Here is a 72,089-nt window from a genome sequence, read left to right on the forward strand (position 1 = left end):
ATTATCTAAGTCATGGCTATTTTAGTTTTTCTGTTTTTCTTTTAAACCTAATACTAATTGATTCAATGAATAAAAAGTAAATATAAAGGCCAAGATTTCCTTAGGACAAATGACAGTACTAGCACCAATACCTGGCACTAAGCATGGGGCTTTCTCCAAGTTGGAGAGTGTGAACTTGAGACTCTTTTATTAAGTCATGACCCTAAGAAGAAGTCCTAAGTGGGTAGTGTCACCTGGCTCTTATAATAAGATGCTGTATTTACAGAAGAAACCAGCCTCTGTTTAGTCTCTCTTGGCTATTGTTTATTATTATTATTATTTTCTGTTAGGAGGAGGAGAAATATTTTTGAAGTGTCTTGATATCAGAAAATAAAACTTAAGGTCTACTTATTTTTCTGAAGGCCACCATTATTTTATTAGAAAATAACTGTAAATTATCTATTTTGCATCCTATTTTGTATATTAACCTCTTCTTATAAACTGAGAATAAATTTGCAAATTATGAAAACCTGCATTTGGAATATGGTGATGTCCAGAAGTGTTCTAGTAGTGTTCGGGATGATGAAGAAAGTGATGTGGAGAGACAGGGAGAGAGAAAGAAAGTTGAAATTTGTTCAGCACTTACTCTGATGATCACTCAGCAAATCACCTAACATACTATAGCACACAGAAAATGGCATGAGCGATGTTAAGAAAACAGAGATAGTAAAAAATGTTTATTTGGGACTGAAAGCCAAGGGTCATACTGCCTGGACACTAAGAAATAACTTTCCCGATATCCTTCTCCATCATTTTCTTATCTCTGACTCTAGGCATTTACCTTTCCTGCTCTCTGCACACAGACCTCACCCTATGTTTATTGTGGAAAAATATCTTAGCCTGGAAAATAAACTTAAAAAGTTAATATAGCTTCAGATAAATGTGTTATGTAAACAAGGCTGATCCTACAGTATTTACTTAAACAAGAGTATATATAAATATTCATATTAAATATTTATTTAATGAACCACAGATTAATATCAGAAGCATATTTATGATTTTATGCCAAGGAAATATTTTATTATTTATGAAACCAAACTATAGCAAACTGTTTGAAAACACTTAGAAATGATAAAGAGATATAACTAAAATAGTTTAATAATAAACATATTACTGTAAGTTTTATTATATTTCATTAATCTAGCCCATTAATCATTTTTATAGAAACACCAAAAGTTTAATCATTGTAGCTTTATGTTATATTTTGATATCTGGTAGCACACTTTATTTTTTTTTAATTGTGGTAGCACATCTTTTCAATTGTCTTGGTTATTTTTTTCTGTTTGTTCTTTCACATGAATTTAACATTATTTTGCCCAGTTGAAATATTTTTTTTTACTTTTATTGTTACATTATTGAATATATAGAGATGAAAGCAGAGGGAAGAGAGAGAGAGAGATCGGTCCACATTACTGAATCTCCCTTATACAAATTGCCTTTATTTACCTCTATATGCTTTCATTGCTTGTACCATGTACCAATATGACATAAAAATTTCTGGTTACAACTACTTTTAAATTTCAGGTTACGTTTTTACTTTTAAATTTCTGTTTACATTTACTGTTAGTTTTAAGGATATGCAAATATCCTTTTATAGACTCTACCTTGCATTTCACTTTTATGAAATTCTTTTCAGTATCTCAAACAGATGATTATCTAAGATGATTATGTATTCCTCTATTTCATATGGATAATGCTCATATTTCATTGTTCTGTAATATTTTATAAGCTTCCTCCTTTCTTCATCCTGCCAGAGTTATATATTTGGATTACTCTTGGCTCTACTTCATATCAGCGTGGGTAACATTTGATTTCTCTTCTCAGATCACAGCTAAAAAGAGAGTGGATGTGCTTAGATGTTGATGTATTTTCATTTATACCACATATTCATCTAGTGAGTACTCCTGTATGCCAGTGGGATCTTTTAAATTAAAGCCTCGGTTTCAGGTATGTTTACCTATTAAAAAATCTGCATATAACCCCCCCCCCATGCTGGTATTGGGAGTGAAATAATTCCTGAGCCAACCTACCTTGAAGGACTTATGGTAAAGACACTCTCCAGGTGGCAAGGTGTTACTGGCCTCTTCCCCCTCTGTCCTATCGTATCTTTTTTTCTCTCTTAATGGATAAAGACAGGGAGGCTGTTTTAGATACATTATTAAATAATATAACCAAAAATAAATTTCTAGTTAAGAACATCTAAGAATCTCGGGGGATGAGGGTGTTAAGTTGGGGAAGAATACTTAATTTTTTAATAGTAGGCTGATTTGTCAGGAAATTAAGGAGAATTCCCAGAGAATACATACCATAAGATAAAGGGAATTCTTCAGGGAAGCCAGTGTGCACTAAACCCAGCTTTTACCCTGGGGCCAGCTAACTTTTGACAAGGGAGACAAGAAACAATATCTGAGACTTCTGCAGGCAGGAGGTTAGATCTTAGGTTTCTCAGCAAAATCCAACTTCCTACGCAGGTGAATTAGGAAAAACCCAACATGGAGTGGCAGCATGATGGTGGAGATCCATGTCTGTCTCAGCCTTAGCTGGAGGGGGGAGTAAAGAAATAAAAGCTGCTAAGAAGAATCTCTAATCAAACACTCAATTCATACCACCTACCTGAACAACCTACCGACAATGTATTTTAAGGTAGTCCCAGATGGTAATCGGTAAGACCTTTAACAGGATGAGAGGAAAATCCTTTCTGGAGGAATGCACATTACAAATGGGATTCAAAGAATTACCACAGTTAAAAATCAAAGTGTCATGCACTCAAAAACAAACAAAACACCTTAGAAAGAAATACTGAAAAGCAAATGATATAGTTGTCACTTTATATATTATATGAGACAATAGGGGAGTTGAATAATGATACATTTAGGTTTCTTTTTTTAAGAGAAGATTTAAAACAATTATTTCTCAATTAACAAATAACAATTGTATATGTTTATGGTGCACAAAATTATGTTTTGATATAAGTATACATTGTGGAATGGCTAAATCAAGCTAATTAACATGTGCACTACCTCACATACATTTTGTGTGTGTGGTGAGAACATTTAAAATCTACTTTGCTGCCAGGTACTGTGACTCACACCTGTAATCCCAGCACTGTGGGAGGCTGAGGCAGGAGGATCATTTGAGGCTAGGAGTTTGAGACCAGCCTGAGCAACATAGCAAGACCTAGTCTCTACAAAAAATAAAAAAAAAAAAAAAATTAGCCAAGCGTGGTGGCATGCCTCTGTAGTCCCAGAGTCTGAGGTTATAGCGAGCTGTAATTGTGCCACTGCACTCTAGCCTGGGAGACATAGTGAGACCCTGTCTCGAGAAAAAAAAAAAAAAAAAGCCTCTACTCTCCTAACAATTTTCAAGTAAACAATATATGTTATTTACTATTATATTTAGGTTTTTTAACTCCATAAATACAAGGCTTTTAGAACAAATTTTATACAAATGTAATATTCAATCATATTCATTTATTTCTGTTCTGTTAATGTTTAGTTCACTATACCAAAAAAAAAAAAAAATCTATAGAGCTATTCCCCCACCAACAGTCTCCCTTGAGCTGTACTAATTTTGGATGATAGTCATGCTTTTATGATGCATGATTTTTTTTATTAATAATCTACCAAATGTTGTACATCTGCCAGTAGAAACAGAAGGATTTGAGAAGGGTGAAATACATGATCTGTAGCACCTGTTACAGCATCATATCATAAAATAAATTATGGAAACATGTTTTAAGCCATAAAAAATCAGTATAAATTATTGTATGTAGATTGTACCTTTAATCTTCTACAATTTTACAGAATGAACTGCTGATAGACATCATTTTTAAAGGGAAATATATAGTCAATTACTTATCTAGAATTTTTGTCAGTTAAAACATTATTTTTAACATATTTTTCCTCCTTGCCATATATTTACTAAATACAAAAAGTTACCATTTTGATACTTTTGGAGGTTGAATGAAAAGTCGTTGGATGTCTGTTGAGCAGAAACTTTTTTGGATAGTGAATTTAGATACCCTTATGGATTTAGCAGTTGTTAGGCAATTGCTAATTTAGTTTAAAATATTGAAATCATTTGTTTGATGTTAATGTTTCACTCAGAAAATTTCAAACAACATTCAAAAAGTTTTTTGACTTTATTTCTCTGTGATAAGCCTTTTATCACAGTCGATCAGTTTTTAAATAGATTAGAAATTTACATTATTCATAGCCAAGAGTTAGAAATATTGGTCAAGATTATTAAAAATTATGGTTTAATTATTTTAAAATAATATTTGTCATTTAAATGTATTGTTATGCTTATATGGATAACATTTTTAAAGTTTCTAGCATAGTCTCTGCAGATTTAATAAATATTATTTGAATGAGTGGATATGAAAACATGTGCATCTGAAACTCTAGGAATTTACATTTATTTAAATAAGTAGTGAAGACTAAAATATAACATTCTGTTTTTTCCTCCATAAAATTGCTTGTCTTCTCACCTGCTCCTTGGATTATTCATTCTTTAAGGCTCAAGACCATCCTTTAATATGGAAACTTTGAATGAGTTTTATTGTCAGTTAATAGTTTCCTCTTCTTTGTTCTTCTTAACGCTTAAAAATAAATGTCCTCGTACAGTTTATCTCGAATTCATTATAATTATATCTGCTCAACTACTTTGTTGCTGGATTTTAAAGTACTAGACAGCAGAGCAAGTGCTATTCAGTTTTATGTGCTAAGTATATATTTAGGTGATGAGACTGACTGGCTGAATGAATGAATGAATGACTAGACAGAGAATAAATAAATGAAGTATCGATTTACATTGCCTGATGATTGGTGGCGTTGAGCATTTTGTTATATATCTGTTGACAATTTGTATGTCTTCCTTTTTTAAAAAAAAAATCACAAATATATACATGAAATTACCAATTGTGGTAAATGCTTTGAAAAGAAGGTACATGGGGCTGTGAGTGTGTGTAAGGTGACAATGTGACCTAGACCAGTGCTTCTCAAATTTGAAAGACCACTTCCCTCCCCAAGGCCCCCTGACGTGGACCAGGACTAGCATACAGATCATGCTACCTGTGACTGACCACGTGAGTCTGACAACACCTGAACTGCTCTTTACCCTGTTCAATGGGAGGAGTCTACTGATCACATGCTTGGGTGTCATGGTAATATTAAAATACTGTAAACGTTTCTAAATGCTTATTTCTCAATTTTAGCACTTACTATATTGACCTTATCACCTCCTAAAGGCCCCACCTCCTAATGCTATCACCTTGGGGGTTAGGATTTCAACATATGAATTGTATGAGGACACAAACAGTTGAGAAATGTCTGTTCAGGTCTTTTGCCCATTTTTAAATTGGATTATTTGTATCTTTGCTATTGTGTTATGTGAATTCTTTCTATATTCTGGACATGAACCCTTTGTCGGATGCATAGTTTGCAAATACATTCTCTCATTCTATAGGTTTTCTCTTCACTCTATTGATTGCTTTCGTTGCTGTGAAGAAGCTTTTTAGTTTGATGTAATCCCATTTGTCTATTTTGGATTTTATTGCCTTGCTTTTGAGATCTTACGCAAAAAATCCTTGACCATTCCAATTTCATAAAGCATTTCTCCTGTGTTTTCTTTCAGGAGTTTCATAGTTCAATATCATACATTTAAGTCTTTGATCTATCTAGAGTTGATTTTTGTATATGGTGACAGGGGTTTAGTTTTATTCTTCTGCATATGGATATCCAGTTTTTCCAGAACCATTTATTGAAGAGTGTGCTTTCCCCAATGTGTGTTCTTGGTGCCTTTGCAGAAAATCAGTTGGCTTTAAATGTATAGCAATGCAAATCAATACCTCAATGATCTATCACCTCACCCCAGTTAGAATATCTATTATCATAAAGGCAAGAAGTAACAAATGCTGGTGAGGATGTGGAGAAAGTGGAACTCTTGTACACTGTTGATGGGATCATGGAGGCTTCTCAAAAAACTAAAAATAGAGCTGCCATGTGATCTAGCCAAACCCATTACTGGGTATATATCCAAAGCAAGTGAAATCAGTATGTTGCAAAGATATCTGCACTCCTATGTTTATTGCGGCACTATTCAAAATACATAAAATATGGAAACAACCTAAAAGCCCATTTTCAGATAAATGTATAAAGAAAATGTGAGCTATAACATATAATGGAATATTATTCAGCCATAAAACAAAAATAAAATCATGTCATCATTTTCAGCAGCATGGATGAAGCTAGATGACATTAAGTGAAATAAGGCAGACACAGAAGGACAAATATTGCATGATCTCACATGTGGAATCTATAAAAAGTTGATTTTATAGAAGTAGAGGGTAGAATGTTAGTTACCAAGACCTGGGAAGGGTAGGGGGTACAGAAGAAGTTTGTGAAGGGGCACAAAGTTTCAGTTAGACAGGAAGAGTAAGTTCTGATGTTCTATTACAAAGTAGAGTGACCATAGCAAATAACAATGGAATATATATATGTATATGTATGTCTCAAAATATCTAGATTTTGAATGTTATCACAACAAAAAAAATAATAAATGTTTAAAGTGATGGCTATAGTAATTACTCTGATCTGATCATTTTACAATGTATACATACACTGAAACATCACACTGTACCCCATAAATATGTACAATTGTTATGTGTCAATTATAAATGTTAAAATTAGTTAAAAAAAGAAAAATAAATAAATGAAGTATTTTTTTTCCCCTAGATTCCCCTTCATGCCCCTTTTTATTGCTTCTCACTCTATGCCAGGAATGGATATCACATCCTCTACAACTCATGCTGTACATGAGACTTGGAGAAAATGTCTGCTCAGGACTTTTCAATGTCTTTCCCCCTTAGTCTTATTCATACAACTCTTGTTAAGGGGAAGACATGGCCTGATCAGCAGGGAATCAAGTTCAACAGAGAAATGAGAGGAGAATCTTTACACATTTAAAAAAAAACTCACTGTTTTAAAGAAGACTAATAAAAGATACATTTAATAATGATCTAGTATGACCAAATAAAATATGCTTCTTAGTTGAATTTATGTGTAAATCTTATGTCTCAAAAGAGAATATTAACTTCATATGGGTATGGGTCTTGTATTTCATTTTTTATATATCCTGCACTATAATTAATGCAATGCAAGGTAGTCAATATATAAACTACTGAGTAATTGCTTGAACTCTTATGTTTCAGAATTAATCAAAACACAAAATGTACTTCTGGGATTTGATGACATTGTCGTTAATGAACATTTGATGAGAAATAGGACAAAAGAGAGAGTGTCTTCTGAATCACTTATACAACGATCTTCATTATAAACCCATTGTATACAATTTAATAGACTTCTATATAAGTTCTAAAACAGTTTTTTAAAATTCATTTAAAATTTTTAGGTAGAGATTCAATTTTTTAAAAATGAGCTATATTCACTCAGATCAGTTAAAAATGCTTAGGCAGTACGGTCTTCATTAATTTGAAAAAGAGGAGCTGAAGCTTCACCAAGATAAAGTAAAATAGCAATTTAAAAAGTGTAATAATTATGATTTAATAACATGACTTTTTGTTCATGCTTCTGGATAATATGTAAAGTAGAAATATATTTGACCTTATGTTTTCACACATAAATGCACTTTTAATTAAGATAATATCATACATTTAAAACAGATTTTTTTTCTGGAACCATTGAGTTGAATAAAATTATTATTTAAAAAATTTTAACAGCACTAACTGAAGGTCAGGGTTCCTCACAGATATAAATGTTAAGCCAAGGTTTGTGATTGTTTTTTCCCTCTTGCGATGGCACCAGGGCAAATAAGTTCCAAATTTACAAGTGTGCAATTTGCATTTTGAAATAATGATACTTGTTGCATTACACAAAATTTATAATTGCTAAATTTTAGAAATGCTCTTTCAAATATGTTGAAACAATTGAATAAAATAAAATAGAAAGCAAACACAGGGACTATGTCATACAAAAAAATAAAAATAAGATTATTTGTCCTGTATCTATATATCAGTTAAATGACAGTCAAATAAAAGACAGCTGTAGTTAAATAAACACCTTATGGGAGCAACTCTTACTAGAGTTTCATTTCTTTCTTGCTAAAGTATGCTAAAATACTAGATTATTTAGAGGAATAGTATTAAAAAATGAAGTCATTTTTTACTTTTAAAAAATATGAGGCAGAGTGCAGTGGCTTGTGCCTGTAATCCTAGCATTTTGGGAGGCCAAGGTGGGAGGACTGCTTGAGGCAGGAGTTCAAGACCAACCTGGACAGCACAGTGAGACCCATTTCTACAAAAAATAAAAATAAAAAATTAGCTGTGTATGGTGGCATGCCTGAAGTCCCAGCTACTCGGGAGGCATAGGCAAGAGGATCACTCGAGCCCAGGAGTTTGAGGTTGCAGTGAGCTATAATCACACCACTGCATTCTAGCCCTGGTAACAGAGTGAGATCCTGTCTCAAACAAAAAAAAAAAGGTAAGAAAAATAGAAATTTGTGTAATAATGTAAAATGAGTAACAGATGATTATTGAAAAGGAAAATTGAAAAAGAAAATTTGAAATTTTTTAGAACACACAATAGAGTCATTCAAAGAAATCTCATGTAATATTTATTAGTTATTTAATTCCATTTTTTAATTTTAATTTTTTTCTAAGTTTGTTTTAAAATCATTTGTTTCTGGAGATGCTACTAGAGAAAGATGTTGCATCTACCAAAAATATTTATTAAAGTGTAAATTTTATATTTTTATAGTTAAAATAAGGAGATGAGCAAAGTATGATTTCACGATTCACATGGTTTATTGTCATACAAAGATTTTTTTCTTTATTTTTTAATTCCTAAAGAGGGCTACAATAAGGAGAACACCTAACAGGGAACACACTTGATAGATCAGGTACATTAACCACATAGTGAACGAGGTCCAAAGTTACTAAAGTCTAGTTGCTCAATTAGGATGGAAGCAGCCTCTGAGGAAATGAGATCTAATTGAGTTTGAGGGGTACCTTTACAGGAGAGGTTCTGGATAGTTTGACCAAAATAGCCTACTTCCCTGGTGACAAGTAAGGTCCCTAGACACTAGAGGGCAGTGCCAGTGTTGGCTAGGGAGGCTTCGAAGATTAGCTCTAAAGCTAACAGGATGTGGCCCAGTCACAGTCTGAGCCCTCTCTTGAGAGAAGCTGCTGACATGGAGTAGCTGGGTGTCTGTCAAACTCCTTCTTGGGTTCATGTGTATTTTAGAGTCCAGTAACTGAAGGTTGAATACTCATATATGGGGTCTGACAGAGTGTGATGCAGCATTCCCAAGGTGGGGGGCGCAGAGTACACTCCAAATTCTTATCACAGCAAAACATAGGTCACTCACGTAGCAAACTATGTAAGTGCTTGGAATCGTTTCAAAGTTACATAACACTATATCTCTTTTAGAGAAATACAGCCAGATTAATATGACACTGAGAAATTGTGAATTTAAAATTTGTTAAATATTTTCAACATGTTAGATAAATACACAGAACCAATTTAACACCTATTAAGAAGAGTCTACACTATTAATAATTCAATTACATACATTTAGAAAAATTATGTTTAGTTTTCTTTTTAACTCTTATAATTAACTCTACAAAATGTTATAAAATTATTTAATCATTTTGATCGCGCACAGTGGGCTCATGCCTATAACTCTAGCACTCTGGGAGGCCAAGGCTGGGGGATTGCTTGAGACCAGGAGTTCAAGACCAGCCTGAGCTGGTCTCTATAAAAAAGAGAAAAATGAGCTGTGGTGGTGTATGCTTGTAGTCCCGGGTGCTCAGGAAGCTGAGGCAGGAGACTTGCTTGAGCCCAGGAGTTTGAGGTTGCTGTGAGCTATGATGATGCCACTGCACTCTAGCCGGGGCAATAGAGTGAGACTTTGTCTCAAAAAAAAAAAAAAAAAGGAAAAGAAAAGAAGAGAAAAAATTATTTAAACATTTCATATCCAGTTTTAGTGTTTCACATCAGTATTCTTTCAATGAAACAAACCATATTCAGCTTTTAAAGAATCAATGTTTCACAGCGGTCTCAGCCAGTACTTAAGTAGCATTCATTTACTAGTGAATATCTGCTTTAAAATTTTTATTACATAAATATGCACTGATAAAAATATTAATGAGCACAGCTTTTTTTCACCATTTGCAGTTGTTTCTTCAGGAGACCCAAAATTGAAGTAGTATTTGAAAATATATAAAAAATTTAACATGAAACATACTAATTTTCCAAGTGCTTTCTAAATTTAAAAAAAGTGTTTATTTTATGACAGAAAGGCATAATAATACTCATCTTGCAGCTTTCTTAGTTTTACAGATTTTTATTTCACTTTAACCATAATTTTTTCAAGCATAGAGTAAAAAACTCAAATATAACAAATGCCCAATTATTCATCAGTACAATATAATATATTCTAAATTATTTCCTTATATATATTTTTCCAAGTGGATGAATAAGAGTAGATATTTCTATTTTTAAAATGACATAGAAGATTCTTTGGCAAATCATTTAGGTTTCCTGTTTTGTGTGTGCATCAACCCTACTGCTATATCTGTTCCCCTGGGCAGGGAATAGGGGTCCATCCCCTGTACCATAGAGGGCTGTATGCAGACCATCTCATTGCATTGGCTGTAAGACTTAAGCTCACTATGGAAACGAATCTTTCTCTGTCTCTTCTCTATGTGAGAAAAACTGTTCCATCCAGTGCCAGTTTGAGTTGTGTCTTTCTTGGCCATCCCAACAGCTGCAAAGCATGGAAGGAGTTGACTTTCTGAGACTACAGCTGCTGGTTGGAAGTACTGTCATGCTATTTGCTATGTCCATGCAGTGGGACACTTCCCTTCGAGGTGGCAATAGGTATCACTTGCTTAATAATATTCATTGATTCAAATTCTAATTAGTGAACCACTCACCTCTTCTTCATTTATTTGAAGTATTTCCAATAATGTCTAAGTTTTTTTTTTTAATAGCTCTTAGCCAGTGTCTAGACTTCTCATTCCATTCTGTTACCTTACTGTAATGTTTATTTTGCAATACAACAGGCTTAATTGCTATAATTTGTAATAGTATTGACATTTTATAGGAAGAGTTTCCTCCTCTTAATCAGCCTCTAAATCTAGACTTAGGTAAATGTGGAGATATTGGGGAGGAGATGATGTTGATTAAACTTTTTTTCAATTTTTGGCTCTTCCTGGGCCTGTGGCTAGCATAAATGGAGGTTATATGCAAATTCCATAACGTACCTCTGTGATCATATTAATTACCAAAATATACTCCTCCCCCTCCAGAAAGACAAATTCTCCTTCCTCTGAAGTAAGACAGCTCTGCCACATGTTGCAAAGGCTTGGTGCACAATCTTACTTGGAGGCATCGTACTTTACTCTTCTTGTCTCTCTCCCATTCACTGTGCTACCTCCTCTGGCTATGGTGGGGGGAGGGATATGTAGGCGGCGGAAAAACTCTTACTTGATCAATCCAGCTGGTTCTTGTAATCTAGTTCTGGCTTCCTCTGGATGTGAATGGATGGCCAGACATTTACCTCTTCTCTTATTGGTATATTTTATTGGCTTTTCAACATCACTATACAGGGACATTTGACTTCCCAGAGTCTCTGCGTCTTTCTACAGAGTCACCTTTTCCCAGGCAGAAAATCTTCAGTGAAACTCTTTGAAGGTACTTGAGTCCAGCTATTATCCAGGGGCCCAATTGGTCATCTGGCAGATAAACTTAGACTTGCTTTCCACAGGGTGTCTGAAAGCAATGGGCTTCCATTGCAGTTCTCTGAAACAGCCTTCCAAAGGGCTGAAGCCAGGAGTGTCAGGGCAATCTTCCTGCTCTCTGTCAGTGTTCATTTCGAGGACCCACTCACTGGGCTTGTGAAAATAGTAAGGAACCCCAGTATCCCAAGCTGTATGGATATTGGAAAGTGAGAGAGGAGCTGCACAGCACTCCAGCAACTTTCTTCAAAGAAATAATCTGTTTAAAATATCTCCTCTCACCATGTATGCCTTTCTTCATGCCCTAAAGCTGTGCTATCCAATAGAGCTTTCTGCTATCGTGGAGATGTTTGCTATCTATGCTGTCAGTGCGGCTGTCACTAGCCACACATAGCTATTGGAACACTTCAAATGTGGCTCCTGTGACTGAAGAACAGATTCATCAACTTTAATTTCTTTTAAATAATTAATCTTAAAATTAAATCTACCACATGTTCATGGTGGCTGCTGCAATGAAAGTGAAACCCTAGAGTTATTTTGGGATCTAGAGGACTCAAACTCCATTTGCATGATGTGAATAAATTGTCTTTTACCTTGTCTTATGAGAGTAATCAGAAAATACTGTCTTCAGCTTTTGGGCTCTGGATGAAATTTTAAATAGTAAAAGTCCCTACTACTACCCTTTCCCAAATCCAACCAGATGATTTTCTGGATCTGTTGACATAATCATATATTTTTTTCTCTTCTTTCATGCTAATGTATCAATATACATAGATGAATTTCCTAAAGTAAGGCAGCCATGGGTTCTAGGAACAAACACTCTTTGTTAATGATTCAATATTGTAATATACCACTAAATGTGATTTGCTTATGATTTTTGAATATATATCCATGAGAGAGAAAAATTTATTTTATTTTCTTGTATTCTTCTTGGCTGAATTAGAATTAAGAGTATACAGTCCTCATTTAATGAGTTGGGAGATATTTTTGTGGTTGTTCTTAGAGATCCAGGAAAAAAGGTACATTATCTCTTCTTTAAAAGTTTGAAAAAAAATCATGTGGTCCCTATTTCTATTTTCCAGGAGGTTTTTTAAATACTTGTTTGACTAATTTATTTAGTTATTACTGCTCATTTAGATTTTTATATTTCTCAGTCAATTCTATTAAATTCTAATTTTTAAGGAAATTATTCATTGGCATTAAAAAGCTCATACTTTTTCCTTTAATTCTTCCATCTGTATGTTTAAGGTCATGCTCCTACCTACAATTGCATCATTTTTGATGATGATAATGCTGCACAACGACAGAGACTAATTTCAGAATGTCTATGATGCTTAAGGTTTATTAGAGGAAAAGTTATCCTCACCTCTTACACCCCATCTTCTTTTTTATTGCCAGTGATCAAATAGCATTTATATTAAAACTCAAATAAAACAATAAACAATTGGCAATAGAAGACTCTTTGAATGGCAATATTATAGTTTTTTTGAATCTCTGAACTATAAGTTATAATTTGGAAAACGGACATTCACCAAAAGGCCATAAGACAGAATTTTTGAAGTTTAAGCACCAACTTGAACACAATCACATCTCTTTTGATCCTGATTCTAATATTTCATCATTCAAGTTTAGAGTATACACAATACTCTCTAAAACTGGTGTGTTTATCATTCCACTAGAATTTAAACACCCCTGTGTATTATACTCTAAATTTTATGTCCTTGTGATTGGATATGGTTTAGTTTTCTGATATTGTTTCTGTCAATTTGTTTTTCTTGCCTATGAAGTATTAAACAAAGTCGGTTTTTATTCGAGAAGCTATGATTGTATATGATAGGATTTTAGTACTAGGACATAAAAGAAAAATAATATATGATCTCTTCCCTCAGTAATCTTGTAGCCATTGTTTTAACAGTATTATCTACCAAGTGAAACTGTTTAATCACACTGTCTATGACTTTCTCGATTTGAATTTTGTAGACATTGTACTTAGAAGAATTTCCTAAACTGTCATGATCAAAGTATATATTTTCATATTTAGACGTGTGTGTATATCTTCACACATCCATATATGACTCTCTGTTATACTAATATAGTAAGCTTTTTGTAATTTAGTGGTTCTTGTTGCTTTTACTAAAGTTAAAATTTGGTTATTTGCAATAAGACAGTATTTGATATATTAAAGTCATTTCTCAATTTTTCTATGCCTTGAATGTAAGATAGTAGATATTTGGCACATTAGAAAAAAATTAAATGACTGTAAGTATCACCTTATATTCGATTTTAAGATCTTTATATCCATGTGGACCGTGTATCAGAGAAATCCTGTCAATCTAGAAAAAGCATTAGAAGCATGTGCAGAAGGAAATAAAGATCACATTCCTGACTTCCTATTTATGATTTTAGCAATTTCTGAGACCCAGAATGTGTTCCTATGTAGGATTCTGCAAGACTCCACTGTACTTTTATTATAATTGTCCTTTTGTTGAAGCAAATTTCAACTGGTTCCTTTTCTTTGCAACTCGGTTTCCCAACTGAAACAATTTACCACCAAGATAAAAGTAGAATTAAGACAAATAGCTCCACTGGTTTAAAATATTGGTTATAGAAATTAAATGGCAGTGCTGCTCCATTTCTAATTTCCTATCTCTGTAAGAAGATATATGGGACTCTAGCTAATGAGACCAGATTCCAAACTGTGAAATATATACTATCACTGATGTATCATCTACTTAAAGTAATTGTAGCAACATTTAAGTAATATATGTAGGAGGCCAGTATAAAGCATAGATCTAAAAGGCACTATTGCAGAAATAGATGTTATTTTTTTCTTGTGAATTTAACGTAGATTAAGAATTTTCCAGAAGGTAGTTTCTCATGACCCACATTGCATGAGGACTAGCCACATAAAATGCCACATCTCTGAATACGATTTTTCATTTCTCAGCAAACGGCCTTTGAAGAATTAGAAATGCACATATTTCTCCATCAAGGACCCAAACCATGCTTTCACTGCACACCCACTGGCTTCAAAAATACTGTTCTCAGGAATCTACAACTTCCCGTGCTGCAGGTGTCATCCATAGGCTCTGAATGATGAAACTCCTGAGTACCCAAGGTTCTAAACACCAAAGGACAGAGACATTTATGATTAACAGTGGTTCAGATAGTAACTGTTAATATTTATTGCATGCTTGCTTTGCACTAAAGGTTCCAAGTACTTTACACATAATAATTATTTCAATCACATGGTAACCATATGAGACCAGGGATTATTTTTATCACCTCAGAGGAACAAGTTTGTAATAAATGACAGGCCCAAGATCACCAAGTCAGACAGAGGAAGAGCCAAGATAGGAATCCAGGTGATCTGGATCCAGAGAATGGTCATGAAATGTCATTCTGCTTTCTGACTGCTGCACCCAAACTAGACAGATTAATAACACAAGTAAGCTTTAAAAATAGCCTCAGTGCATGTGCATGTTCTCTAACCTTGTTGTATTCATGTAATTTTGCCCTTCACCTCAAGGAGACACACTCCTGTGCAAGAAAAGCACTCAAACCTATAGTTACCTATGCTCTATAATTTGATATGCCCATTTAATAAATGTTTGTTGAGCAACTCCACAAAAATTAATTACTATGCAAGGTATAATATAATGTAAAATAGATTGTATTCCTGAAGCTTCTAACCAAGGTGGACTGATATAGTAAATCATGAATTTTAGGATGAAGCATATATGAGAGGCAGAAACGTGATTGCTAGACCCACACTGATGTGTGAAATGACCACTGAGATAGACGATCATGAAGTGTTTCTGGGAGGGGCTTGATTTTACCTGACATGTGAGATAATTGTCTTTATCTTTGACTCACTAAAGCAATTTCCTCATGGAGCAGCCACAAAATTCTTTATCCACAACTGTCTTCTGCCTCTGTAAGCATATAGAGCAGCAAGCGTTAAAATTCTAGAATTAAGTACATCGCTTCTTAGTACTGACTGATCCTCTTACCTGGATCCCCCTCTTCCTATTGTGATTATCTGCTTCTTTAAGGCATTGTTGAACTTGATATAGTTTATTAAATATGCCTAGGTTAGCTCTGTTGACTTCTCTGTTTTTCATTTTCTTTCTTAGCAATAGTTATTTTAAATAACTTTGCTAAATTCACCCAATTAGTAAAAGAAAAAACCAAGTTACTCTCTAACTATGTATACCTCAAGGTCTGTTTCCTCCCTGCAACACCTATTGCCTTTTTGCATTGGCCACAAGGTGTTGGGCTATCTCAGGTTTATTTGTAATATATAGACACTGCCTTTAGTTTGGAAAAATTCTGCTCTACATAAGGTAACTGGACTCCACTGCTGACAATTTAGTCCAAAAGAGTGTTTATATAGGTCTTCTAAGCTTCCCAATTCATTTTTGCTGGATAATTCTCTTCTGTAGCATTTTAGGTGTTATTCTATAGTGTAAGAGCAATATGTGTTAGGGTTGGCTTTCATAAGGACTTCAGTTGTGATGTTTTCCAGAGTTCAACTGATGGAATATCAAAAAAAGGAAATATCCTGTAATAAGTGACTAAAAAATTGGGTAATAAACCCCTGAAACCACTGTATTATTCACAGAATTTTTCAATTCAGAACATGAGACAAATTGACTGTCATTTTTTATATTCCATTGTGTTTTTGCAGAAGACATAGTCTAGGAGATACACCGATACACCTTGCAGCATTAGTAATTATTTTTCTGAGCTGGTGTAATCTTTTAGGAACTTTTGGGCTCTTTAGGTGAGATTTTGGAATAAATTAATATGCCAACTAGACAAATGATAACTAATCTGTTAAATTATGTAGAATTTTAACAGAGTTACAATACATGGGGATAGCATTGTGCGGCAAAAGTCATCACCAGATATTAAATTCTCTGAGTCAGTTGTCTATGCTGTCATTCACCTATGCCTACCTTAGTTTAGAGCAATGTTAAACATCTGTCCAACTTTGTTGTTCAACTTAGTGACTGCTTGAGCTCTAGACAGGAGAAAATGTTAGCAGAACTACATTTTAACTATATTTTTATTCGGTAATTTTTGCTAATTTGAAATCCTCGTTTTTTATATGTGAATAGTAGTAACAATGCAATCCATGTATAAGCAGGTGGTCCATACCTCTTGAAAATCTAGTGAAAGTAAGCATAAGCTTTCAATTCTAAGCCCCAGGTCATCTCTGCTGGCTCCATTTGTCTACGTGTTCCTTTCCACTTTTTCATCACCTTCCCCTCATTCTCAGATGGACCTGGGTAGCTCCAGATTCTTTTTCCTCCTCTCAGTGGAGAGAGAGAAAGAGAAAGAGAGAGAGAGAATTGATCTTGCTCATCTCCTATCTCCAAATTTATATATTACACCTACTAAGTTGTTCAAGAGAATAAAAAATTCTTCATTGATATAACTAGAACCACATTCTTGAATGGCAGGTGTGATTAAGAATTATGTAGATCACACTAAAATTATAAGGATGTAGGCAGAAGGTATCTTGAATCCTTTTACAAGATCTTTGCTTGTTGTTTGTATGTGTCTTAGCAAATTGTGTGTGTGTGTGTGTGTGTGTGTGCAAATACACAACACGTACCACACATTCAGCAACCACAAAGTACATACATTTTGGGGAGGCTGAGGTAAGAATGAATTAAATGGTGAGATTACCATCCTCACGTGGTAGCACTGCCTAAACCTCTTTTTCTGAGATTATTTTTAATAGAAAGCAAATTTACTCTCGATGCCAGTTGGTAGATAGTAGGATGGAGCCTTCTGAGAGGGAGAAAAAAAACTCAGAATTGGTGGACATCTGTGTTATCAACTGCATGGGAAATTGAAGCATCTGAAGGCCACTTGAAAGAGCACTTTATTAATTTAATGTGAATCGGGACATTCTTGGATTAAACATAGAAAAGTTTTTATGCCTTAGAGAAGTGATATTCATAGTGCAATGTCTACTCCCAGAGGTATAGGAAAAACTACCAGAAGATGTATTTTTCTTATTTTGTCTTATCAATTAGCATGTCTAATGTTTGTGTGTAGTATATTAGTACAATTTTATGGGCATAAAATTGTAAAGAATATTCATGTATTATTGAAATATGCTTAAGTATTATTTTTCTTGTTATGTAGGGTGTAAGAGAAAAATAATTGAAGTTACAGGAGGAAAGATGTTATGCAATGCAAAGCGTACATGCAGGTCCTCAACCACCTTTAAAAGTCTTAAACTGATTGCTCTGAACATGTCTATTAACTTCACATGAACAATGGATTTCTGTTTAGGAGGAGAGAACACAAAAAATGAGTGGCTTGCTACTTTTAATGAAAATACAAATGTACAATATTTTTATAGATGCTCTCATTTTGCATACTCTATCTTAAAATATGATTCTTGCTTACTTTATGCAAGATTTTTATGCTAATGTGCACACATATACAACACAAAATGAAAGATTGTTTCACAAAAGCAATGGTCATGGTACATAATTATTCTACATTGTAAAATGGCAAGTTCATTTTTATGTAAAGTACATTTTATGAGCTAAACTTTTGTGAAATATTGTAGTGAAAAATATATAGAGTCATATTTAGTATAGATTTTTTTTTGAAAAATCTTTTGGCTTTTCTGAGGCAATTGAGTAATAAATGATTCTTTATACAACTAATGACATTACATCCTACATTTGTGCTTCTACATTTAGACTTCTTTTTTTTTTTATTTACTTATTTTTTTTTATTTCATCTTATTGTTATGGGGGATACAGAATTGCAGGTTACATACGTTGCCCATGTACCGCCTTTCCCCCCAAGTCAGAGCTCCAGGCGTGTCTGTTCCCCAGGTAGTGCGCATTGCACCCATCATGTAGGTATATGTCCCTCCCCCCCCCTTCCCGAGTCAGCACCTTCAAGTGTTACCACTCCCCAAACGGTGCGCAATGCACTCATTGTGTAGGCATACACCCATCCCCTCCCCCACCCCCCACCTCAGTCTGATATCCGATTGGTGTCGTTCCTAGATGTGTATTTAGGTGATGTTCAGGGAAACCAATTTTCTGGTGAGTACATGTGATGCTTGTTTTTCCATTCTTGGGATACTTCACTTAATATGATGGGTTCCAACTCTCTCCAGGAGAACCATAGAGATGTCGTATCTTCATCATTCCTTATAGCTGAGTAATATTCCATGGCATACATATGCCACAGCTTACTAATCCAATCATGTATTGATGGGCATTTGGGTTGTTTCCACATCTTTGCGATTGTGAATTGTGCTGCTATAAACATTTGGGTACATGTGTCTTTGTTACAGAATGACCTTTTTTCCTCTGGGTATATGCCCAGTAATGGGATTGCTGGGTCAAATGGCAGGTCTACTTGAATCTGTTTAAGATACCTCCATAATGCTTTCCACAGGGGTTGCACTAGTTTGCAGTCCCACCAGCAGTGTATTAGTGTTCCTGTCTCTCCACACCCACGCCAACATGTGTTGTTTTGGGTTTTTTTGATAAAGGCCATTCTCATTGGGGTTAAGTGATATCTCATTGTGGTTTTGATTTGCATTTCTCTGATGATTAGGGATGTTGAGCATTTTTTCATATGTTTGTTAGCCATTCTTATATCTTCTTTCGAGAAGTTTCTATTCATGTCATATTGCATGTCACTGTTTTGAAGATTTTTCCCTGCAGCCTGAAATGTCACATTTTCTAAATTCTTAACATTTGAAATTTCCAAAACACTATTTTTCAACAATTTATTATTATAAGCATTATATATGAATCATTTTCAGATCCCTGTAAATAGAGATAATTATGTTCACTGTATATTTATATAAACCAAATTTTAAAAAAATTCTATATTAATGGAAAATTTCCTTACTCTGTTATGACAATATAATTTTTTAGATTTAAATTATTTTTATAAAGCACAAAAAGGTGAGCTATGGTCAATAAATCATTTATATAACACTTTAATTTGATAATAATAGATTTAACATGAAAACCAAGAATATGTTTTTACTTAATGTCCTGAGAAATTTCTAGTATTTTAATTTATTGAAGAGACAGACTTTCTTACCAGTTTTACTAAGCATAATGTGTTTCTAATGAAAGGTCTTCCTATATAGAAACTGTTCCTTAGGAATATATTAGGATATTTTTGAAAATTGAATTTCTTTTCTATGCCATTAAAGTACAGATAAAGCCTCACTTTTAAGAATTCCAAATATGTAAAAATCTTCTGTATAAATTCAGAATATTAAATACAATTAAATAAAACAGATAAATGATTCATTGCACTTATCTTTTAAAAGGATGATTCAGCTAACATCTCTTCATTCTTGTTTTCTTTAATAAAAATTTAATTTATACAAACTTTTTAGAAATAGATCCTTTGAGAAATGGGAAGTACACTTGAATCAATAATAAATTAAATTACTGCTTTAATGCACTTAATCATATCCCAAAGGCCTGAAACTACTGATGCTGTTTTCACAAAAATGCAATATATTCTAAAGAGAGTACTTTCTTCACTATGAATCTCAAATTCATTTTGTATAATTATCCCACTGATATTTGACAGTGTTTTTGGAGGTATATTTATACTTGAATGTCTTTCTCTTTTATTCATTATGAGCCTTTTGAAGGTAAAAAAATATACTGCCTTTATATTGTAAAAGACAAGATTGCTCTCTATGGTATTATTTAATTGTTGATAATAATGTTAAAAACACCCATCTACATACCTCCAAGAATGCTTTGGTGATTAATGAGGTATATTTAAATCATTTGAGACTCAGAAATGAAAGATGCTACATAAACATAAGACTTCATGCTATTATTTTTCAAATCCAGGCATTTTTGCTATAGCCTCATAACCATTTTACAGGATTTATTGACCAAGAAAATTACCTGGGTAAAATATAAAGAGCATTTTAATATTTCAAATATTGAGAATATTCAAAAACTTTCTTTGAGTCTGGGTACACAAAAGAAATAGACACTAGGGTATAATTATATTATAGGAGGCTTTCATTTTAGAGCTGGAGAAATTATGGCCAAAACCATAAAAAAAAAAAAAAAAAAAAAAAATGAGAGTGTCTTTCTCAAGGTAGCAGCAAGTTTATCAGTTATTCCTCCCACCCCCATAAGATCCAGCCCGCAAACTCCCCTGCTTTCTACATTTCCTTCAACTGACAAGGCCTATACGCTACTGAAAAGCTCTTGCGTTAAAACAATCTTTGCAATTCTTTTTTTATTTGTCACAAAATTGATTGCCTTTAATTAACCCACTGCCTTATCAGAAAGAGGTGTGAAAATTGCTCTTTGCTCTTCTCAGCTTCTGTCAGGTTATTGAGCAGTGTTCTCTCTGCTTTGCTCTGCAGTGCAAACTAAAAGTGTCCATCACTAGAATTTCTCTCACTTCCTCACTAAACCCTCCAAACAGTTGACAGCATTTTCCCTCTGGAAGGTCTCCCATCTCAGATTTTCTTTCCTTAACTCTTCTTTTGCCTGATTGAACCTGTTCTTCATCCCAATTAAATAGTGGTCTTCAAAGGAGGGGTTCACAGCCGATGGGGGATACCGCAAGGTTTACTGGATTGTTGGAATAAAATTTTATAATGTATATTCATATTTATTAAAATTTAGAAAGAAACAAGACTTTACTAACATTTTTATAAGTGAATTGACCCTTACACCTACATTTCTTTCCATATATGAAGTTGGCAATTTTTATTTACATTTTAGAAAATAGAGGCAAGAATAGGGTTTGTACAAAAGGAATGGAAAGTGGCACTCTTGTGCATGTGTTGCTTTTGGCATATTGTGAGCTATTGCATTTTATAGTTAACCACTTAAGTGAATATATGATTTACCTTACTGGAATATTTAAAATTTTTAAAGATGAAGTCAGGAATGACCAAGAAAATTGTTTTTCTTCCTTTGATTTTTTGGCCAAAGATTACTGTTTATTTCATGTGTAAGTATTTAAAAAGACACAGTCTAAAATAACATGAGTTCCATCCACCTTCTGCTTCTAGGGAGATGGAATATGTGCAATTTCTCTTGTTCCTTCCACTAAGTGCAACTGAAAACCCTGGACATTGTATTAAAACAAACAAATGTAAGAGGACTCTGAAAGGTTAACAAAAGACAGACTGGCTAGGGACTTCAGGACCCAAGGAATGGCACAGTGGTGAGTGCTATAGGTTTTCTTTTCACCAAATATACGCCAGATTTGGAGCTAAAGAAACCAGAAACCTAGAAACAATAGGTGGGGAAAAAAATCCCCCAAATAAGGAAAAGGGGAGATTAGCAAGACAGAAAACTTTTAGACAATAACCCTTCTATTCCGTGCAAACACCACAGAAAAGACAGTGGTCCAGCTCCCATTCATGCCAGCAAAGGTGGAGTAGTGAGCCTAGACTTCCACATTTGTTAGGCTGTTCTATGGCATCTCGACTTGCCCAGCAGCATGGTATCAGAAAGGCCAGATGGGGGCCTCAGACTTTTTTCTCACCTGTGAGGTAGTAAAGACACCCGCTGCTTTCTTCCTCCTCCCTGCAGTGTTAGTAGAGACCTGTGAGGAGCCAAGACATCCACTACACCTAGAGATGACAAGAAGTCTCTCTTTCTCTGCACTAGGGTGTATCAAAGGAGACCAAATAGAAAATAAGGACTTTCTCCACTACACAGCAGTAACGAGGGCATCCTCCAGCTGGTGTCAGTGGAGGTCACAAAACGAACAGTAAGGAGGCACTTCTGCCTCTCCCAGCCAAAGTGATATCAACAGAACCTACAGAATAACTGCCACTCTCACTACCACCAAGCAGTAACAAGGAGCCCCTCATCACAGGTCTCGGTGGAGATCAAGTGGGGAACCCGGCCTTCTACCCCGACCTTCAGCAGAGAATGCTACTTTAAAAACAAAAAGATGGCCGGGCGCGGTGGCTCACGCCTGTAATCCTAGCACTCTGGGAGGCCGAGGCGGGTGGATCGCTCAAGGTCAGGAGTTCGAGACCAGCCTGAGCAAGAGCGAGACCCCGTCTCTACTAAAAATAGAAAGACATTATCTGGACAACTAAAAATCTATACAGAAAAAATTAGCCGGGCATAGTGGTGCATGCCTGTAGTCCCAGCTACTCGGGAGGCTGAGGCAGTAGGATCGCTTAAGCCCAGGAGTTTGAGGTTGCTGTGACCTAAGCTGACGCCAGGGCACTCACTCTAGCCTGGGCAACAAAGTGAGACTCTGTCTCAACAAAAAAAAAAAAAAAAAAAAAAAAGAGAAAAAGGTTTAAATAAGATCCAGAGTCATATCAAATAACACTTTAAATGTCCGGGTTCCCATCAAAAGTCACTCATCATACAAAAGAGTGCTCAGCACAAAGCAGCCTCTCTATGTAAGTAAATTACCCCTCTTTAGTATTGAGATAAAGAAAATTTCTCTCATCTCTGCTCCTCTCTCATAGTTTTCTCTCATCAGCATTTGTTTCATTCTCACCTGGATTTTTATTCTTCTTTAGAACTTTCTCTGGAAACTTGTGCTTTGGGCATTTCTGCCCAGCAGTGCCAGTCACCAGTAATAGTTTCAGTTCATGTTTATTCTTCCAGGTTGGATGAACGAAATTCCATTTATCAGAAATATTTTCCTCATAGAAGGTCTACGGTTAAGACCAGATTGAAATTTATTCATGTGATTACCTGACTCTAATATTCAATGTTCTTACAATAACAGTTGGGCAGGATTGTCTTTCTCTCCTTCCTTGAACATTTCTTCTTACCCAGAAATCAAAATTAATGTCCCTCAGTACTATCAGAGGAAATTCTTTATCTATCCAAAGGTGGCAGGACATTTTATCAAATAAAATAAAGTATTTCACCTTCATCTGCCAGTTGAATGATTCCTGTTCGTTTGTCTATGCAATTCTCACCCTTCCTGTTAAGATGGAAAATAGAGTGTCACCTGATTTGTTTATTCTAGGACAATAACAATCCAGGATCAACTTAATCCAAAGGTTCCCAAATGTTACTGCACTCAGAACCATCTGGGGTGTTTATAAAAACCCCAGTGTCTAGGGCACACTGCATAACAACTAAATCAGAATGCCTGGGGATGAGAAGCAGGCATCAGTATTTTAGAGCAAACTTTCAAACAACAATAGCAACTATTAATAAAAACTTTAAAAACTGAGTTCTAAAATATACTTATAAATTCTGAATAAAATCACATAAATATTCTCTAAAAGGTTTTGCTGATCTTAACAACGATTAATGTAAATCATAGAAGAAATTCACAAAGCCAATAATCACATAAAAAAACACTTAAACTCATTAGTAATTAGAAAATGCAAATTAAAGTAATAATTACCTACAATTTCATGTATTATATTAAATTAGCAAAAATTTCTTAAAAATAGTGATAACTAATGGCAAGGTATGGAGCAAAGGGAACTCTAATTCACTTCTGGCAGATTTTAAATTGACATGCCCCTTTGGAGAGCAATTTTACACTCTGTAGTGAAGTGGAAGATGCACATATATTATACCTCAGCAATTATACTTCCTCTAGAAATGGCCACATGTGTCCGGGGAGAGGGGTACAAGAATATTCATTACAGTGTTGTTTGTAATATTACAAAATTGAAAACTGTCTGAATTTCCATTCAAGAGGTTGTATTATTCACACATAAAGCAATATACGGGCATTAAAATAAAGGAACAAGAGCCTCTTGTATTAATGTGGATAATTATAAAAAATTTAACTAAAAAAGGAATTCCAAAATCATCATATAATATCTTTAATATAATTGTAGTAAATGCAAAATAAATTACATGGTGCTTAGAGATAATTATATATAAGATAACATATAAAAATGTGCATGAGAATTTAAATGCCAAATTCTGCGTAAAGGTTACCTCTGAGTAGAGACAATGGAGATGAGATTTGGGAGGAATAAATGGAGGCTTCAATTGTATTTTATTTCTTTACTTGATAGTAGATGCACATGTGCCTACTATATTATTAAATAAATACATTTTCTTGGGCCAAAAATAATTTAGCAAGCAATAAATTGCTTATTGTACAATTTAACCACTGAAAATTTCATACCTCAATGAACTTTTTTTTGCACTTTTATTTTTCAACTTGGAAGTCTCTTAACCTAAGCAGATAATAATTTCTGAACTCCTGTCTGTTAACATTATTTTTAACCTGTAGGTATAACTGCTTAAACCAGAAAGTTTTATTGTACACATTTTGGGTCAGGATTGCTGACACATAAATTCTTTAACCTATAATTATTTTTCAAAATGAGTAAAAGATTCGTTTTATCTTAGACTGTTACTATTTCCAGTGTTCCATACCATATTAGAAGTTTGTGGATATTGTTTCTCTGACCACTTCTGAAGAAAGATACACTTTCAAGAGAGAATTAAAGAATTGCTAAGCTCTATTCACTTGCATCAGTAATGCATTAGGAGCCATAAAATTTCTGCAGGAAAGTTTCTGACTGCTACTCCAGGGGCGCTCCCAGGGGTCCTCAGATCCTCTTCCATTCTCAATGTTATCACTCCAGATATTTCCGCCTCAAGTGTTGCAATCCAGAGTTTCATTTCTAGTTTACCTTATCAGTTGAACATCCCTTCTAATGGTTTTCTCCTCTCTGTTTCTGTTAATGATTTATTCACTCCTAGTTTTAGCAAGGGTTGATAAAATTAACAGTAGGACTGTAAGTGGATTCTCTTTATACACTACTCACTTTACAGTATAGGTGTCACCTGGTGTACTCACTGGAGGAAGAGAACTTCTTCCGTTTCCAACTCCCAAAATATTGAGAGTAATGTACCAAAGATCGTCCGTACAAAAAACCCCCAGTAATCTAGCATAATCTTGCTTCTTTTTGACATTCTTTTGTCATCATAAAAATCATCTAAACTGTTAGGTAAATTAACATCTACCAATAATCTGGACAGTTGTCACAAGGGTAAAGGTATCTGAAAGATAACACTAAGTGACATTGTAAAAAACATCCAATGCCCTTTAACATTGCTGCATAGAAAAGGCTATGAAGAAAGACACAAAGTAATCCTAATTGAGTAGACATATTTCCCTATCATTCAGACTCCTCACATGCAACTTGCTACTAATGATATTATATGATGGGTGAGAATTTCTTCTGGTCCTTCAAGAAACTCTCTTTGCATGCTCCTAAAGTTTCTAACTTTCTATTAAGTCCTAATTGCTCTAGAAAGTCTCCATACATATCTACCTGGCAACCAAGTGAAGGTGAAAACTCCAGCATATTCCTGAAATTTTACTAACAGATAAGGTAAAACAAATTGTAACTTTAATTTTCCAGGTTAAATTTTCTAGCTGAATTATTTTTCTAGCAGATCCATATTTTCAGCCTACTTACTATAAGAGTCATAATTTGCAAATTACTCAATTTATGTAAAATTGTTCTCTGGACTTTCTCAAAAGTAGGACAAATCTTGGATTGAACATATATGACTGTTTTTGTTCAGAATTATTATTACCAAACAAAAACAAAAACCTCTGACCGAGAGGAATTATTAAAAGTATAAATAACAGAATTTTTCAGTCTGAGAAAACAAATTCTAGAAATGACTTTCCACTCCACACTGTGGAACTGGCTAAGTAAAAGAGCTATTGGCTCTGCCATGATCTGAATATTACAACTGAGGAAGCCATTCCACTCCTGCAGTTTTAGAACTTAGTAAAAATTAGCCCCAGGACAAGATACACACTAATTCTTTACCAATGCTGCTAATCAAAATTTCTTTTAGGTGTGTAAGAATTGTGGAATCTAAATTTCATATCTGATCCTTAGTGACAAGGAAGAAAAGGACTTTTTGGAGCGCGGAGATTGGATTGGAGGAAAGAGTCTATATTGGAAAGGCAACATTTATTCCATAAGCACTACTTAAATGTAAATGGTAGTGAGAGTTACCAAAATATGTAGGCAACTACCCAGATTAGATGATCACTAAAACAGGCGTGCCCCACAATTCCCACTCTTGACTTCCAAACCATAAAACAATATCTTTGAAAATAATATCTTGCAACAGTGCCACTTACCAACAAAAATATGTTCATCCCTCCTCAAAAGGCATGGCCCTAGTTTCATCAATCACAGAATATGGCACCAAGTCTAGGATTTCTAATCAGTGGCTATTCCTCTCTAATTTATTCACAAACTCATCTCAGAAATTTGTAAACTGTATATTTAATAATAAAAGTAACACTGACAGGTACATCCTATGTAAATAAAAAGTGAAAGAGCATGTTAGGAGAAATTAGTTACTAGAACTAATTCACGAGTTGAGTCTATGGCTTTCATTCCTTCAACTATTCACAGGCCCAAATTAGTATGTATACTAAGTTCTCTTGATCTCTGGTCTTAAATTTCCTTTGCTTTCAGTCAGCATTTTAGTTGACCAAGAACAATTTAATTGGTTGGATATCTAAATTTTCCTGAAGACTATGAACCTCTTTTAATAGTACTATATAGGGTTGCTGTTATTTTCCATTAATTTTAACCACTAGACATAGAATTTGTTGAAAATACATTAAATTCTCTGTGCTTACATCTTTTAACAGAAACAGTATTGTTCATTATTAATCAGAAACAATCATTCTAGTCAACAAGATTAGCCTATTTTTTTTCTATTTGTTCAGTGACATGAGGAGCCCAAAATAGTCATTTATGCCATTTAGCAGTCACAGATCTAAATTTAGTGTTACCGGAAGCATACTTTGAATCCCCTAGTGGACGTTTTTTGTTGTCGTTACTTTTTCTCTAGTACAGTAAGGTCTCTAAAATAGCAGAGTTCTAAATATCATGTATAACAAAATCAATATTTTGTGAGTTGTCCAGAGATTTTGATTGAAAACTGCCACTCTAGCTTCTAGCCTTTGGTCCCTTGGGTATACATTTCTGACTCTAGGATAAATAGCACTACACATTGATCTCTGGTTCAGAGCCTATACCATATCCCAAAGACCCAAAGGTTGCCTTCCCATGGCATCATAATTGAGTATTCTACAGAATATTTGACTATTGTTTAAGTCTACCTGCTGCTGATTTGAATGGTAAGAAATATGACAAAACTAATAAGCTTATAAGTAAGTATCAGATCATTTTTTTCTTCTATTGTTATAAGGATAGTTTCTTGATCAAAACACTTTCTTGTGCTCCCATAATATCCTGAAATAAATAAAAAATAAATAAATGCATAAAAATTTATATATATATAAAAATTTCAATGCATGCAAGTAAATGAGGATTCGTTAGAGATGCACATGGTGGCCGAATGGTGGCCAAGGCAAATCTGCATCCATAATAAATCCCTGTATCAGTGAGGTCAAATAGTAACTCCTTCTACAGTGGAAGACATTCAATATAATCAACTTGCAGGTGGGTCCCTCCAAGACATACTACCATGTGAAAGGCTTTGGAATAAGTTGTAGCAGTAGCCAATTCAGCTTTGGTGAAAGAAATAAACATGTTAATGAATCATGTATTGCCTTTATTCTAGCTATAGCCACTTACAAAAAAAAAATGTTAAAGATTCCACATATTGCCTTTATTCTCCTATACCCAATTTGATAATTAGCCCATTTAGCAATAGTATTGTAGTTGGAAAAAAGGACCACTAAAAGGGTAGGTCATTTTTCATTTGATTATTAAAAGGTTTTTGCAGTATTATTGGATAAACATTTACTTGGAACATGTAAATTTTCAGTATGCATTTATAATGGAAAGTTCTTTATTTATATCTTTATCAAACCTCTTTGTCATAAACACCATAATATTTATTCTCTCATATTCTCAGAGATCTGACCAATCTACTAGGCACTGTCCATCAGTCATTGTACATCTTTATCTCTGGTGGATAACGATCTGCCAAAGTGGGTCATGAGATATTCCTTTTGAAGTTCTACCAATTACAGGAGTTTTCTTCTTCAGTGTCTTTCCCAGTGAGGCTATAATGCTGTAAGAGTCCAGATTTAGCTTGTAAGAACATCTGAAAGAATAAGCTATCTCTAAACCAGTCAGTGGGTCATGGAGAACCTCCCATGAATCTATAAGCTTTAGGATAAAGAAGAAATAAATTATAGTAAAAGTAGATCCATTGGGATCATAAGTTACCAATTATGTTAATCATTTGTGGCATCAGTGTTTACTTGAGCTCAATCTGGTATGTAGAACTTCTGGGCGTGTGCATTCAATGATTTAACAATAAATCAAACAAGAACCAGTTAACACTGGGTAACTCAGGTCCTAAGTTTACCTTCCCCCCACCCATGGAATCACATTTTAACATTTTTGAGGCCCATATAAAAGTAAAAATAGAAGCTTATATTTAACCCAAATATTTAAAAGGTATATATTAAATTAAAATAAAAATAGTTATCATTTGAAAGAGATGTTGATGAACACATATCATTAGGAAGAGAGAAAGTATAGTAAAGGTGGTAAATGTGAGATGATGGAAAATGATATTTAAAATCATTTAGACATAAGACAAATTGGCAATAATTGTTCTGAGCATTTGAAAGGATAAAGAAGAGAGATTGGGTCAAGAACAAGCAAATTAACACAAAGGTAGGGGATATTTCTCAATATAAGGCTTTTTATAATTTCTAATTTAATCATGTGAAGATATTATCTATTAAAATGTAAAATATCTATTAAAATGTAAAATTTGTACATTTGAATGTACAAATAAATGGAGCAACAAATTTACTCAAACTGTACACCAAATAGGATGCACGCAATACTAAATTCAACTTGTAGATGTGCCACGACTTACTATTGCACTTTAGACATGTTTTTTTCATAGTAACTCAGGCTCTTCTCATTAGATGAGATTATATAAGAGAATCCAGCGAATATGAACATGATAAAAATTATTGAAGAGATAAGAGAATATAAACTAAGTTTATAGGTCTCCAATATGACGTTATTGACAAAGAGTCACGTCTCCAGCATCAGAATTTATTATTGTAAGAACAAAGGTTTTTGTCACATTATAAAGGAAAAATAATTGTAAATTCTTGAGTTACATCAATAGGCTTCACACCATAGTCTAATCCAGAGATATATCTTTAATTCCTGATATTGTTAATTTATATTATTGCTTTCTACTGAAGCAATTTATTTTGAACACATTTTGAAAATACTCATGATTCAATGCAATGTATTATTTTTACTTAAAAACTATTTTATACCTGAAGAGAGTAATTCAGAGAATGGTACTCAGTGTCAAGGAAGGATAGCATCTGAGGGCATATTTACTATTAATAATTGTTGGTACCCCAGTTGAAAGAATCCCTTACAAACCACTTATTAATTATGACTCAGAGAGTGTTTTCTTTCATAAATAGTTTCAGTGGCTGTGTATCCCTAGAATGTTACTGTTCAGGTTGCAATACATAGTATTAATTGAATTATAAACTAATTCGAGTGAATGAAATGATATTGGAAGAAGTGACTACTCTAATTTTATCAATCAATCAATCATTGATCATGGTTGTCATCACATTCAACATCATCGTTATTCATTCCCTTTGTCTTAGGTTTTCAACATATGTCATTTTAGATTTTGGGTTTTTTGTTTTGATTTTGTTAAAGAATAAATTGCTTGTGTTTTAAAGGTGTATATAGTTGGTTAAAAGAAGCAGTATTTATGAGATTTTTTTCTATTAATGTTAAGAATGTATGATAAGGGTCTAGATATATGCGGTAATTGAGCATAAAGAGGCCAGCATATCAAGAAAATATTAGATCAAATGAATCAATACTGAAACACAGGAAAGCCATAGCTTGAAATATTTTGACCTGCATCTAGGATAATTCATCCATGTTTGTTAAATTTGCAGTAAACAATTTTCTCCCATAAATGGAAAGATTAATTGCAATGTTAAGCAAATCTCTTTCATATGCAAGATGACTCATTTTTCCCTTTTATTAAGAGTACATTAATCATTGCAGATGAGAGTTCTGCTAGAGTCTAATTAGTAACTAGATAATGCTTATAATGTGTTTTCTTCAGAATCATGCTCCTTAATTTTCTACTTTAATCTTACCAATGTGTGCACCTCATTTTAAAAAGATAAATTAGCCAAATTATCTATTAAACTATTTTTAATAAAACTATTTTTATCTAAATAGCAGAAGACAGCAAGAGTTAGCTATCAATATCAATGTTCAGCTAATGAAATAGCACAAATCTATACTTTTTTGTGTGTATCATCTCCCATAGAAGTGTGCCATAACAGGTGGAAATAAATCTTTCAGTGAAAACAGGAAGGTTAAAGATAACATTTTGAATTCTATAAGGAACCTTTCAGGAGTGTGATTTCAAACAATTGATTGGTCATATAAAGACAGTGTTATCTGTGCCAGTTAATATGAATATGTCAGGAATTCAGGGTTTTAATCAGATTGCTAAACAAGCAACTTTGCATTATTTTCATAGTGAAAATATGACATATTTTCATAGTGAAAATATGACAAAATTTCACTATGACTCCATGCTTATTTCTGACTAACATGCATGAATAAATAAAAATAACAAATGTGAATCGTGCATTCCGTGGCTTTTTCAGGGGGCTGAAACCTGATAATCACCATCATTCATGAAAAATCAAGACGCTTGGTTGCTTCCTCATTCTAAGGTGAGTGTTAACATTTATTACAAACTTAACTAATCATAATAGCAAAGGGCAGGAGTTCTACTTTATTGGCTTTCATTCTACTTTCACACAGGCAAGATATTACAACTCAAAACTCATGGATGCATCATCAGGTTTCAGAGAAGCATTACCTGCAATTCTGGAGAGTCATGAAATGTGCTCTTTCTTATTTCCTAAGACTCCAAGTCTTATTCTTTCTGTTTTTACAATGTTGTCTTCTCTCCTTTATATGCATGAAAGACTTAAGAACCAGAATACATGAAATGATTATATTCTCTTTTAAATTTATGATAATTTTAATGACCCATGTTTGTAATGCATTTTCTATTATACAACATAGTTTTACAGACATTGTTTCAATTTGTACTCGTACCTCTAATTTAATGACAAGGACAGGTATTACTAATTCACTTTTAATAGAACGTGAAGCTCTTAGAGTAAAATTAATGAATTTGTCCTAAGTAGAATAGGTGGTAAATGTAAGAGTCAGAATTTCGAGGCAGTTCTCCAAGTTTTCAATCTAGTTTCTTCCTTTTATAAAATATACACAGACTTCCATATTACCCATTTTTGTACTTTTTTTTCTTTCTTTTTTTTTTTTTTGCTTTATGTGGTAGTCACCAAGTAGTTTTTATCAAAACATCACTGGCTCTCAGGTAGCACTCAATTAATTGTTTAATCGTCTGAAATTAAACAATGTTTAAATTTTGGTTTGTATGTTATTCGTTGGCTAAAAACTTTTACATATCTGCTCATGCAGTAAGCACATGTATGCTTACCCAGTTAAGAATACCTATATAGCCTATTGCTGCTGAGTATTATGAATGCTTACAAAAATAAAGCAAAAGCAAATGAGCAAATGTATTTGTTATGCTCAAATTTCCAGCTAGATTAGTGTAAGAAGAGAAAGACAAAAATAAATACATGCGTACATCCATATATTCATACAGACAGACAGGCTGATAGACAAACCTAATAACTATGTGACTACATAGCTTTTATGTAAATTCCACTATATGATATTATCTTACATAACTAAAATGAGACTCTAAACAACTTTTTAAAATAGTGCATATGAATATATTTTTGCTTGATATTTTCTTAAAAGTCATATTAGTAAAATGAGAGTTATGACTAGTTATAATGGTTTGATTAACTGAGGACATTTTAGGATTTGTTTAATAGGTATACATTATTATCTTAGTTACTATCTCTCCAATAGAGGCATCAAAACCTGTATTACAGAAAATCCCAGCACCCATACTTTCATAATTCTATTAATTTTGGTTTTGATAGGTCCTTTATTTCTGTATCATACTAGATTTCCAAGTGCTGAGTGCCTTTTAGGTGCCAAGTACAATGCATATGGAAAGGATACTTATTTTCAGATGTGGAAACTGGGGCTGAGAAAAATAAAGCAACTTACCTAAAGTTATACACCTGGAAAGTGAATGAGCACAGATCTCTCTGACTCTCAAACTCTTGGGCTTTCACTATACTTTACAGTGCCATCTCTGAAATTATGTATTCACTTTCCAGATTTTTATTGCCTGATTAGCCCAGGATAAATTTCTGAAGTTGGAAAAGTAAAATATTTTTTACATCTATTTTCTGAATTTTTCTTCTTTGCCTTCCTGCTCCACTCTGATATCTAAGGAGTTTATAATTTATAGGGAAAATAGATTACAAGATGTTTTAGAAGCACACAGCCAAAATTCTGAGAAGTTAATATGATAATTTAATCAAGAACTCTCTCTTTTCCCCAACCCCAAGTTCTTTTTTTTTCTTTTTTTGAGACAGAGTCTCACTTTGTTGCCCGGGCTAGAGTGAGTGCCGTGGCGTCAGTCTAGCTCACAGCAACCTCAAACTCCTGGACTTAAGTGATCCTACTGCCTCAGCCTCCCGAGTAGCTGGGACTACAGGCATGTGCCACCATGCCCGGCTAATTTTTTGTATATATATATATTTTAGTTGTCCATATAATTTCTTTCTATTTTTAGTAGAGACGGGGTCTCACTCTTGCTCAGGCTGGTCTTGAACTCCTGACCTCGAGCGATCCACCCGCCTCGGCCTCCCAGAGTGCTAGGATTACAGGAGTGAGCCACTGCGCCCGGCCCCAACCCCAAGTTCTTATCCCAGAGAGCTTCTGTGTTGTCGGTACATTTTCCTTATATTAATTAATTAATTTACTTTATAATTTTTATTTCAAAATATTAGAGAGCACACCAGTTCTTATTACATGGATGAATTGTATAATGCTGAAGTCAGGGTTTTAGTGTGCCCATCACCAGAATAGTGTGCATTTTCTGAGCCTTCTAGAATATTCACAGGAAATCTTTCATGACATAGAATACTCTAAAACACTATAAAGTATCGCTACTGTGATATTTGCATATGACTTAGAAGTCCTGTAGGAAATTCTTAAACTTGTCCACAACCTAGGGAAAAAGTATTAATGACCTCATTTTACAGATGGGAAAAGCTAGGGCCCACACAAGTCAATGACTTGCTCAAAATGACAGTTATCGTTGACAGAACCAGAATTAAAATACAAGTTTGCCTGATTTAAATAAGCATATGTTATTAACCATTTGGTTTCATTGCTAATAACCAATTGCATAGAGTATCAAGTCCAATGAGATATTTAATGTTTACTTCTGAAATTTTCATATTCACTAAAATAATTTGGTTAGGACATGACTTCCTAAAACTGTATAGATGGGCTTTCTAAAATGCTTTGTAAAGATGCTATCAAGTCTTATAGCATTGATAAAAAGTGTGTTCACATCTTAAAGTTCACTTTAGGTTTATAAACAAATAAGTCATTTCAGGAATGCTCCTGAGAAATGATCAAACCCTAACAGACAACTTAAGAAAAAAATAAAATGCAATAAAAAAAGTATGTGGGTAAGAGAGAACACAACACAAGAAAAATTAATTATTTATGTTTTTAGCAAAAACATGTTAGAGAATTAAAAAAAACACATTTTAAGAATGCTTTCCTTTTGTCAAATTGGTGAAGGCACTGCTCCCCATCCCCACATTCAGGGACTGGAGATTTGAGAGTATAGACTTACCTTTCACAGGATGTCAAACCAAGACTTTTTCAAAGCAATTTTAGGTACATTAAGCTATAAAAAAATTATCATGTTTCTAGAAAAACAAACCCTTTAGATATGAGTGTCACTGCAGAAATGCCATACCTGGTGTCAGAATCACCTTGCCTAGAAACTGTGATCAGCATGTCACTCATTTACTGAGTGGTGGAGGTTCTGGTGCTCTCAGCCATCTGCCATTCTCTTCAGTCAAAGGTTTGTGCTCATGCCATGCTACTCAACTGAATGGCTTTTTTCACTTACCTGACTAATAAACCAACCAAATTTTCTCAGCGTCACTTGAAGTGTATTCTATGTATTAAACAAATTCAGGATTATTTCATTCTAGAAGAATTTCTTCCAGCATTACATTCTATCATGCATTACTTATAGTACTTTTTTAGGATTCTTTAAAATTCTTTCACTAGGGTTTCAACATTTATACTATGCTACTCAGATGAGCAAAAATATATACCTTTATTTTCTATAACTGTTATTATCTTGTTCTGGTGTCTACATTCCTGTTCAGCAGAGGGGAAATGACACAAATCGATAAAGTAACAAATAAATAAGCAAAGTTACAATTATGGGTGAAATTTTATTTAAAACTGTCTCTTCCAGACTAACTTAGTCTCTCTCTCTCTCTTTCTCCCGCCTCTCCACTTCCCCACTCTCTCCCTCATTTTCTGGGTACTGCAAAGAATCCAAAGAGTTCAATATTTCCTTATTTATAAAATTTATAATAGAATTATTCTATAATAGTTTTCACCATTTGTTAAATAAGGATTTTACTAGGGTTAACATATAGTTACTTTTTTAGATCTAGAATGAGAAGATTCAAAATAGGTTTAAAAGTTTTAGTGTCACAGAAAATAATTTTATTTCGTGGATTTTTTTCTTACTTTGTATCAGAAGTCAAAACTTGTCTCTTTTAAAAGAAGATGTGATCTCCTTTTATTCCCACCAAAGGCTCAATTTGTGTAACATCCTTTCATTTGTTTTGGTTTCAATATATTTTAATAAGTTGGCATATTATTTAACCTGTCTCTTTTCCAATCTTTGCATCAAGTATGAGTTATTGTTCATCATCCATGGATTATGTAGAAATAAACCTTCTAGATATAGCAATATGCATACAAATTTAATTTTAAATATACATGAAGAACTCTTTAATATACCTGCCTTATAAATGTGTGGATAAAAAACATGTTAGAATCTATTCAACAGATAAACAAATGACAAATTTGAAATTACTTTTCAAAACTGCATATTTTTAATGTGTATCAAATAGAGTTATGAATACCAGTAGTCATGCAATTTATTTGAAGAAGCAAATTAATTTCTCAGATCACATTACTCATCAGCAAAATGCAAAATGATTTAATTCTCAAAGGTGATGTTAAGTTCAAATAATGTCAGTAAAGTAATTTTAGATTTACTTAGGAAGCATAATAGATTTCAAAAACTGGGAATCTCTGCAGTGGGACAAAAGAAAAATGCTGGTGGTGAGGGAAGGCAGGAAATGGGCCTTTCCTGTTTATACATAGCTTCCTCTGCTATCACTGTGACAACCTGATATTGTCTCAAGTCCCACTTTTTTCTACATTGCAATCTGAGTACCTACTTGAAAAAGTGTGCCTGTACCAGCCTTATCCTGATAGATGCCATGAGCTTGCCTTGTGCACCCACCTTCACCCATTCCCTCCTACACCACTTCCAACCTTTAGACAGATAACCAGATAAATGCTCTTTAATGGTTCTTCTTTCAGACTTATGATACACATTTCTTCAACTTGATTTTTTGTCTCATGTGTTACCTCCCTGCTTGAATTTCTTTATAGTATAATGGTTAGAACATGGACTTGCATGTCAATTAATCTTTGATATTAAATCTCAGTTCTGAGCCCTGGGAATATCCTCAATATCTATGAGCTTCAATTTCCTAATATGTGAAATGGAGCATCACAGGGTGAATCAATCCATTATAAACCATCTGGCACATTGCAAGTGATAGTAAACAATAGTTGTTTTCCTTTTTTCCTTCTTCTTCTTTCTTCTCTTGTTCCTTCTTTACCCCTGCTCTTCTCTTTGTTATCACCTCAATCTAAGGTCTACTTTAAGTTCTCTAGTTCTCCCAACAGACTGTTCCTAACTTCTTTGAACTATGATGGTCTTCATCGTTAGTGGCACTCATTGGGTAAATGTGCACTGCTCTCTATTTTTAGTCATTCCTGTTTAAATAAATATAACTGGAGTGGAAGAGTGTGAAATATTTGATGGGAAATAATTGAGGCAGACACCACTTGGTGTCACCAGCACCCAGCATATATAAAGTGGGCAACATCTGTCTCTTCTATATAATTGAAACATTTAATAAATATTTATTACATGAAAAATGACAGAGACTAAGACCAAAACTAACACACAGACCAAGTATTTAAGGAAGTACCTTGAGTACGTTGTTGATTATCCATCTGAGTTCTGTCCTCCATCAAGCTGTACTGAATCATGTTAAATTCTCCAGATCTGTGGTTCTCAGATGTTAATATGCATAAAAATCAACCAAGGAACTGACCAGACCTCCTCTTGGCCAAGGGGACCCCAGGAAATCCTTAAAACTGAGTTTGCTGCCATGATGGAAAGGGAGGTTAGACAAGTTTCTTTATATTCTCTCCCTTTTGGAGCTTAGACTCTATGACTGACCAGTATTAATGTTAAAAGAGATTATAAGGCTGACAAACATGCTCTTTGTGGCAATAAGATACTATAAATAGGACCTAAGGCTGTGCAAGGCAAAGATTAGGTCATGCTTGAAGGCCACCAATTTGCTTAACAGATCACTTTGAGTCCATATATTGTGGCTTGCTCTATGATTAGCAGACTTCCTTCTCTTAACTTAGGCATTCCTTCCTACTGACTCCAAATCGTCAGGCAAAGCTTAACTCTCTCAACCAATTGCCCACTTATTAAAGAATCTTTAAATCCACGTAGGCCTTATAAGCTCCTGCTTTGAGATGTACCACAGTTTTGGATTGAACCAATGTATACCTTTCATGTACTGATTTATGATTTTACCTGAAATTCCTGTCTGCATGAAATGTATAAAAACAAACTGCAATCTGACCTCCTTGGAACCACTTTTACTCAAGACTTTTTGGTTTTGTGTACCTTCTAGCTATAGTTACTCATATTGGCTCAGAATAAACCTCAATAAATTGGTTTTTTTAATTAACATTTACCACACTCAAATAATATTTAATGCTGTATTCTATCAGTAATAGGAAAAATGTGTTATAAATATGCCTCTGTTATTTTGGGTTTATGTAATCCTTTTATTTGTGTACAGTTTCAGTACATATGTTATGAAGATATGTTATATGGCAAAAAAAAAATAATTTAGAATTCTTTTTTCAAATGACATGTGGGGAAATGATACTTTTATCATTTTTTCCTTAAATTTTTTCTGCCTCTGTTCTCTTTCTGCTCTTTTGAGAACTCCAAATATACATATATTGGGCGACATCAAGTTTTCCCACAGTTCACAAATGTCTGTTTCCTTTTATTTCCTTAATACATTTCTCTCCTAGTATATTGTTTTAGCATATTTTATTTCTATATTTTCAAGTTGACAAATCTTTTTGTTTGTGATATATGATCAGCCTTTAATTTATTCCATTGTATTTTTCATCTCAGGCATTGTCATTTTCTTTTTTTAGGTTTAATTTGTGTCTTTTATATATCCTTGTCTCTACTTAACATATTGAAAATAGGGAACGTAGGTGTTTTGATGTCCTCATATACCAATTATAACATTTGTATAAGTTCTATGATGATTTTCATTTACTAATGTTTCTCTTCATTATGGGCTACACATTCCTGCTTCTTTTACATGCATGAAAATCTTTTACTGAATACCAGATATTGTGAATATTAATGTTTTATTTTTATACAAATATTCTTGAGATTTGTTCTATAATGCAATTAAATTAAATGGAATCATTTTGATCCTTTGGGGTCTTCAGATTTGTTGTGTGATTGAGCAGCATTTATTCCAGGGCTAAATATTCCCTACTACCAAGGCAAGACCTTGCTGAGTACGCTGTTCAATTCACTATAATTGATATGATTTTCTAGCCTGGCTAGTGGGAAAAGGCACTATTCTACTCTGTGAGTATTGGTAACTCCCATTAGCCTGTGTGAGTACCAGGTCCTGTTCCTTCTAATCCTTTTGCATGGTCTTTTCTTGGCCTCAGATATTTTTCTCTTGTGCATGCATTAATTAGTTCTCTGATGAATACTCAAGGAGATCACCAACAGGTCTCTGGGATTTTGTGTTTGTGAAGGTTTCTTGTCTCTATTATTTTGTTGTGAGGGTTCTACTGACCCTGTTTCACTGCTCTCTCCTCTCATCTCTATTTCTTCAACGTAATATGTATACCAGGTTCCAACTGAGTTCCCTTCTCCCTTTGCTATGGCCTGAAATCTTTATTAGAGTAATAAGCTGGTGCTATCTCAGGGCACACCACATTGGCTTTTCATCTCTCAGCAGGTGCTACCTTTCATTGCCTGATGTCTAATATCTTGAAAACCATTTCTTATTTTGTCTCAGATGCTTTAGGTAAAAGGTTAAGTCCAAACTCTGTTCTAAATCTTCATCAGATGTGGAAGTGTGCCTAGTGATTATTGATTAAATGTCAGACATTGGGTATAAAAATTGTAGTAATTCTGGATGATGATTTTGAGTCTTCTTGGAGAGAGTCTATTCTTTTGGAAGGTACTTAGAGTAGAGATAGTGCAAGTTGATCAAATCAGGCAATGGGTAATTTCAAAGTTAGACCTTCCTAAGCTATTTTTGGTTAGGTCTACTCCCAGATTCTATCCTTTCCTAATTTTTTTGCTGAAAACCTATGGGTGTTTACCAGGGTTCCTCCTTTTGACAGATACACAAATCACCAAATTTTGTTTCTCTAATCCTGTGAAGTCTCAAACTCAAAGTTTGGCTTAGTTTGATCAGTTCATTGCCTATTGTTTTATTTTCTCAGCATTTAGTTTAAGAATTTTACAGAAAGCAATTCAAGAATTTTACAATTCCTTGAAGGAAAAAAGTGTGAAGAACACTGATTTAATACCTGTGCTTTTCCCTCTTCTTTATGTTCCTGTCCCTTTTAGCCCTAACTGCCTTGGTTCTCTTCAATTTCTAATTTTATCTAGCTTTCATCACTGTTCTCAGAGAGATTTGTCTGATGTAAGCCACTTCATCACAACCAGAAGTGTAAGTCTCTTTCTTAACATTTATTGCATTTGTCTTTTGATTTTAATACTCAATACTATACTTTTGGTTGGCCAACCCTTTATCATCAATCATGGGGATAATTAACAAAGTTTGATGACTTACCTTCTTGCCTCTGGTTTTACATTTATTCATTCCATCATTCATGCTCCTCACTTTTAAATCCTTCAAACTTTTTTCTTCAATTAACATGGCATTATAAAATATATTCCATGATTTGTTTTCTATCCAACTACTTGCTTATTCCAGAGTATATTTTTGTCCTATGTTTCAACAAAATTGAACAGTTTTCAGTTTGATAAAGAAGCCTCAATGTTGCATATATCCTTAATTTTTTTCATGCTACTACACTGGCTTAGAATTTACTTTTGCCTTTTGCCCTCTGTATTCTATTTTACTTTGCCATAACTACTGACTTCCCAATGCTCAATTTACTTTTCTTCTTCCTCATATTATTCCTGTCACTGAGTATGACCTCTTCAGTAGTGCCCAATTAACAGCTAATAAATTTACACTAAATGCTTTGTTAATTAAATTTATTTCAACATATATATTTTATATTTAGTACTATTAATTAATACTATTTTATATATAAATTTTAATATGAAAATATGTATTTTATATTTTATTTAACATTATATAATTACATATAATGTTTATAGCAAATATGTAATTAAATTTATTTGATTATTTTTCCTCTTCACTTTCTTTTTTTAATATATTTTTTTTTCTTATTTCAAAATGTTATAGGGATATAGATGTTTTGGGTTACATGGATTGCTTTTGTAATGCTTGGGTCAAGGTTAGAAGTGTGCTTATTCCCCAGATAGTGTTCATTATACCCGTTAGGTGTGTTTTCGCTGATCCCCTCTTCCTCCTCCCTCCCTCTCACCCTTGATTTCTACCGAGTTTTACTTCCTTCTGTGCACATGTGTACTCATCAGTTAGTTCCAATTTAAAAACGCGTACATACTGTATTTGTTTTTCCATTCTTTAGATACTTAGGAGAATGAAGTGCATTCCCTAAGTACAGGGAGGCAAGAATAGGGTTTTATATTTGTGTCACCTTGTGACAGTGTGTTAAATGAATAGAGTAGAAAGTGATATGTTAGCCAGCCCCCAGTATGGCTCCTAATGATCTGGCATCCTAGCATTCACTTTCTTGTGTAACCATGTCCCATTAAATTTGAGCTAGACTTAGTAGCCAGCTTCTAAAGAATAGAATAAAGCAGAAGTGATGTGTGACTTGGAGACTAAGGCATAAAAGGAAGTTTGGTTGCATTTGCAGTTCCACTGTCCTAGATCACTCACTTTGGGCAGCATGCCAGAGTATAAACAATTCTTTGGAGAAACCCATGTAGTGATGAACTGAAGCTAACAGCCAAACAAGTGAGATTGGATGTGAATTCTTCAGGCCACTCAAGCTTTCAGCTGTCAACACTCTCGGCTGGCATCTTGACAGCAACCTCTGCATGTCACACAGTTAGGATGACCCCAGGTCCCTGACTCTAAGAAATTGTGTGAGATAATAAATGTTTTTTGCTTAAAAGTACTAAGTTTTGGGATAATTTGTTATGTAGCAATATGTAGCAAATACATAACTCTTATAAATGGTAACATATTCTCATATACATTAACTCATTTAATACTCTCAATAACCTGTGAGAATTTATCATGTTGATTTTTCTGAGGAAGAATTTGAAACTTGTAGAAGAGGTTAAGTGATGCCCATTCTACAATGCTTCACTTTATTATAGCTCCATCTTGGGCCAGCTATTAAAAAGACTGCTACTTTAGAAGAGCTTAGGAAGTTGAAGGGCAGAAGAGTATAGAGGCATGTGGAAGAATACAGTAGATACCACCATTTTTAAATCAACAGATTGATAATTTATTGCAGAAAATCCTAGAACATGCCTTTAATATTTAGAGGCAATATATAGAAACATGCTTTTATGGAGTATGTATATTAAAATAATTAGATTACAGCAGAATGATCTGATTTACCATAGAATTAAAAGTATATATAATGAGTTGTGTTTGCATACAAAATGCATCTTATTTTCATAAATACATGAAAATAAGAAATCACATTTATCAATCTGTCTAAACTTTACAAATTTTAAACATTTAAGTAAATATGAGCTAGCTCAAATCAATCAAATTCATTTTTGGATGGCTGTTCACTTGTAAATTGAAAGACTGTCATGTAAATATACATAAAAGGGTTATAAATCAGAGTGAAGCAGGATTTGTGTGAATATGCAAATTGATATAGAAACTGGAAACTCACAGTATTCTACTAATCCAATTACTAGGAAGCTGATTGCCAGTCTGATTCAAGGATGTGAGGATGGCTGCCTCATTAAAGCTAATGGCTCCCACTGGCTAGAAATGAGTGGGGTTGCCAACTGTTAAGTTTTGCTAGCCCAATCAAAAATGTGCTAACAGCAGTCCAAACAATAACTATTAGAACTCCAAGTTTAAAAAATGATTCCTTACTATAACTAAGTTTCTGAGAATGAAATGAAAAGAGAGAGAAAACAAGACTCTCTTTGTGGGACAATATATAACATAAAAAGATTTTTTGGCAAAGTGAAATAACAGGTGTGCTCTAAGAAAAGCTTTACTTCATCATATTATATAGAACTGTCAAAATTAAAACTTATTGAGAGTGCAAAGATCCTCTTTATTGTTTTAGTAGCTAACTTCCAATTTTCATGTTTCTATAGTGGTAAACTGAATATAAAAATACAAATAAAAGAATAATTACATACCAAATGAAATTTGTCATTTTACAAAATACCTATTTTAAAATTCATAAGGCATTCACCTAAACACTTTAGAAAACATTAACAAAATGCCTATGGCTTATGAAGTGTCCTTTAATAAAATAATCAGGCTTGTAGAGAGGTTCCTGGAGTTTAGTGAATTAATAAAATCTGGGTCCACTGAGCTTATTTCAGAAATTGATTTGTTTCACCTCAAGTTCCTTTTTCCCTTAGTTAACAGTGTCATCTGAGTTACAGGGACTGAGCTATAATTAACGTGAGGGGAATTGCATATTTTAAAATGTCAGATAATAATTGCTTCTTCCTCATTCCGGAAACTACTTTAGAACCTCCACTAGGTGCATAAAAATACAGAGAAACGTGTAATCTTCTAGGACACCAGCTCAGAGTTTTGTGGCACGCCTGGGAGATGCACACCCAGCACCATTACTTAATGCAGCCTAGGAATTTATCTTTCCCTATAACTGCTTTAAAGTCTTAGCTTCAAAGATTGTGAAAGAACTGCCACAAGAGGAATAGGTTTAAATTGTGTGAAAGGTGTGCATTTGCTTGAGACAGTTATTTTTTGTTTGTTTTTAAAATTAGCATTTGTTGACTTGAACAATCAAGATGAAAATAAAAATTTTATACTCTGGTGAGCAAAGCATTTAGAGGGTCCACTAGTTTCAGTGACAGGAAAATTGCTATGCCACTGACAAACATATTACTAGAAAAAGAGTTAAACTAAATTTTACATCAAGACTCAAGTCAACAAACGAGTTTTCATGTTAGGCTTTGATTGAGAGATGAAACCATGAAAAATCAATAACTTGTTTGAAAGAGTAAAAGATATGTTATTAAAGTGGTGCTCGATATAGAAATGAATCTTGAGAATTTCATATATCAGAAAGAAAAAGTTGGTCTATAATTTTTTTCACCACTATGCTTTTCAAATTTCCATGTAATTGTTAAAAGCGAAATCTGTGAACAAAACTGAGATTTGAAATTTTCTGGTTTGAAAAAATTATTTGTAATTTGGTGGTGAGTAGACTATCTGACAGAACTATATTTTCCTATTCTCTGGAGCAGGAATATAGGCATATTTACATCTTTTAGACTGCAATCAACACCTTAATAAAGTCTGCTACATTTCTTCTATGATTTTTCCCCCTAAGTGGAAAGGTTAGAGGCAAAATAAAACATAAAATCATTTCATAAGCAAAAATCATAAGATAAATAACCTAAATGATAATAGAGTCCTGTCTGGAAATAAGAAAATATGGCACAGAACAGTTTAGTTCATTTCTGTTCTGTCCAGGTAAAGATTGCTTTTCAATTACTTGTTTAAAATGAAAGCTTGTTGCCCAAACAACTGTGCCAAATTGGTGTTTAAGGTCTCTAATTTGCTATGCATGACATCCCTTGGAACAGATGCATGAGGACTGAAGTGACTAAAATCACTTTGTTCTGATAGCTGATCAGAGGCTGATATAACCAAGGAACAGCAACTTACCCATGAACTACTCACTGTATCAGCAGTCCTCTATGGAACCAGGCTCATCAAATACACAGATAAAAATTTTCATCAGTCCTTGAGAGATCTGTATGTATCTGTGTTATAATTATAGAAGCCACCTTCTCATGTGTTATTGAGTGATTACAGGAGGCAGAGTAAATTAAACCTGCCACATGTCAACAGGTGTTGCTTTAGGAGATGCCATTTACTAATTTAAACATATACATTATCAGTATTAATGACTTGCTTTCATTATCTTGGAATTTATTTCAGCTAACATTTTGATTTGATAGTCCCAATTTAAGGTAAAAGCTGTGTGAGATTAACTCATTATTGTTAGAGAGTTAGACAAAACTTCAACATACAATCTATTCTTTAAAAGTTAGAGATTTGGTATAATATTGTATTTTATGTTAAAATTCTAATATTAGTATATTCAGTCAAATAGAATTTCTTGCAAATACTTAATAAACAGGCAGAAACTTTTGCTTAGAATAGTGGTTTCCAAAGAAGTTTGTATTTAACTTGTGGGTGGTTCATCCATTCACTGCATGATGGGCAAAAATGTCAGTACTTTAATTTGTATTTATTTTATAACTAAAGATAATGAGAAACTAAGATGTAATAATATTTAATAAATAAATTTCAATGTTTCTTTACTTATTTGAAACATACCTATAATTAGGTAATTAAGTTATCCTAATAGAAAAGTGGGAGTTTCACAATGGGAAAAATAACAGTGATGTCCTCAAGATTTATTCACATCTGGTAGAGTGGATTTGTAGATTTTTTAAAAAAATTTTTAACTAAATTAACTTCCATGATTGACACATAGAAATAATACCAGTAAAGTAAGCACAGAGCACATAGCTATGTAATTTAAGCATAGTAAATAATTCTATTTCTTACAAGAGCTACTTTCCAGCTATATCACATGACAAAAACAAAAAGAAAAACAAAACACAATTTTTAGTTAGATCTGACAACTAATTAATCCAAATACTTTTGAAATTGTCAATGAATTGTAACTCCCACTTAGATATCAGAGATAAAGATGCAAATTGTGTTTCTTGCCCATCAAGAGAGAGCTGCACTGGGACACAGTCTAATAAAGCAAATATTTATCCATACTTAGGAATTGTTATGAAAGCTAAAATCTCTTACAGACATCAGCCTAGGCAAGGAATTTATAAAGAAGACCCCCAAAGCAATCACAGCAACAACAAAAATAAATAAATAGGGCCTGATTAAATTAAAAAAGCTTCTGCACAGCCAAGGAAACAATCATTACAGTGAATAGATGACCTACAGAATGGGAGAAAAATATTTGCATGCTATGCATTTGATAAAGGGCTGATAACTAGAATCTATAAAGAACTCAAGCAAATCAATAAGAAAAACATCAAATAATCCCACTAAAATATGGGCAAAGGACATGAACAGAAACTTTTCAAAAGAAGATAGACTAATGGCCAAGAAACATATGAAAAAATGCTCAACATCTCTAATCATCAGGGAAATGCAAATCAAAACCACAATGAGATATCACTTAACTCCAGTGAGAATGGCTTTTATCAAAAAGTCCCAAAACAACAAATGTTGGTGTGGATGCGGTGAGATAGGAACACTCATACACTTTTGGTGGTACTGCAAACTAGTACAACCTCTATGGAAAGTATTATGGAAATACCTCAAAGGGCTAAAAATAGAACTACTATTTGATTCAGCAATCCCACTACTGGGTATTTACCCAAAGGAAAAAAAAGACATTTTATAAAAAAGATGTCTGTACTGGAATGTTTATAGCAGCACAATTCACAATTGCAAAGATGTGGAAACAATCCAAGTGCCCATCAATTCACAAGTGGATTAGTAAATTGTGGCATATGTATACCATGGAGTACTATGCAGCCATAAAAAATGGTGAACTAATACCTCTTGAATTAACCTGGATGGAACTGGAGACCATTCTTCTAAGTGAAGTATCACAAGAATGGAAAAACAAGCACCACATGTACTCATGGCCAAATTGGAACTAATCCATTAGCATTCATGTGCACATATGGAAATAACACTCATCGGAAATCAAGCAGGTAGGAGAGGGGGAAGGGGATGGGTAAATTCACACCTAATGCGTACAATGAACACTATCTAGGGGATGGACACACTTTGACTCAAGTGATAAAAAAGCAATTTATGTAACCAAAACGTTTGTACCCCCATAATGTTCTGAAATTAAAAAAAAAAAAAAAAGGAAAAAAATAAAAAAAGAAAGTTTGAAGTTCTGAGATTAGTCAGTTGTTCATGGAGCAAGAGAAGAAAAGGCAAGACTGTTTTAGGGATTGCTTTCATTAAGGAGGTTGGGGCTGGTGACTAGGAAGGCCAAGAGTTGGGGATTCTTAACCTGCTCTGCGTGGAACCAGTTTAGCTGAGATAAACAAAACTGTCAGAAGTCAACCTTTACTAAGGAAGAACTGTTTTCACCACTAACAACAAAACCATATAAAGTAGAGATTTATATGTGAATATGAATGCTGAACTTTACTCTGATTATAATTGTGCCTTGAAATATAACTTCTTACATTATGACTTTCATGTTATCAGTAAGATTTTTAAGAACTGAACATCCAGAATATAAAAATAAACTTTATAATGGAGAGCAAAATCTTTTTTTAACAGTTATTTAAAATGAATATTTAAAGTACTGTTTATTTTTTCTTTATATCTTTAAGTTCTATTTAGTATATGGTTTGTAATGCATATAATACTCCAGAAGAACAGTATATGCATATATATTAATATTATATGTTAAGTAGATTTGGGTTATATGTCCCATAGTCTTGATTGAAAGGTATATGCAATAAAGTATTTTGGAGATTACTGATCTCCAAACTATATGATGGCAGTTTGAAAGCATACGGTGATATTCAGAGGCCTTAGCCATTAGGCTCTACCTACCTTTTCATCCTTATCTCCTTTTGTCCCCTCATTCTTACCCACTATGTGAAGTCCCTCAGCAGACCAGTTTACTTTCACAACCCCCAGACTTTGTGATAATGGTTAACATGACGATGCATCAAAGTGAATTTCCCTATTTTTTACTGAAACTGACCTATGATGTTAAAAGTCTTTAAAAGTCTCAAAACTTAAAATTTTATAAGGATTGAAAATTTATGAGAAATATTAGCATATTTAAAAGAATAATTTATAACCCTATTGTCAAAACTTGTAAAAAAATACATATACACACACACATACACAGATATTAATATATATATTTAAATTTTCCAGGAACTATGAGTATAGGAAGTTCAAACAAAAAGAATTTTAAAGTAATATGAAATTAAAAATAAAGAATATGAAGAAAAAGAATGTCCTCAAGTTCCTTATGAATCAACAACAAAAAAATAAAGAACAAGTCAGGTATGTTTAGCATCAGCAATGAGTTCACATGTGAAAAGAATTGTTAATTTTCTGCAATTTTTATTTTTATCATTTTAATAATAGAATCCCTTGTGCTTTAGCTTATATATAGCTCAGCCAGAGACCACACGCTCCAGTCTATTTTGCAACTAGTTATAACAAGATGACTAAGTTCTATCTAATGAGAAAGTGAGTATGCAAATTTCTGAGAAACATCCTTAAAAGGAACCTAATTGCTTCTACTGAATGCCTCTCCAACTTCACGTGGACTATAACTTGAAAGTGGTTTGTATTGTGCAAACTTGAACTGAGTAGACAAGGACAAAATCCACAGAAAGAAAACTGGGTCCCTGGATGATCTTATGAATGAAGCCTCCTATTTCCCTAAACCACATATCAACTTCAATTGAGAAAGCAATAAGCATTGTATCTTTTTGAAGCCACAGGTTTGGTATAACTAGTATATCTTTCTTATGTTGAGGTTCCTAATAACTGCAATAGTCAGTTAAGAAGAATCTCATGCAAACATGAATGTGGATGCATTTTTTATTTCTCTACAAGTACTGTTTTGGAGACTTAATGGTTTATTCGCATCCTAGAAAGATGATAAACTTCAGTTCTAGTTTATTGTAATTTTTTTCTTATTTTCTTTTGGAAATAGAAAAGGATAGACTAATATATATAATGCAATTTTAAAAAATAATCTGTTAAATGATGTCAAGTATTTTGGAACTATATAGTGCCATTGAAATACAAGGTCTGTAAGGAAAGTATCCAGCCATTGTTAATATAATGAGAACAGTTTGTGTGACATGGATGTAACCCGGCAGCCAAGGAGAGTGGACTGTAATGCGCATGTGTGAACAATAACACCTTCACTGTACCAGTGGGCTCTAGACACCATTGAGTGAGCCTGTGTACTGTGTAGCCATCACATGCAAAATGACTGAGAGAGTAGACCAAACGGATCTGCATCAAGTTTTCCGTTAAGCTTAAACAATCCTCCGTGGAAACTATTAGATGATTCAGAAGGCTTTCAGGGATGATGTAATGAGTGCAGCACAAATAAAGGTGTGGCACAAACACTTCAAAAGTGGTTGAGAATCTGTTGAAAGTGATCCACATTCTGGAAGGCCTGCAACTCCTGAGAATCTTGAACGTGTACGGGTTAGGTTAAGAGATGCTGGGAGAACTGTGTGAGTCCCCTAGGAACCTACTTTGAAGAGGACTGTGGCGTCATAGTCCTATGTACAATGTTTCTTGTATCTTGTATCTTCTTCAATAAAGGTCTCTATTTTTCATATTACATGGCTGGATACTTTCCAGACAGACCTCGTAGATTGTTTCATATACTCATGGTATAAAAATAAACTTATTATCTAAAAACATATCTGATTTGATAACTTAACATTTTATATATAGCAGACCCAAACTGAATCCTGAATATTTCTTCCATCCAATTGTCTTTCTGCTTTAGAAATAAGGCCCAAAGACCATGACATGTAAACAGCACGTTATAAAATATAAGCATCTTACAAAACAGTCTTGCTGTTGTTTTTGTTTTAAAGGAAAGTGAAAAGTCACTTGTTTTCTATCAGTATGAGGCTGGACAATTCATATAATTTCTCTTTTTCAAGGTTTAAATTGAAGAACATGAAAAATTCTTTAAGAATCTATGGTTCTGGTGGTTTCCAACACAATAAAAATGTAAAGATTTTATTTATGGTTTTGATCAATAATTACAGTAGACAAATTAAGGAATATTTGGAGCTTAAAAAAGTGATCCTCTAAATAGGATAGAAATAATAGAATAATTAAACCTGAGCCAATTGACAAGTCTTTTCAAAATATTATCAAATGTTATTAGATAACTAAAATTAAAATATTATAACTTTCTATTCAGTAAATACAGAAATTTGTGCTTTAGATTTACAGTAAAGGTATTTTTAAAAGGCAGTAATTTATAATTATCTTGATTTTCTTTAATCTTCCTTCCATTTCAAGGGAGATTTTTAACTACTCTTTATATGCTGAAAAAGGCAACGTAGACATTCCGTAATACTAATTTGTCAGTAATAAAGAAGCACTTTTTTAAGACTGAGAGTATATCTTAAACTTCAGTGAATTCTTTAGTTCTATCGATTAATTGAAAGGAAAAGACTAGTTCTGTTCTAGTTTTATCAAATATCTGAGGAACATTAATTTAATCTTTCTCAGCCACTTAATTGTAGATAGGTATCAGGCTCTACCTTATTACTGCTATAATGTGAAGTTAAATGATTGAATGTCCAAGCCTAGTTTGGGACATTATATGTGATTACTGAGAAATAAAGCAATGTTAAGACAAAGCTGGTTGAAATGACTTGGAAGGACAAAAGGAAATTTTGACCTATAAACATTTGCTTTGCATTTACATGGACATACACTGCATTGTATTGTATCTTGCTCCTCTGCATTTTCCAACGAATTCCACAATCCAGAATTGTATGTGGTATTAGTGCGTGTGTGTGTGTGTGTGTGTGTGCATGCATGTGCATGTGGATGCGTATTTGCAGGGATGGGCAGGGATGTAAATAATATAAATTTTGCAGGAGACAAAAGGAAATTTCTTGTTTACTTTGAGATACTTATATTAGTTTGATGTAATCCTATTTGTCTATTTTTGCATTTATTGTTTGTTCTTTTGAAGTCCTATCTAAGAAATCATTGCCCAGAACAGTGTGTTGGAGCTTTCTGTATATGGTGTGAGGTAAGAGTACAATTTCAGTTTTTTGCATACAGGTATCTAGCTTTTCCAATGCTATTTATTGAAGAGACTGTCCTTTCCCCTATGTGTATTCTTGGCATCTTTGTCAAAAATTAATTGACTCTAAATATCTGGGTTCATTTCTGGGTTCTATGTCCTGTTTCAATGGTCAACATATCTGTTCTTATGCCAATATCATGGTGTTTTGATTGCAGTAGCTTTATGATACATTTTAAAATCAAGAGTGGGAGTGTGAGTATCAGTACTCCAATGTTGCTCTTCTCCTTCAGTGTTGTGTTGGCTATTTGGGATCTTTTGTCCTTATACAAACTTTATTTCTATTCTCTCAATGCCAGAACAAAAGTATATATTAATATAAACTTTAGAAGCAATTTGTCAATATTCACAAAATAACTTGCTGCGATTTCAACTGAAATTGCATTGAATCTATAGTTCAATTTGAGAAGAACGGGCATTTGAAAATGTCGAGTCTTCCTACCCATGAACATGTAATACCTCTCCATTTATTTAGTTCTTCTTGATTTCTTATATCAGAGTTTTGTGGTTTTTCTCATATACATGTTGTATATATTTTGTTAGATTTATACCAAAGTATTTTGTTTTTTGAGTGGTCATGTAAATGCTATTGTGTTTTAAATTTTGAATTCTATTCATTCTTGCTGGTATATAGAAAGGTGATTGATTTTTGTGTATTATCCTTGTATTACACAACCTTGCTATAATTGCTTATTAGTTCCAGAATTTTTTGTCAATCCCAGCAGAATTTTTACATTAATGATCATGTCATCTGAGAACAACAGATGGTTTTATTTCTTCCTTTCCATTCTGTATACATTTTATGTCCTTTTCTTCTCTTAGAATTAGTTAGGACTTTCAGTATGATGTTGAAAAGCAGTGGTAAGAGGGGACACCCTTTCCTTATTCTTGGTCTTAGCTGAAAACCTTCTGGTTTCTCACTTTTAAGTATGATGTTATTTGTAGGATATTTATAGTTATTCTTTATCAAGTTAAAGAAGTTACCCCAATTTCTAGATTACTAAAATGGTACATGCATTTTATCAGATTAAAATAGTATCTTTTTTCTCCTCATATAAAAGAAATTTATTTTTAAATTTAAAATTTCTAAATTTAAAATTTAGCATAGTTTATATATTTTATTGAATGTTTCTGTTCATGTGCTAATAAGATGTTTCCCATTTAATCTGTAAATGGAATTAATTTTAGTAAAATATTTTCTAACATTAAAGTGTTTTTACATGCCTCATATGAATGGCTCATAATGGTCAATTATTTATTATTTATATTTCAGAATTTGGTTTGCTAAAATCTTATTTGGAATTTTTGCATCTAAGAAATTGAGTAAGATTGTGCTTTAATGTCCCATGCTGTTTCTATCTGGGTTTGTTAGCAAATAAATAATAGCTTCACACAGTGAGGTGGAGCATCTCTCCTTTTTTTATCCTCTCACAGATTTCACCTAACATTGTATTTATTTATTCCTTTAGTATTTGGTAGACTTCAATCATATGAATTCTGTTTACTTGTTTTTGTTTATTGATTGGTTGGTGAGTGGATATTTATGCATTGATTTAAAGTCTTTAATTGTTATAGAATTATTTTATTTTCCCATGATCTAATTTTTTTGTTTTGTAATTTCCCCTTATTGTATATTTGTTATATATTTCATCATTCATTGATTTCAATTTCTATCTTAAATATTTTCCTCTTTCATCTTTTGTTGAGTTTATTGCGATGTCTTTTATCTAAAAAGCCAAAACGAATGCTTATCTCATGAAATTTTGATATTTCATTTGCCCTAATATAAGTATTAAGGCTTCACATTTCCAATGATATACCACTTTACCAGCATCCTAGAAGTTTTGATATGCAGTATTTTCCTTTCCATTTGTTTTAAAAACCCATTATGCTACTTCTTTATGCTTTTTTAAAATTGTGAATAATCATTCATATAGAAGATGGAAAACTCATAAATAAATAGCTGAGAAAATTATGAGAATGCAAATAACTCTGTAAACACAACACAGTTCAAGAAATAGAACGTTGTTAGAACCCCAGGTGACTATCTTGTAAACCTTTTCCTAATTCCAAACCTATTTTTCACTAACAGTGACTGCTGTTCTTTTCATTTTTCCTTACAGATTTATTATCCAATATATGTTCCTAAACAATATATTTCACTTTGGTCTGCATCTGACCAAATTTATAAAGTTGGGGCCACACAAAATATATCTTTTGTTATCTTGCTTCTTTTTTTCAAAATAACTTTGTTGCCTGCAGCTGTAGTTTATTCATTTTCATTGCTATATACTACACCATTGTACAAATACATCACTCTTTATCCATTTTGCTGATGACAGATATGCAGGAGTTTTTCCCCAGTTTTTGTTATTACAAATATTGTTGCTATAAATATTCCTTTACTTTTCTCTTGGTACACATATGTACTCATTTATGTTGTGTATATACCTAGAAATGTAATTGTTGTGTCATGGGAAATTTGTGTTTTTAGGTTTAGTCTATAGTGACAATTTTTTTTTTAGGTTGGTTTTACCAATTTAAACTTTCAAGAGCAGTGCATGAGGTTCCTGCTACTCTACTTTCTTCTCACTCTAATCTACCTTTCTTCCTTTCTATTTTATTTTATTGTGGTATGAACACTTAACATGACATCTGCCTTTTAACAAATTTTTAAGAGCACCTACAATATTGTTGTACTATAGGCACAATTTTGTACAGTTGATCTTTTTTTTTTTTTTTGAGACAGAGTCTCGCTCTGTTGCCCAGGCTAGAGTGCCATGACATCAGCCTAGCTCACAGCCACCTCAAACTTCTGGGCTTAAGCAATCCTTCTGCCTCAGCCTCCTGAGTAGCTGGGACTACAGGCATGTTCCACCATGCCTGGCTAATTTTTTTCTCTATATATTTTTAGCTGTCCAGAACATTTCTTTCTATTTTAGTAGAGACGAGGTCTCGCTCTTGCTCAGGCTGGTCTCGAACTCCTGACCTCGAGCAATCCTCCCACCTCGTCCTCCCAAATAGCACCATCAAAAACTGGGCAAAGGACATGAACATAAGTTTTTCGAAAGATGATAGACAAATGGTCAACGAACATATGAAAAAAATGCTCAACATCATTAATCATCAGGGAAATGCAAATTAAACCCACAATGAGATATCACCTTACCCCAGTCAGAATGGCTTTTATTAAAAAGCCCAAAACAATAAATGCTGGCGTGATGCAGAGAGAAAGGAACACTTATGCATTGTTGGTGGGACTGCAAATTAGTACAACCTCTATGGAAAACATTATGGAGATTCCTCAGAGAACTGAAAGTAGACCTACCATTTAATCCAGCAATCCCACTATTGGGCATTTACTCAAAGGAAAAGAAGACTTTTCATCAAAAAGATAGCTTCACTCAAATGTTTATTGCAGCATGATTCATCATTGCAAAGATGTGGAATCAACCCAAATGTCCATCAAAACATGAGTGGATTAGTAAAATGTGGTATACGTATACCATGGAGTACTACTCAGCCATAAAAAGATGAATTAATATCTTTTGCAAAAATCTGGATGGAAATGGAGGCCATTCTCCTAAGTATGTCAAGAATGGAAAAACAAACACCACATGTACTCGCTATTAAACTGGAACTAACCAATGAGCACACATGTGTACGGAGGAAAGTAAAACTCAGTGGAAATCAACTAGGAGGGAGGGAGAGGAGTGGATGGGGAAGAAACCTACCTAATGGGTACTATGAACACTACCTGGGTGAGGGGCATACCTATAGCTGGGACTCAAGCATTGCAAAAGTGATCCATGTAACCTAAAACATTTGTACTCCCTTAATATTTTGAAATTAAAAAGAAAGAAAATGTCCTTCAGTTGCATCCATGTTACTACAAAAGACATGATTTCATTATTTTTTATGGTGGAGTAGTATTCCATGGGGGCGTGTGTGTGTGTGTGTGTGTGTGTGTTTGTATATGGATGGCTAAATTTCTAGCAAGATTAGGGGACATTTTTAATAGTTTTCATTTTAATTGGGAAGGCAAGTGAGATATTTTTCCTCTGGCTCCCTCATGAACACAACCTATTTTTACTAAACAAGATTATGAGTACTACTGTAGGAAGATTAATAGAAAACAGAATTCATATTCAAAACTAGTCTGCAATGTCAGTATTATTTGTCTGTATTTCAACCTTTAGTTTTCCCTGCATGTAAGAAATTTAGTTAACAGAAAAGATGCTTGACTATATACTGTGATATAATTACACTGATAGTTACTACTTTTCACCAGAAAGAATTGTGATACAAACAAGGACCATTGGATTTCATTGTGATATTTCCTTTGACGAAGCAACCATAAATGCTGTTCTCACCAAGACTCAGTAACTGAAATTTCTTGTGGTTGAAATACATTTTATCAGAGACAGAGATTTCCCAATTGTGTTTGACTGGACCAACAGTCGGGAAAATAGAGGGCCTGCTCCTACAAACACTATTAAGAAGAGAAACATTTCATTTTGTTTCTGGCTTTTATTTATAGCCAGCATACTCTTTCTGCTTATATTTTGTATGTTTTCCCACGGTAATTTTTCTAAATAACGTAGGCTGCTTATACATTTATTTAATCATCAGCCTTTAAAAACGTAAAATACAAATCTGATTTTACTTAGAGTATCAGTTTTACTGCTGTATAGAAATGTGCCTTAGCCAAAGGTGGCTGGGGTCTGTGAAATAGTTTACTTAGAAAGTGTCTTATTCCAGGTTTTGGCTGTGCACATCATTCCAATACAATGTCTTTTTCCACATCAAGCACTTTGTCATTGTGAAAGTATCACAAATTAAAACTTATTTTTAAAAAGAAATAATTTCATGCTTATAAAAACTAGTAAGATAATAAATAGCGTCACCTAAAGGGGTCAAGATCGTAGCTGGCTTTCTGCTTGGAAGACCTAGCTAAAGGATTCTTTTTTGATTTGCCCAGAAATGACTACTCCCTGAAAGAATGATTCATATTAATGAAAAAAAAAAAAACCACCAGAATATACGTGTGTTTATTTCCAATAATATAATCATCAAATTAACTGGAAATTCTCCAGTTCAGGAAAACCAAAGTCTGGTAAATCAAGAAATCCTTTGCACCTAAGCAGATCTAGGTAGAGAAAGCAAAAATTTATACAGACCTGCTGCACAGACCAGAATCCTGTAATTACACATGATCAGCATTTACTCTTTTTGCAGAATAGAACTGGAGAATGATTCAGTAAACAAGGAATCATTATGAGAGAAATTAGAGGAGTTAAGTGTTAAGTGATGCAACCATCTCAACACAGGGATTGTCTTGCCATCAAGTAGCCACCACAGACTCAACATCCTGTGAAGTCATTCTGGCAGTAAAAAAGATTAACATTTCCACTGATCAGGTGTTAAGACAGTAGGGCATGGTTGGTATGCTTACAAGCTAAAGAATATTTAAAGCATTTAAAAACTTCTGCAGGCCCAACAAAATCCATTTTTGGAACTATATTTACTATCCTTCCACCTACAAAGTATTTAAATAAAAGGTAGAAAAAAAGAAGTTTTAAAACTTTTTACAGGAGCAAACTCATCTACAAGACTATTATATGGGCAGGTATGTGTTTGCATCTCTGCCATGGAAACATTTGGAATTAGAAGTTCAAGGTTTGTTGAGTGTACTAGTCCTAGCTATGACTAATAACCCTACTTGTGGCCATGTTAATATACATATATATATATATATATATATATATATAATCAGTTGACTTTCTTACTATGTGCCTGGTATGTCAATGGTTTGAGAAGTTCCATTCTGGTGATTTTGTTTTTGTTTTTTTAGACAAAGTCTAACTCTGTTGCCCTGGGTAAAGTGCAGTGGTGTCATTATAGCTCACTGCAACTCCTGGGTTCAAGCAGTCCTCCTGCCTCAGCCTCCCGAGTAGCTGGGACTATAGGCACAGATCACCATGCCCAGCTTTTTTTTTTTTTTTTTCTATTTTTAGTAGATAAAGTGCCTCCCTCTTGGTCAGGCTGGTCTCAAACTCCTGAGCTCAAGCAATCCTCCTGCCTTGGTCTCCCAGAGTGCTAGGATTACAGGCGTGAGCCACTGCACCCAGTCTGTTCTGGAGATTTTAATGTTAAAAATGAGCCATCTGGGTGACCTGAGACCAAGGTGGATAAAGATGAGCTGAAAGCTGATAATTCACATGTAGGTTGAAATGGATTTGCTTCCACTACAACTTTCAGCTCATCCTTATCCACCTTGGTCTTAGGTCACCCACGTGGCTAATTTTCTAGATTAAAATCACCAGAACAGAACTTCTCAAACCATCCATGTCCTATTCGTTCATTAGCCACATCCTTCTCAAGCACTTCATTGATATTTCAAGCTGTTTGCATGCATTGGTTCCACAATAGAACTCCTATTTGAAAATAACACGAATTTTTGACTTATCCATGGTTTCACAAAAATTGCTCTACAAAAATTTTAAAGATAATCACAAGCCAAAATATGCCTTTGAAAGACTAAGGATGTACCTTCAGAATAAACATAAAATAAGAAGTGTCAAAATGAAATGTCAGAGATATCAACTGTCAAACTTAGTACTTAAGGAAATCAAACATTTCATACTTAATGACCTATCTTTTGTCTTTGTTTTTCTCCACAGGTTTTTTATTTTTACATTCAAAAATTTTTTTGTTTTGTTTTGTTTGTTTTGTTTCTTTGGAATTGCCCTGTTTATTGTTATCCTAGCTTTGCAGAACTGTGGTTTGGTATTTGTCATTAATTTTGGAAAATTCTCAGACATTTATCCAAATATTTCTTCTCCTCCATTCTCTCATTTTTCTGCTCTTGCATTTCACTTATGTATTTATAACACCTTTGGAAAGTGTCTCACAATTCTTGGATGTTTGTTGAGCTTTCTCTTTTTTCTTTGTATTTTGGTTTCTGAAGTTTCTATTGACCTATCTTTTATATCACTGATTCTTTCCTCTACCATATCAAGTCTACTGATAGATTCATTGAAAACGTTCTTTATTTCTTTTCCAGTGTTGTCCTTTCCAGCATTTCTTTTTGCTTTTTTCTTGGAGTTTTTATCTCTCTGTTTCTATTACCTAACTGTTCTTGCATGTTATCTAGTTTTTCCATTAGAGATCTTAACTTATTAACCAGTTATTTTAAATGACATGTCTGATAATTCCAACATCTGTGTCACATCTTTGTCCGATTTTGATAATTGCTATACTTTTTCAGAATGTGTTTTCCTTGCCATTAAGCATGTCTTGTAATTTGTCATTGTTGAAAGCCACCAATGTTGCCTAATAGGAAAAATACGACTTCGGGGTGAGAGTCCATTTTAATCTGGCTAGGAGTCAAGCTCTGTCTGAAGTTTGCTGTACCTACAGGTGCCAGAGGCTTCAAATTCCTCTGATGTCTTTTTGTCTCACATTGACTTTGGACTTCTTCAAATACTTCTCTTTAGAGAGTAATCCTTCAGCTGTAATCCTTGCTATTATACTGGAATCATTTTGGTATGGTAGAAAACTGTGGGAGGGAAGAATCACTCTAAAATCTTCTGATTAAATCCCATCATTTTAATGAATCTATGTAACAGGCCTGTGACTATCACAAGCTTTTCTCAATCGCTACTGCTCATTTTCTCCATTCCCTCTGCTCTCTTCCTTGACATCAGCATTTTCAATCTACTTCCTTGGTGCCCTGACCCATAATAACTGTTCCTTTTCTCCCTTAGGTAACAAAAGAAGAGTAGACAGGGTTGGACTGGGAGGAATACCCTTCCCCCAGTTAAAATAATTATCTGTCAGTCTTTTTTCCTGGAGAGAAAGCTCTGGGCTTTAGTCATTTCCCTTCCCCTGAGGCAGTTAGAGGGTAAATTTCTCTTCTCTCCACTAAGATTCAGTATATCAAAATTTTAACCTTGACTTTGTCGCCAAGAGTTTCTCATTCTCAAGCTAAAATTCTCATGCAGCTTCAAGCAATATGTAAAAATTACCATTTAAGTTTTCTCACCAGTGTATTGTTCCAACAGCACTTATTCCAGGTAAGCAAATCTCTGTTTTCTCTCTGAGTGTATATGTACAGACTTTGGTGCAATGATTGGCCTCTGATGGGTCCAAGTCGAACTATTAAGTTTGTCTTTTTTTTTTTTTTTTTGTAAGGATGGAGTGATGACTGGCACACTCTTTACATATCAGTTCTGAAAATGGAAGTCTTCTTTATAGATTTTTAAATTTTCACATTTATAGGATGGAATGTGATTATGGAATGTAGTAGAAAAACTCAATTTAGTTATATTAGTACCAAATATATTTTATTGAAAATATTTTTAATGAACAAAGATTTAAAAATCTTGAAAATAGATGTGGTAAAATTAATTATTTTCATAATATAACAGTTGAATCCCTCTTCCCTTACGGTTGTTGTAAGTTAAATGGCAATGGAGTGCGTATCTTCCACTGAGTTGAAGTTATTGGAGAACATACAGGCTTATGCAGTTTGCTTTTCTCTTGCAGATCCACAGTCCAATTCCTGGCCACAGAATGCTAACATAGTTGAATGTTTCTTGAATTTACTAGATTCTTCAAGGTATTATAGTCTTTTAGATATTTTCCTGCAAATAGAAATGCCCATTTTTGTTTCAGAGAAATCTTATAAAATCCTAGATTCATATCATTCTACTTGGGGACTCTAGAGAGAGAAAGGCAGATTTTATAGCTACAAAAATACTTTTTTCAAATGCCAGTGATGACATTTGTTTCTCTCCTACAGACATATTTGGTGATAAATATGATTATTTTTGTAAAGAACTTTGAGTTCCTTGAGGAAAAAAAATCCATGATATTACCTTGTTACTTTTATTTAGTCATGCAGCAAGAGTCAGTTTAGCCTAGGATTCAAGAAATTTTCCTGGAGGTCAATAGTAGAGTAAAGTTTTGGAGGAAAAGCTGACTAAAAAGAGAGAAAAAGCCTTTTATCTGGAAAAAATGGCTTACTATCCGAGGAGTTAAAAATAAATATATCAAGGAATCAAGAAACAACATGATATTTCCTAGGAACAACAAGAGATTTCTCCTTATGAGAGCATAAAGGAGCAGGGAGGAAGGGTGTGTAGTCAGAGATCTCTCATGAAAGCTTTAGGGAAAATGTTAAGGAATTTGGATTCAATTTGGTAGGCAAAGTGGACTTTTTGCCTGCAAAATGGAGCTTTTGTCAAAGTTGATGTAACAGATAATGAGGGTTTGAAGGACCATAGTGGAAACAGGAAAAGAAAAGGGGCAAGGATGTCAAGAAAATATTGGAGTCACATTGGCATGATTTCATTTTCAAGTATAGAAGTTAAAGGAAAAGTAGAAATCAAGATCTAGTGATTGAGTTGATGGTGCTGATATTTTCGGAAAGAGAAAAAAATAATTGGGGGGTGCGATGAACTGAATGTTTATACCCTCCAAAATCATATATTGAAATCCTAATCCCCAAGGTGACAGCATTAAAAGGGACCTTTGGGAGATGATGAGGTCTTAGAACTGAGCCCCTTTGAATGGGATTACTGCTCTTAAGAGCCTCCAGAGAGCTCATTTACCCCTTCCAGCATGAGAGGACACAGTGAGAAGGCACCATCTATATGAAACCAGGCCCTCATCAGACACTGACTCTGCCAGTGTCTTCAGCTTGCACTTTCCAGCCTCCAGAACAATGAAAAAAAATTTTTGTTGTTTTTATAAGTCTCAGTTTGAGGGATTTTATTATAGCAGGGAGGGAACACATTTGCAATAGGGTGAAAATGGTAAAGAAGGTAGAGGCCCAGTTTGGTATTATCTGGATGGGGAATATATTTCCTGTAGTATATTTATAATCAACAACATAATGCTTCTGGTAAAAACTATGAGAGCGATTACAGAGAGAATGAGCTAAGATAAGGACACTAAAGAATATCAGTATTTAATTAAAAGAAAAAGAAAAGTCAAGGAAAAAGATGGCATGCTAATGTGGAATGGGGAAGCAGAGTGAATAGTGTCACAGAATCCAAGTGGACAAACTAACTATTTTAAGGCAAAATAAGTGGTCAAAAATATTGAATGCAGTGAGTTGGAGATGAAATATGAAATACTCATTGTTCTTGGAAATGTAGAATTTATTGGTGACCTTTTCCAGAGTAAGTCTGATGGAGTCAGGGGGAATTATACAGATGTTAGGGGATTAAGAAATAAATGGAAAATGATGATGAAGGCACCATAGCAATATGGAGAAATTTAGTTTTAAAATTAAAAGCGCACATGCACATATGTGCAACAGAAAGAGAGTACTGTAAGTGGGAGAGGAAAATATAGGGAAAGAGTGTGTACACATTGTTATGAGAAAGACTCAAGCAAGTATCAAAAATACGATGCAGATGCAGAAAATATGTAATGGCAGGGATATAGGGACACTCTTCCTGAGACTCTGGCTAATTAGTTACCTCTATGTGAGACGTGTGTAGGATTGGCATGGTGTGGAAGGCTAACAGAGAATTGCAGAGATCATACTTCATAATTTTCGTACCTTTTTGTTCTACATCTGAAGTGAAATTTTCAATTTAAACAATTCTGTAAATATCTAAAAGTGTTTTCATTTAAGTAATTGTTTACATTCTTTACAGAAGCCTATGATATGTTAGTGGCCTGCCATTTGGAAAACAAACATATTTAAAACAAAAAGAAACAAAAAACCAAGCAAACCTGTATCCTCCTATGTAGCATACTGAAAATAAATCCTATAATGCTTGAAACTTTATGAACTATTTTGGAGCTGCAATACCTTAGGTTTTGTGAACCTTTTAACTTAATCCTTAGAAAAAGAGAGAAAATAAGAGAGGCTTGCACATTTGCTCTCCTGTTTCTAATCCACTCCATTTTCCTTTTTGCATCTTGACAAGGCTCAGGTAAAGGGCAGCAGCTGCTCTGGGAAGTGCTAGACCAGCTTGTACACCGACGCTTCTTACCCATTGTGAGTGAAATTGACTGGAATCATGCAATCTTCATCAATTTCCCACTCGGTAGAAATCAGTTGTTCTAAGCAAGGGGGCTGCACTACATTTGCTCTGCAGCTGGTAGTCCCATGGAGCTAAGGGGGAGGGAGAATAGGAGACGACCCGCTGCTAGCGAATGATGTGCCCTGGGTGGGTGTGCTCACCTGATTTGGAGACTGGAATCAACTTCCTATGTAAAGAGAGCAGCAGAGGCTCTGGCTGAATTGAAGGAAATGAAGAGTTTCTTGTTTTAATCCTCAAGCTCCACTCTAACTCATAACTAATGAACTAGTATCATGCACAGCAGTACTATCTTCCAAAGGCGGCAATTATATAAGAATAGCATTCCAAACTCGGTAGTTCTGTGACTGGCTGGCATACAGGCTGTTAGTGTGGGAAGAAGCTTTTCACACAGATGTTAGCTAGAAAATAGACGGATGGAAGTAACTGTATCTTACTGGGATTACAATAAGAGAGGACAAAGATTTAAATTTAAAATCTTTAATGCACAAGATGATTCATGCTAAAGATATTTTTTTGTGTGTGTGACTCATGAGACTTTTAAATAGGTAGATTTCAATTAAAAGCACAAATTGGGGTGATTTTAGTAACTAGCCTAGTGTGGTCTCCCAATAACTTGACTTGGAAATTTTTATGGACTTTATCACAAAGCAGATTCTTAGACTACACCTCTGTGATTCTAATCAGTAATTATGGGTGAGGCACAAAATCAGGCACATATAACAGGTGATTCTCTTGTACAATAAAGTTAAGAACCACCAGTATATGCTGTCACTTGTCATAAGTGACAAAGAGGTAACGTAATTATGTAGAGAGAATTCAAAAGCATTTTCATTTTAAATGTTATTTTCTTTTAACTAGCACCAGTTAAATAAACCCTAATGTGGAAAAGAAATACGAAGTGAAAATTATATAGATAAAGAACAATCATCTGCGAATTTTAGCTACCATTTGAATAGCAGAAATTGATGTTTCCTTTTGCACAGACAGTACACCTGAGACAAGCATTTAAGGCTATTTGGTAATTGCTACCGACCTGTTTGAGTGTCTTAGAGCTTAGACGGGAAACATGCCCACTGGAGAAGGCTCAAGTATTTTCCTGAAGTCATGAGACTACCCTCCCCGTTAGGAACTCAAGTTGTACATCATTACTTTAGCACACAGATGGCAGATATATGGCTCAAGAAGTGCCACTCCCCTTTCTTGAACTACTGTATTGCTCTTTAATTACAGCAATCCCACCCCTTTCCCCATGGCCAACCCAAGTTCTGACTTTGCCTCAGAATCCTCGTCAACATCTTTATTTTCTCAATCCCCAAATTACAGGTAACCACAACTGAATAAATAAGTTATCTCATGGAAAATAAATTCCTCTTAGTTTAATAACATGTATCAGATAAAAGACAATAATCATCAAAAAGGAGTTTTACACAATACATGGACATGCATTAGCCTTTATTTGCTTAGTTTGAAAAAGTCAGGTATTGACTAATACCTCACCCAACAATGACAATTACCCTGACTTTATTATGGTCTTGAAAAAAGAAATTCATGGGTTTCATATGCAATTTGCTTATACAAAAAGTTATGTAATCAAGGAAGTAAAGATGTTATTCAAAATATCTCCATTGCTTCAATTAGTTCCTAGAAAATTATTTCACAAAAAATATTATTCAGCAAACTAAGCATAAAATTTATAATCTAATCAGTTTAAGAGACAGTCTTTGAAATTTAATTAACTTAGCTAGAACAAAGAAGAGTACACATGATTAGACTCTACCTTTAAAATGTTCAGATGTTTGTTGTCTTATTAAACAAACGTTGGAGAATGTGCACCCCCACCCCTGCTATGTGCACAACCAAAGGAAGAGTTTACACGTTGAAATAAACAAACATAATGTACCTAATGAACTTTCTGTATCAGTGAACAGGAAAACAAAGTGTAGCCAATAAATTGTTAATCAATCTTTCTCTTTTGAGAGATTATTTATTGATATCTGGTTTTCCAAATATTAGCATGTCACATACAGAGTAGTTTCACTGTGGAAAAGAAAGAGGACGATTTTGATGCACTGTTTTTCTGTCTTGTTAACTGCTACCATAATTTCTGAATCCCTAAAAGCATTAGGAAGAGAACATATGAAAGCAAATGAAAAAGAGTGACAGATTGTCATACATCTTTTTTAGCCCTAAAATATGTAAAATCTCCCACAACAAGAAGCTGTACTTCTTGCTACTGTGCTGTCTCAGGTTCTGTAATAATCCCTTGTCATATCTTCTCTAGTTCAATTGCAACTACATCCAGATCAACTCGATCATTTTCTTAGTCCCCACATCTTACATTCATAATCTTTCAGCATTTACACACTAACACTATAATTACTCATTCTCTAGTACCAGTCTCTTAGTTCCTTAAGGATATGGTTCAAATTTTATTCATTTGATATCCTCAACATCCAGAATGTGCTTTGTATATATCACCCAGTTAGTAAAATTTTGTTGAAGAAACAACAAAACCAATTTCAAAAAAGAGTGCTGAATATTAACAAGACACTTCATATCTTTTAAAAATACAGATTATCTCCCCACAAATCTTTTTTCATCTCCAGGCCTTACAAATTATAACAGTCTTCAGGGATTAGGAGTAGAGAGTTGTAAACTCATAGCACTTATGTTTCAATTATAAAACAAGGAGCCTTTGTTCAAACTACGCTGTACATGGATTGTGTTGAATTTATCTATCTCTGGATCAGCTACAATTAATATTAGACTTTTAACATTTTGCCATTCACTGTTGAACAGGAAGGAATTAATAGATGAATCTTTTTAATTAAAAACAAATACTACCTAAGTAATCATAGCTTATTTTACATCACAAGAATATTTTGAGGCTTAGTATTTGTCAATTACTAAGAATAGGAGACAAGAATTACACTAAAATAAATAAATTTAGAAAAAATATCCTAGGTTCATAATATATTTTTACTATACATATTCTATTCTACTGGTACTATCAATGCCTCACAACATAAGTATTTGCTATAAGCTCCAAAAGTAATCTGTGTTCTTTGAATAGGAGGCAAAAAAAAGTAGCACAGATAAAAATATATTTAAATAGATGGTAATTAACTTGAGCTTTATAGTCTATCCCTTGTTAGTTTACAAAATGCACTTTGCTTTCCATTCTAATATTAGATACCTTCTATTAACACTATTACTAAATGATTGCCACACTTACAAGTGAAAGTTGTATCAAGTTTTCTAATCTGTATTTTTTTTACTCCAGCTCATCTTTCTGTCATTTAAAAGTTCATAATGCTTTTGACTTTTTGAGATGTCTAGCCATTTTTGAGGCTGGCATTTTCCATCTTTTTAATCTCACCTGTCACACATTAAAATTACAGAAAAGAATAGAACATGTAATGATAAAAGAAATCAGCCAAGCATTTCCCAGGGATGATCTAGAGCAGAAACACAGGAATATAATGTGTCTAAAGAGAGAATATTCTATTTTAGAACATTCATTTGCAATACAACACCACTTTTAGATACCCTGTTTTTCTTCTTTCATACATTATGATCAAAGACTGAGAAACAGGAATAATTAAGTGAATATACATTTATTCTACTGAAAGAATAATTCATAAAGAGATAGTTTACCTTCAAAGAGAAAAATGCATCAAGGTATAAGGTGACCACTTCATCATGAAAGTGTGAAAATAAACGATATGGCAAAATTGTTGAGATGAGAGACACAAGTTTCTCACTTCTTATTATTACTGGAGAATGTACTTTTATTTTGGGGAGACTTTATTAAACAGAAATTTACATGAACCTCTGCTGAACCTCTGTCATAGGTATAAAATGGTAAATAGAGGGCTCTATGGCTGCAAATTGGGAATGGAAAAAGATCCCATTAAAAACAAAAAGGAAAAAAATGTCTTAATTATACAAACATTATATTTTAATTTAATGACTATATAAAATAAATTATAATTGAGTATATATCATTACATATTCAGAATGAGTCATACTGGGACTTGAATAAAAATTACCTATATTAAATTATATAAGCCTATTAAAATGCTAAGCAAAAATTTCAGTTTCTCTTTGATTTTCAAAGAAATCTATATTCCATGTTAATTCTAAATTCACAGCTATCATAGGCCTATCAAAGTTATCAGGTGAATAATTGAGATTTTCATAATTACCATGAGATTTGAGCATTGTGATGACTAACATGATTAACAGGTTAGCTAGAATGTTATTAGATCAGAATAAGTGTGTTGGATTTTCTGATATTCACTAGAATTATAAAACATCTTAGAAGTATACATGGATTGAAATATAAATTAAAGGAGTATAACTCTATTGCATCAGTGATTAATTCATTAGATCAACTATGCATACTTGAGAGATTTTCTTTAAGAGTGATTTATAAACTATCTTATGCCTATTTAGAAATATGACTAATAGAAAATTAACTAATTTTTGCTCTCATTCTGAGACACATCTGTTAAAAGATAATCTGTGTTTATTGGCAATACATATTTATGTAGAACATAATAACCATGCATCTTGAAGTTAAGAACTAAATACATTTTTTGTCTTCCTTCATCATACTTAACATGGTGCCTGAAACATAGTCAATGTATAATATATATTTGGAGAATAAATTAAACAATAAAATGATAATTTTAATAGACTTTTAAAATTAAGCATATAGGCCTTCTATTTTCATTCTGGCATGTGAGGAACTTAGAACTTCTCACTTTATCCTAAAAACAAATAAAAAAAGCTGAACAAACTGGAAAATCAATACCTCTTAGATTCCACAGAGAAATGAGGTCATTGGGAATACTGCTGCCCCCAAAATTAGAGAGACAGATGGGTGAACACAGAGAATCACACTTAATGGAACAGAAACTCATGAGTAGAAACTTTCATGGGACTCAGTAACAGGGTAGGAAAACTGGAACTATAACTGATGAATTGCTGACATCTCAGCATGGACAAGTATGAAAGTTAAAAATGAAGGAAGACCCAGTCATAAGGGGGCTCTCACACTTTCATGAGTTTTCCCTCCAGGAACTTGACCAGGTTCTCACAGTGAATATGAAAGAAAAATTCCCTTATGCTTCTGGCAGGGAAAGAGGAAAAAGATAAAAATATGCCAGAGCATTATGTCCTACTTAACAGGGTCTGCCCTCAGGAGAAACTATTTTACCTATGATGAACTTAGTGTTCTGTTGTTATTATTTTTAATCAGAGTCTTACTGACCTGGGAGAAGGAAAACACCCAATTCCAGCTCCCTCTAGCCATCCTTCTTCACCTAAAGGAAGGGGGGAAAATCAGAAAGAAATGCTAGAGAACAAAAACACTATAATAGAAATGAGGAATGCATTTGATGGGCTCATTAGTAGACTGGATATGGCTAAGGGAAGAATCTCTTGAGCTTGAGGATATGTCAACAGAAACTTATAAAACAAAGAGAAAAAGGATCAGAAAAAAAAATAGAATAGAATTTCCAAAAACTGTGAAATAAGTAAAAATATTGTAACATATGAATAATGGAAATACTGGGAAGAGAAGAGAGAAAGGAATAGAAGAAATATTTGAAAGAGTAATAACTAGAGTTTCCCCAAAATTAATGTCAAGCAGCAAACCATAGATCCAAGGAGATTAGGGAACACCAAGAAAAATAAATGTCAAAACAAACTACAACCAAGCATATCACATTCAAACTTCAGAAAATCAAAGATAAATAAAAAATTTTGAGAAAAGCTAAAGGAGAAAAAAAAATACCTTACCTATAAAAAAGCAAAGATAAGAATTATATCTGAATTTTCCTCCAAAACCATGCATGAAGAGAATGTAATGAAAATGTAAAGTGCTGATGGGAAAAAAACCCCACCAACCTAGAATTCTGTACCCTGCAAAATTATTCTTCAAAAATGAAGTAGAATAAAGAACTTCTTACACAAACAGAAATTGAAGGAATTGGTTGTCAGTTTACCTGAATTGCAAGAAATGTTAAATGTTCTTTAGAAAGAAAGAAAATGATACAGATCTGAAAATCAGATCTACACAAAGGAAGAACATCAGAAAAAGAATAAGTAAAAGTACAAGAAAACTCTTATTTCTTATTTTTAGTTGATCTAACAGATAACAGTTTGATCAAAATAATATCAACAATGTATTTGATTATGCATACTTATATATACCTGCTTGGATATGCTTATATATGACTTCAGGAATGACAATAATGTTACAAGAAATAGGAAAGAAGAATTAGGATGTTGTTATTATTAATATAAGGTACTTTTAGTACCTGTAAAATGGTATAGTATCATATGAAAGTAGATTTGGATTAGCTGTATATGTATATTGCAAACTTTAGGGAACCACTAAAAAAAGTTTAGAAAAAATGTAACCAATATGCTGAGGAAAGAAAAAAAATAGAATCATGTGGGATGCTCAATTAAAAACATAAAAGACAGAAAAACGATGGAATACAAAACTAGGAACAAAGAACAAGGGCAACAAATAGAAAGCAGTGACATACATAGTAGATGTAAATCCAACTACATAAGGAATCACTTTAAACATCAATGGCATAAATACACCAATTAAAAGACAGATTGTCACAGTGGATCACAAAATAAGATCCAACTCCATGTTGTCTACAAGAAACTGACTTTAAATATCAAGATATGTATAAATTAAAAGTAAAGGGAAGGAGAAAGATATACCATGCTAACACCAATCAAAAGAAAGCAGAAATAGCTGTATTAATTTCAGATAGAGCAAACTTCAAAACAAAGAATGTTATCAGGGATAAAGAAGGCCATTACATAGTGATAAAGGGGTCCATTCTCCAAGAAGACATAACAATCCTTGATGTTTATGTGTCTAGCAACAGAGCATCAAACTACATGAGTCAAAAATGGTAGAACTATAAGGATAAATAGATAAATTCATTCTCATAAATTCACTCTCATAGTTGGAGAAATAAACATCACTCTACTGGAAATGAACAGATCCAGCTAGCAAAAAATCAATAAGGACATATTTGAACTCAACAACATTATCAATCAACTGGGTATAATTGACATCTATAGACTACTTCATCTAAAAATAGCAGTATACACATTTTTTGAACCTAAAACAGCTTTAAAAATAAAGTATGTTTAATGAAGTAAACATGTTGGCATTTGCTAAAAATACCCTTTTGATCCATGCAGAAAGAAATTTACCACCTCCCTTCCATCAATAGAAATGAAGCATACACAACCTAGCTAAACTCAAAGTTAAAATAAATATCTCAGAGAAAAAGAAGCACAGCAATAACAGAAGGTCAAAGCCTCAGACCAATAGTCAGAAGTTTAAAGGCGGAAAGAGATAGAGGTACTGGAGGATTTTTTTTTTTTTTTATAAGTTAGAGGGATGGCCCTGGATTTCAGGATGGGGGGATGCTATCAGAATACCTTTCTCATAATCAGAGACTAAATTGCTACAGGCTGCCTGTAGCCTCCACCTACATGTTTATTAGATATTTATTAAGAATTAGGGAAAAACTTATTCATGTCTTAGATCAACTTACCACCCTATGACACTATGACATGATATGAAATATATTGATAAGGAAATAAGGCTGTGCTACCAATAAAATGTCTGGTTCTGACTGGGAACTCAGGTGGGCTGAGTGGAGTCCAACAGGTGCCAACATAGATCTTTTCTCCCACCCTCTCTTTCATAATAAGCTTGAAAAATGGAGTTGTAAATAAATGAGGAAAGCTATGTCATGAGATAATCATCAATTAGGAGAATGCACTTTTAATTGTGGAAAGACATACATTAGAAAAATCTTCTAAAAATAAAATCATTATATTTTAAATGCCTAAAAGTGAAAAAGGAAATAATAGCATTTCTATAATAAGCCTAAAAAGTTATGAAACAAATACTTGTGGATATAAATCAATAACAAAGTAGAACAGAAAAGAGAATATCAATTTTGGGAGAGAAATTAAAATAGATATTGAAATAAAAATATAAAACTCATAAATAGTACATGTTATAACCCACAAAAAAGAGAATTAGAGAATTGAAAGAATATATTATACTGAGGTATTGATTCAGTCCACCACAAATGTTAATGACATGGACAATATGAAAAATAAGTTAAGAAATAAAAAGAATAAATTGAAAATCATTAACATATACCTAAATGAAGAATCTGAATTAGAGACTAGAAGAAATAACAGAGAAGCAAGATTAGATAAAATTATGTTTGGGAATTTTTGGATTAAAAAAGACATGGTTTTTTAGATTGAAAAAAATTGCATCCAGTTCCTAGCAAGATAATTAGAAATAAAACCACACAAGTATATGTCATTGTGAACTTTTAGAACATCAAAAAAAAGAAAAAAGAAAAAAGAAAAAAGAAAACTTTATAAGCTACCAGAGAGAAAAATATAAATACTTAAGTTAAAAATGACAATTGGACAACAAACTTTTCATCAGCAACCACTAAAACAAAAATAAATAAGTAGATAGCCATTTTAAAGTGTGGAAGAAAATATCTAGACTTCTATATCTTGATAAAATTGTATATATAATTTTATTTATATATGTATTATATATAATTACATATGATTTATTATATTTAATAAATATATTATTAGATATAAAATTGTATATTTTTATACTTTATATGATATATTTATTGTATATAATAAATTTTACATATAATATACACAAATTTTACGTAATAAATATATTACATATAATACATTATATTATGTGTGTATATATTATTATAATTATATATAATTTTTGCTCCAATAAGATAAAAATAAATATATGAGTACTCCACCCACAGATCACTATTAAAAGATACACTAAAATTTGTTCTTCAGGAAAAATAAAAATTACCCTCAGAGAAGGAGTGGGGTACAAGAAGAAATGGTGAGCAATATTTTAATAAAATATTTTGGCTAATTTAGTTGACAATTAATTAAAATTTATTTATAACTTTTTAATTCATAAAAACAAGATTGGCCTGAAATTCCAGATAACAGAAAAAGATGAAAGTGAGGGAGCATATTGAAAAGTGATCAAATATCCTGACCTTTTTATTTTGTTGGAAAGATAGATGAGCTGGTGACACTAAATAGCTTTCATTTTCTGTGGACGTGCTTAGCAGTTCTTCTGGTGTAGATTGGCTTGACTAGGCTGCAAGGTCAAGGAAATCCTCCCTTATATGTCTAAGCTTCTGCTGGGATAATTAGAGACTCTTCGCCAGATCTGTTATCTTCTAAGAGAATAACGTGGGCTGATTCACATGGAAGCAAAATGTTTCTCAGCAGCAAATGGAACTCACTGAGCCCACCTGCGTTCCCAGTCAGAACCAGAGCTTGTATTGGTAGCACAGGCTTATTTTCTTACGACTATAGTTCAAATCACATCCTGGAGCCATAGGGTAAATTGATCTAGAACATGATTAAGTGTTTGCCCTAATTCTTAATAGATATCTAATAAGCATGCACACAGGTACTTTTCAAGCCTCCTCTTGCATCTCCGTAACTATAGTCCAATGAGCCCAAACAAGTCACTATTCATGCCTAGAGTCACTGTCAGAAGACACTACAGGCCAGGCGCGGTGGCTCACGCCTGTAATCCTAGCACTCTGGGAGGCCGAGGCGGGTGGATCGCTCAAGGTCAGGAGTTCGAGACCAGCGTGAGCAAGAGCGAGACCCCGTCTCTACTAAAAATAGAAAGAAACTATAAGGACAACTAAAATATATATAGAAAAAATTAGCCGGGCATGGCGGCGCATGCCTGTAGTCCCAGCTACTTGGGAGGCAGAGGCAGAAGGATCGCTTGAGCCCAGGAGTTTGAGGTTGCTGTGAGCTAGGCTGACGCCACGGCACTCTAGCCAGAGCAACAAAGCAAGACTCTGTCTCAAAAAAAAAAAAAAAAAAAAAAAAAGAAGACACTACAAAGGCGAAGTTGAACAAATGGAGGGTCGTTCTTCAACAATATATCACAATTAGAAAAACAGGGTGTTAAATATACTTGTTAATAAGTTAATGATAACATGAAAAGTAAATGAAGCCACGATGCAACTTTTACACTAGTGGGGGGGGGAAGAAAAAAGGGAGGGAGAAAAAAAGAAGTCTTAATAAATCCAAAATAAGGTAAGTATGTTGGTGAAACAGGGCAGAGAAAAAGCAAAGAACACACAGAAAAGATAGTAGAAATAAGTCAAAATATATTAGCTTCCAAATAAATGTACATAAATGATACAGTCTATTAAAAATCATTATTCTTTGAAAAAAAGATTTTGCTTTCAGGAAGCCCACAAAACAAAATCTCAGAGGATGTTTGTATATTGGAGATAGAAAATTTTCATTAAGCGATAGTAAAAAAGAGCCAAGAATATTATTTTTAGCAAATTAGATTTTTAGATCAACTTATTAACAGTACAAAGAGGGTCATACACAGTAATAGAAGAAGCAATCTAATCCAAATATAACGTAATTATGAATGTTTAATGTTTTAATAGCATATGCTCAAAATGAAAAA

The sequence above is a fragment of the Eulemur rufifrons genome, chromosome 16 (genome assembly GCF_041146395.1).
Source record: "Eulemur rufifrons isolate Redbay chromosome 16, OSU_ERuf_1, whole genome shotgun sequence".
In the NCBI taxonomy this organism is placed as follows: domain Eukaryota; kingdom Metazoa; phylum Chordata; class Mammalia; order Primates; family Lemuridae; genus Eulemur; species Eulemur rufifrons.